At 46.0% G+C, this 72,089-nt stretch overlaps 3 protein-coding genes across 4 annotated transcripts in view; 1 reads left to right on the top strand and 2 right to left on the bottom strand.

Annotated features, from left to right (window-relative positions):
- Positions 1 to 13,491: 13,491 nt before the first annotated feature.
- On the bottom strand, positions 13,492 to 29,464 carry LOC139410154 (nuclear factor interleukin-3-regulated protein-like). 2 transcript variants are annotated; one of them, XM_071155600.1, is made up of 3 exons: positions 29,393 to 29,464; positions 28,249 to 28,907; positions 13,875 to 15,168 (listed from the first exon to the last, which is right to left on the bottom strand). In XM_071155600.1, the coding sequence occupies exon 3, from the start codon at positions 15,059 to 15,061 to the stop codon at positions 14,222 to 14,224; it is 840 nt and encodes a 279-aa protein (XP_071011701.1). In that variant the 5' UTR covers positions 15,062 to 15,168; positions 28,249 to 28,907; positions 29,393 to 29,464; the 3' UTR covers positions 13,875 to 14,221. The 2 variants fall into 2 exon arrangements, with proteins under 2 accessions (XP_071011702.1, XP_071011701.1); XM_071155601.1 differs by lacking the exons at positions 28,249 to 28,907; positions 29,393 to 29,464 and adding an exon at positions 21,375 to 21,634 and having other exon boundaries at positions 13,492 to 15,168.
- An 8,445-nt stretch (positions 29,465 to 37,909) lies between these two features.
- On the top strand, positions 37,910 to 62,141 carry LOC139409734 (ATPase phospholipid transporting 8B3). The gene is given in 22 exon segments (XM_071155124.1): positions 37,910 to 37,921; positions 38,383 to 38,413; positions 38,416 to 38,440; positions 38,581 to 38,653; positions 38,862 to 38,952; positions 39,510 to 39,573; positions 51,972 to 52,123; positions 52,783 to 52,847; positions 53,423 to 53,446; positions 57,896 to 58,015; positions 59,091 to 59,211; positions 59,529 to 59,641; positions 59,890 to 59,950; positions 60,129 to 60,242; positions 60,352 to 60,434; positions 60,522 to 60,635; positions 60,832 to 60,851; positions 60,853 to 61,005; positions 61,119 to 61,324; positions 61,517 to 61,569; positions 61,668 to 61,782; positions 61,888 to 62,141. Coding segments are annotated over 22 exon segments (2,064 nt in total).
- Positions 62,142 to 72,088: 9,947 nt separating this feature from the next.
- LOC139410153 (one cut homeobox 3a) overlaps position 72,089 on the bottom strand; it is a 16,152-nt gene continuing 16,151 nt past the window's right edge. The window contains exon 2 of the mRNA XM_071155599.1: position 72,089. This exon is cut by the window's right edge and continues 293 nt beyond it. The gene's annotated coding sequence lies outside the window, so the exon portion shown is untranslated.

Here is a 72,089-nt window from a genome sequence, read left to right as displayed (position 1 = left end):
CGATTGAAGATTGATATTCTGACATTTTTTTTCAGTGCAATGTGAGTTTTTATTAGTCAGTATGGCAATGTAACATTATTGATCTGTCAGTTTCCCTAGCTAATTCACTACTTTTCACACTGACACAGTAATAAACAGCTCTAAAGTTACAGGCCTCACTGTCATGGTGCAGAGTTTCTTCATCCCGCTCCCGCCTTCAACCGCAGCTTTTCATATTACATTTTATACTCCACTAAGCCCGCACCTACTGATTTTCTGTCTGACTCCCACCCGCTACCACACAAACTGGTCCCGAACCCAACTGCAGTCCCGCAATGTTATTTTAGGCGTATGTGACGCAGCTCACTTGTCAGCCATGGTCCCAGCAATTTTGTGCCCTACAGGCAATATCAAATGCGCAAAAATAATTTAAGAAAGTACCAGAGATTCTCGCATGGCCCTTATATTAAGCTATGTCTGCCAATATACTAGATGTAAGTTTGAAGAGAGCAGAGTAGGTGAGACTTGCACTTTTTCTTGAGCTATTTTTATAGCCTACCTTTTAGGAGTGGGAAGATTTTCAGACAGAAAAACATGGGTGATCAATATTTAGGCCTATTTTTAGGCAATGCAGTAAAGTATTTAGGAAGTACATTTCCTTGGCAAAATAACTGCCTCGTGCTTCTGCGTCCATGCAAAAGCTATAGCCTACTCTATTTAATTGAGACCACACACTCACCTGACCCCCCATGTATGGCTACTGAACTTGAAGAACCAAGAATGATGATATAGACACTTGCTACAATTTGCATAGGCCTATAGGATATAGCCTACCTTTTAGGAAGAAACAAATAAATGGGTTATCAGTAGGGTACTAGGGGGTAACTAGTACCCTAATTATTGTTCCCTAATTAGAACAATGTCTAGTTGCTGAGACACAAAAAAATCAACATTTGGAGAAAAAAACAATTATGTGTTGAAGGTCATTCTTAGGGGATTAAACTATAAAGGGAAATAAATGGCTACGGTTTACACTTTTTGAGTTATTTCACAAAATGATGTTTTTAGAAAAGTGGCCTTTTTATGTACCGGAGGAACTGCCCCACCCACCCCCCAGTAGAAGATTATGGGATTAGATTTCACACAAGTGTGTTAATATCTATTTAATCAGTTTTATTTAGAAATTATTTAGTAAGTAATACTTTAAAGCTAAATCTAGTTGTCTTATTTTAATTATTTGAATAAAATATGGGTGGGGAAGGGGCCTCCCGGGTGGCGCAGTACCACCAGAGATTCTGGGTTGGAGTCCAGGCTCTGTCGCAGCCGGCCACGACCGGGAGGCCCATGGGGCGGCGCACAATTGGCCCAGCGTTGTCCGGGTTAGGGAAGGTTTGGCCGGCAAGGATATCCTTGTCTCATCGCACACTAGCGACTCCTGTGGCGGGCCGGGCGCAATGCACGCTGACCAGGTCGCCAGGTGTACAGTGTTTCCTCCCACACATTGGTGCGGCTGGCTTCCGGGTTGGATGTGCATTATGTCAAGAAGCAGTGCGGCTTGGTTGGGTTGTGTTTCGGAGGACGCATGGCTCTCGACCATCGCCTCTCCCGAGTCCGTACGGGAGTTCCAGTGATGAGACAAGACTTAACTACTACCAATTGGATACCACGAAATTGGGGAGAAAAAAGGGGTAAAGAAAAATATGGGGGGGAAATGGTGTTTCATATGTCACCATTAATATCCACGCTATGAGGAGATTTGAAGGGGGTAACTAGCCCCCCCCCCCCCCCCCCACCCCCCACCCCCCCCACCCCCCACCCCCCACCCCACCCCTCATAATTCACATTAAGACCACAAGATGTCACCAAATTATTTCCCCAACACTTTCCCTGGATGCCACTGCTCTGTGTCATCACAACTTTTGGAAATATTTCAACAAAATGATTTTGTGGTAAGTTTATCTATTGTTTTGACATTTTGAAATATATTCTAATGAAGTTAGATCTATAATTGTTTTTTTAAATACACAAGTAGGAAAGTCTTGAGATGAACAATCCACTTGTTTAGAGAGAAATGTAGATAATTTTAGAGTAAAGTAGTAATATGTTGGATGAGTGTGTTGGGGGCAACTCGCCCCCCCCCCCCCCCTTATGGTTATGAATGTGATTATTCAAGTCATTTAGATAATGACTAGCCCACTTAGCACTAGTTTACGCTAACTTACTAGCTAGCAACTTCACTAGCAGTAAATGCTAGCCAGCTAACTAGTTATTATAAGCTGCTAGAAGTGCTAGCTAGCAACCTTACTAGCAGATCATCTGAAATAAATACATAATATATAACGTAACTTGTTTGCAGTTGTAAATGTTTCCACTTGTGACTGATAGCTTTACAGTTCATGTTGCTTTATATCCTTTAACAGTCCCTCCAGGATTTCAATTTTTTTTGTGATTTCTGCAGACAAAAATGCTTGATTTTGTGGCAGCTTTTCTGAAATTCTGCGATACATTTTGCGCTGTTTTTTTCCACGTTAATTTCATATAAAGCAATAAAAAGTCATATGTAGTCAGTTTTAGGATGATTTTAAACAGAATACATAATACAAAAAATAATTAGAAACATCTAAAGTACTCTATTTTGTTTATTTCCCTGAACAAACAGCTCTGTCATAATCCACTCACACATTCACACACACCTTTCCTCTCCATCAGGCTTGGGGCTTTGCTATCAACACGAGATGCAACTCCCATTCCCCCTTCCAGAGTGCCCACCACCCTACTAAAGCCAAGGTCAGACTGGGGAGAGCAGAGTGCCCACCACCCTACTAAAGCCAAGGTCAGACTGGGGAGAGCAGAGTGCCCACCACCCTACTAAAGCCAAGCTTAGCGGAGTAAAAGTTTGAGTAAAACACCCCTTATCTTGATTCTTTCAGCGCTTGCCACAGTCTTCCCTGTTACCACTTGAGTCATGGTGATCTGTCACTGCTGTGGGAACTGTTCTGACATTCTCATATGCTTTGCTGATTCAAAGTGACTGTTGATTGTTGACTTTCTCTAGTTTCCAAAACCATTTGGAAATGGTTTTGCACCATAATTTGCAAATAAATTCATTAAAAATCCTACAATGTGATTTTCTGGATTTTTTTCTCATTTTGTCTGTCATAGTTGAAGTGTACCTATGATGAAAATTACAGGCCACTCTCATCTTTTTAAGTGGGAGAACTTGCACAATTGGTGGTTGACTAAATACTTTTTTGCCCCACTGTATATGTATATGAGCAGTAGATGAGAATGTAGTATCAGTAGACACAACTATGTGACAGCTCAAAAATGATACTCCTGTGTAAGGGTCTGCAGCGAATCACAGCCAGCCGCCAGAGAGAAGCAAATGTAACCACAGGACATGTGACAGAGTTGATGGACACCCTATGTTCATCAATGGACAGAAAGTTCCACAGAATGGAATATAATCACGTGCTATCAGAAACTGCTGCACTTGACCCCAGATTTAAGAAATGTTTAATAGCATTCTTTTTCATAACAAACCAATGCATTTTTAAATACATTGTGGTTAAGGTAGAGTATGATTTAATTTAACAATTTAATTAAAGTTGTTTTAACACCAAACTATCGCAAACTGTTTGACTTGAAATAATATCAAACATATTTTTTTAAAGAGCCGTTTGGGAGCCAAAAGAGCCGGCTCTTTTTGGTGAGCTGAGCAGAACGAGCCGGCTCACTGAAAAGATCCGGAATGCCCATCACTAGCTGGCAGGCCAGGGGGAAACTTTGTTGACGTGTTTTTGGATTGGGCCATTTTCCACGGTAAGAGTGCAGTAATTGGTCAAAATTACAAACCCGCTTTTGAATGGTCCCTTTCATGCGCTAAAAGTACGGGGATTGGTCAAAATCGCGAGCTCTCGCATAATATGCACTGATAGGTTGATTTTGCATTGAATTATGCGATCGCAGAATCGGGGAATCCTGGGGGGACTGCTTTTAGCTATTTTACATAGCATTTCAGGTCATACAGCTAGATAGCTAGCTACGTTTTTAAGCGAGAGCTTTCAATTGGCATCTCTCCCCCTGTTTTCAGTCACAGGTGGGGAATGGATTAGGCGTGAGCAGTGCAGGAGGTGTGCTCATGAGTTGTCCTCCAATTTGACTGGGGATAGCCTTACTTGTGACCTATGTATAAATTAGAATCATGCAATAGCAGAGCATAAGAGAGTTGCCACATCAATGTTACACTAAATTAATTAGTTAAGTTATTGTTATTAAATGTTCAAATGTTCAATTCCAATGTTATTATTTATATTCCATTCCAATATTGTATTCCAATGATTAAAAAAAAAAAAAACTTATGCTCCTGAATGTCATTTTAAAGATTTCTGGCAAATCTTGCATGAATCAAATCATATTTAGTGCAATTGTATATTATTAGCCTGGTACTTTAATAAAACTCCCCTTTTCTAAAAAAAAAAAACATTTTGTGAAATAACAAAACAAGTGTAAACTGTAGCCATTAAATGCCTCATACAAATTTTTTTCTCCAAGCATTTTTTTTTTGTGTGTCAGTAATTAGACACTACTAGCCGCATTTTAACTCTCATGCCCAACTAAGAGAGGTAGACTACTAAAGCTGAAGCAGCAAATTGTGTGGATAATGCGAAAAATGTGCTTTTAATACAATAGGTAGGCTAACACATACAAAGCAGAAAGAGGACTGTTTCCAAATAATCTATGAAAAAAATAAATAATAATAATCCTGAAGTTGTCTGTCTGACCGCTCACACCATGGAAAATGCTGACCGCGGGAATGCAGCCCTCTAGTGCACAGTCAGTACACAACACTGCTCATCAGGCCTTAGCAGGATCAGTTGGTGACAGGGTCCCAGCAGGGTCAGACAGCCAGGGAAGACCAATCTATGGCACTCAGGTGAATTTTGCAGTATATTAACAATATCCGTGAATGATACAAAGTTCCATCTTGAGTTGGTGGGTAGACCTACAGTAGCAACAGGACAGCAGCTTAAAGCTACAGTCTGGGATCTGTGAATAATGGTAATTTTAATTATTGAACCACTATTCTTGGATAATATAATGTATAAATGTACACCAATGTAATTCTTTGTCATACTTCATCTTAGAAGGATCAGATGGTGACAGGGGTCTCAGCAGGACCAGGGAAGACCAGTCTGTGACAGAGCTGAAGTGAATTTTTGCAGATACAACACTTTATTCACTCTGTGCAGAAAACACTGAACAAGCCAGATGCTATTTTAAGGCAGTCTGACAAACCTCCAAAGTTGATTTGCAAACTGTATCAAGGGTTGATAGAGGCTTTTCCCGATGACACAAAACATGTAAAACAGAAATGTGAGGAAGACCTGGTAAAAACGATTTGATGATGATGAATGGATACAGATATGTTAGAATGCCCATAAATGACTGCAGTTTAAGACCATCCATAGAACGTTACTATATGCCAGTGAAACTGATTTACATGCACTCAAAAATGTAAACATCTTCTGGAGGTGTAAAACACAAAAGAGGATACATTTGCATATGTTATGGTCTTGTGAAGGCTGTCTGAATTCTGGCAAAGAGTATCTTCTTTTATCTCAGCATGTCTACATATTCTCAGTTTTCCCTGTTTTTGTTTGCTTGGAAATGTTGATACTGGACACTGTTCTCTGAAGAAACTGTGTAACCAAGCATTTGACCAAGCATTTGAATTTTCATGAGGTCTGGATGCCTTATATGGTCTTTATTGAAAACATGCCCACGTCAGGGGAGATACCTATTTAGGCAATCCTTAGCTGCTGGGCTGCTCAGTCCTGGCCCTGGGGGTCTGCTGTCCTGTGGACTGTCACTCTATCTTTGGCCTAACATACCCAAAACCAATCAAATCAATATTTCAGTAAGATCCTAAAGCTGAGTGGGGTGTGTTGGGTTGGGGCGCTGCAGGGTGGTGGACCCCTAGGGACAGGGTTGAACTCCGTCAAAACTGTTAGAAAAGCATTCCACGTGAAGCTGGTTGAGAGAATACCAAGAGTGTGCAAAGCTGTCATCAAAGCAAAGGTTTGCTACTTTGAAAAATCTCAAATATAAAATATATTTAGATTTGTTTAACACTTTTTTGGTTACTGCATGATTCCAATTATGTTTTTTTCATAGTTTTGATGTCTTCAGTATTATTCTACAATGTAGAAAAAAGTACAAATAAAGAAAACCCTGGAATGAGTAGGTGTGTCCAAACTTTTGACTGGTACTGTATATATCTTTTTTTTGGTGCTGTTTTGCATGTTATTTTGGTATTTATACGTGTCACATATCAGTTTGCATACAATGTTAAAAAAACAACAACATTGAGTTAATAAAGCTGCATACTAACATGGTCTCTTTTCTGCATTCTTGAGTAAGGCAGCTCCAAAATGCAGATGTTCAGCCTAGCTCAGTGTTTTCTGTGATGGTGGAGCAGCCGGCCAAAAATAGGGAGTAGGGGTTGGTAATGTCCTCTAGTTGTGCCGTGATTGGCTCAGTGTTCTGTCACTCATGGGGACACTACATCACCACAAAATCTACGGGGTGAGCTCTAAAATTCAAGCCATTGGGTGCTGCCATAGATTTACATTAGAAATGCCTATCAAAGGATTCTCAAAGGTCATTGGCCAAAGATAAAATGAAGTCAAATCACGTTATATCTACCGTAGCTTTGATTGGACTAATCATGTCAACATCAAACTTTCAAAATCTTAGCTAGCAAGCTAGACAAGCAGTCATCTTCATGAATCAAGACGACAATCTACTGGCAAATCCTTTTCATGAAATTATAGATAAAGGTATCGGTGCTCATCGGGCCATTGGAAATCGCAAATTCAATAATGACTGGTTTGGAAAGAATCAGTGGCTAACTGCAAGCGTTGCAAAGCAATCACTAGCTTGCTATTCAGGGGTGTGGGTGTGTGGTCCAAGTCTGTGTTTAAGGGTATCTTTACCAAGCTTAAAAGGATAAACATTCACATAACACCATGGGCCAGAAAAGGTTGAATATATTGGCCATGCTGTCAATCCAGCATGACTTCTGCCGCATTCAAAACAATTGGGAACTGGAAACTGGGAAATCTCAGACTTCAGTGAGTTCAAGACAACTGGGAACTCTGATGTCTTTCTAGAGCTCTGACCTGAAGATCACTAACGTCATGATTCGACCTTGTTTTTTTTCCAGAGTTCCCAGTTGTCTTCAAAGCACCATAAATCCTTAGAAGACTTTGATGACAAAATTTGATGACATAATTAGCCTACAAGAAGGACTGTCGCGCCACCTTCCTGTTCAAGTGAGTACAGAACAACAAGGTCAGTACAAAAATGTATTGTATGCTGTAATGATGTAATATGCCAGGGAGATATGTATAATGTAGCTAAGAAAGTCATACTAAGTGTATGTTGTGTAGAAAGCTGTTAGTAGCCTATGCGCCTCACCCTAATTATTTGGTCCCTTTTCCCCTCTTAACTTAGCGTACTGTTCTGACTTGGTGGTGCACTTGTAAACTATATGAAATGTAATCATTGAGTAAACTATAAGAAATGTAATCATTGAATATTGTAAGAGCTTTCATTTTCTGTGTATATGCCCCCTTGATTTATCCTACGGTTCTGACTTGGTGTACATTGAGAATACTGTAAGAACGGTCCATGTTCTGAATTCTGTCGCTGTACATTTCAAAAGTGCTGAACAAATAGTTATATTGACTACGTCCATCCTAGCTCATTTGTTCTGGTAGTAGGTCAGGAACAGTGTCCTCTACCACAGGCCTGCCTCTTGTTGTTGTTGAAGCCGCCTGGGGCACAGGATCTGTGCCTGGACCTGCCTCTGCCTACCGGGGGATGATCACCGAGAGGCGGGGCTCCAGCACATTGCGGTCTGGAACCCTGTCCCTGATCTGTCCTCTGCAAGGATCTAGGCTAAATAAGTTAGAGGTTAAGGAAGACACGTTTATTCTTCAAAGTGTGATTTAAAGGTTCACTGCCACGGTATTTAGTGTTGTGTTTTGTATACAAAGATACAAAATAGGTGTTTTTAATTAAGGATATCATTGTAAAATATCATGTCAATTTTGTTTCCATATGGTTGATGTTTGAAATACTGACATTTGAATCAGTTTTACATTTGAATCAATTTTGAGATTTCATCAAGGTACCATCATTTTACTACATGTATTTTTAAAATTCTACCAGGGTCTGTCTACACCAGGGGTGGGCAATTCCAGTCCCCAAGGGGGACTCCAATAATCACCTAATAATGATCTTCAGTTTAGAATGCAATTTGATTTAATCAGTTGTGTTTGCTAGGGAAGGAGAAAAAGTGTGACACCAATCAGGCCCTCGAGGACTGGAGTTGCCCACCCCTGCTTTATGACATGAAGGTCAGTCAATCAGGCCCCTGAGGACTGGAGTTGCCCACCCCTGCTTTAAGACATGAAGGTCAGTCAATCAGGCCCTCGAGGACTGGAGTTGCCCACCTCTGCTTTAAGACATGAAGGTCAGTCAATCAGGCCCCTGAGGACTGGAGTTGCCCACCTTTGGTCTACATGATATGGTTCTTATAATGTCACAATTCTACCTGCATCACTGAAATCTACCTGCAAAGCATTGTAGTTTATTTTTAACGGATTTCTACTGGGAACTTTTATGGGAACTTTGAAAAAAGCCTCTAAACTAGATAATTTATGGTTTTAAAAAAATATTACAAAAGTAATATAGGTGGCATCGATCGGCAGCGTTTGTGAATAGAGAAATGTTATAGGAAGAAACTAGTAAACGTGTTAAGATTACATGATCATTGGGGTTGTCATCTCTTTTTCTTTCATTATTTTTGCCCTGTAGGCAACATTTTATTTCGAGAAATACCTCACAGTGCAAACACGAGCTATTTGAGCCTCCATGAGTCCCCATGTTTGTAGTTAGCCATGGTTACTATGAGAATATTTAGGTCCTTATGAAGTCTGTGGAGTTACATTCTATCTCTTCTAATACGATGGTTCTGCCAGCAGAGATCCTATTATTGCTAGTGTTCTAGTTCCAAATGCTACGGTTTTGCCTACCTGCAGCAATCAGGACCTACCTGAAATGTTGATTGCAATTATTGATTGAAATAATTTGTCAACTAATAATTTGAGAATCATAGCTGCTGTTTCTGAACTGCTTTTGTACTGTTAAATAAGAACTGTTTTGCAAACCAAAATCAACGGTTTTCAAGGATTCCTGGTGTCCTGATACCTTTTCTCTTAGGTGATCTGATCGAGTAAAACCAAAGTAAAAATGTGAACCAATATGAGTTGGTCTCAATGAATATATCATATGATTAATCATTCAGTTAAAATAACACCATTTCATAAATCTGTTTGACTTCAATCAACTTAATATAATATTTGTATTTATATCATCTTCACTCAATTTATTTGACCACATCCAAACCGCTTACTCCAGCTTATCTACTCATAAAAACAAGCGAAAATATCTACTCAAAAATATTATGTATAATTTTGTTGCCCGTGCCTACATAGAACAGCTTCCATGACCCTGGCCACAACTAAGTTTGATACTAGCCTATGTAAGATTCCATAACTTTTAAAAACATGACCAGTTCATAGGAACAACATGAATTTGTGCCTGCAGATGCAGTGCGAGTCGACTTTCGCGATCAGGTGGAAGACTGTGTCCCCTTTCTCTGGTCAGTCTCACCGGAAGAAAGGAAGGATCGGGAGCAAGTATCATGAGATGCGGACCCTCTGCTGCTCTCTTCCCTCCCTCCACTGAGACTAATGCCGTGTTAAAAACAACTGGGAACTGCGAATTTGGAAATCACTGACTTCACTGACTGCGTTCATCACAACTGGGAATTCGGGAAGAAACGAGATCCGACAGGGAAAATCGCTTTGAACTGTAATCCAACTCGGAAACTCGGGTATGTTTCTAGAGCTCCTACTCAACGAGCTGAAGTTCACTGACGTCATGATTTGACCTAATTTTTCCAGAGTTCCCAGTTGTCTTGAAAGCACCATGACCATCAGACGCAGGTCCGTACCATCAGTCCAGTAAAATAAAAAAACGAATTATTTGCAAATTATTTCAATTTAGGCTCAGCTATGCCTCGCAAGTGCTACACCAACTGATCTATTTTGTTAACAAAGTTCAAGTTTTTAAATATAATATGGTCTGAGAAGAACAGTATCGACAGGCCAGGTATATAGACAATATGCTGTGATAATGTATTAGGTCTAATGCACAAACCTCATTCCGACCAAGAAATAAAGTAATGTTTAAAAAAAATGGAGGGGTAGTTCTCGGCTTGCTTTTTGAAAGTGATATTTTTCAGGGGGATATATAGTGACAAGAAAACCCTTTGGAATTACCTGGATTTCTGCATAAATTGGTCATACAATTTGATCTGATCTTCATCTAAATCACAACAATAGACAAACACAGTCTGCTTAAACTAATAACTCACACATTATTGTATTTTCTTGTCTATATTGAATACATCATTTGAACATTCACAGTGTAGGTTGGAAAAGGTATGTGAACCCCTAGGCTAATGACTTCTCCAAACGCTAATTGGAGTCAGGAGTCAGCTAACCTGGAGTCCAATCAATGAGATGAGATTGGAGCTGTTGGTTAGAGCTGCCTTACCCTATAAAAAACACTCAAATAAAATGTGAAGCATTGCCTATTCACAAGAAGCATTGCCTGATGTGAACCATGCCTCAAACAAAAGAGATCTCAGAAGACCCAAGATTAAGAATTGTTGACTTGCATAAAGCTGGAAAGGGTTACGAAAGTATCTCTAAAAGCCTTGATGTTCATCAGTCCACGGTAAGACAAATGGTCTATAAATGGAGAAAGATCAGCACTGTTGCTTTTCTCCATAGGAGTGTCTGTCCTGCAAAGTAGACTGCAAGAGCACAGCGCAGAATGCTCAATGAGGTTAAGAAGAATCCTATGTCAGCTAAAGACTTACAGAAATCTCTAGAACATGCTAACATCTCTGTTGGTGAGTCTACGATACGTAAAACACTAAACAAGAATGGTGTTCATAGGAGGACACCACGAAAGAAGCCACTGCTGTCCAAAAAAAACATTGCTGCACGTCTGAAGTTTGCAAAAGTGCACCTGGATGTTCCACAGCGCTACTGGCAAAATATTCTGTGGACAGATGAAACTACAGTTGAGTTGTTTGGAAGGAACACACAACACTATGTGTGGAGAAAAACATCAAAACCTCATCCCAACTGTAAAGTATGGTGGAGGGAGCATCATGATTTGGGGCTGCTTTGCTGCCTCAGGGCCTGGAGAGCTTGTTATCATCGACGGAAAAATGAATTCCCAAGTTTATAAAGACATTTTGCAGGAGAATAAAAGGCTGTCTGTCTGCCAATTGAAGCTCAACAGAAGTTGGGTGACGCAACAGGACAATGACCCAAAACACAAAAGTAAATCAACAACAGAATGGCTTCAACAGAAGAAAATACGCCTTCTGGAGTGGCCCAGTCAAATTCCTGACCTCAACCCGATTTGAGATGGTGTGGTATGACCTCAAGAGCAGTTCACACCAGACATCCCAAGAATATTGCTAAACTAAAAGTTTTGTAATGACGAATGGTCCACAATTCCTGCTGACCGTTGTGCAGGTCTGATTCGTAACTACAGAAAGCATTTAGTTGAGGTTGTTGCTGGCAAAGGAGGGTCAACCAGTTATTAAATCTAAGGGTTCACATACTTTTCCCACCCTGCACTGTGAATGTTTACAGTGTGTTCAATAAAGACATGAAAATGTATAATTGTGTGTTACTAGTTTAAGCAGACTGTTTGTCTATTGTTGTGACTTAGATGAAGATCAGATCAAATTGTATGACCAATTTATGCAGAAATCCTGGTAATTCCAAAGGGTTCACATACCTTTTCTTGCCACTATCTTAAAAATACATGTTATATAATTTTCTTTGTTTCAGGTCAACATCATAATCAAATTGTAGATATCTATTTGAATTCCAAAATGAAATACGGTAACTTATAACAACCAACAAAAACAATATGACTTTCCCTTTCAGTTCTCTGCTTTAAGTGTTTCATTACTTCATTTTTTTCTCTCATTAATTTCATGAACATAATTGTTTTATTTTCCTTACTTAACACTGTTGCCAAATGTCTGGCTATAATGTGTAGTATGCCCCTAACAGGGTATATAGGACTATACAACAATATATTTATTTTCTACAAGAAAGCAACCAGGGTCCAGTTGACCCATAAATTCACACATTTTTATATTGACACTTCTTAGGGTATCTGAAATATTAGCGGGATAAGTGTACAAAAAGGTTACCCTACACTTACAACAGGTATCAGATAATTCTGCGTTCATTTAATTAGATATAATGGGAGTCCTATGAACCTTTTGCATAATCTTATATTGCATCTCTTGCACCTTGTTGCAGATGGACAGTTGTCTTGCTTCGAGTATAGCATTTGTCCAATTTAGAATTTTCTGGGCCTCTCCCCAGCTCCGTTTCCCAAACCCTCTTTTCTTTATTTTAACACGTTCAGGTAGTAAGTACACCATCATATTTTGGGGATAAGTGTCTTTTCAGATTTCACAATAATGATTTAGTTGTGGACACTACGTCACCACACTCCCTCTCTTGCTCTTGGTCCTCATCTTTGTAAGCCACCTTGATTCAGCACCTGTGTGTTTTATCCGTTTCTTTATGAAAACATTTAGTGAACTCCATGACAGTAGCTAAAGCAAGGGGCTATTAGCAGCACATAAATAGACTACAAATGCATGCTGGAGGAGGCATGCCCTGAGCTCGTGAAGTGAGCGCTACTGGGGCCCTACTGGAGCTGAGCGAGAAGGCGAAACTACAGCCTTTGGGAATCTCCTTCCATGCTCCAGTCAATTTTGGGCACGCTCTGCTCTTCTCCAGCTCCGCTCCGCTCACATACTCTGCCTCCAAATCAGTTGCGCTACCTGAAAACACGTGATACCGTAAAGTGTTGTGAATTCGCGGAAACTGATGAACAGATGGCTTGACTGTTTTTTTTGCCCGTGTCGGCTCACGATCGTAGTAAATTTAGACGTATGGAAGAGGTTTTGGGTTCTGTGAGACGGTGAGCTGTCACCCTGTTCGACCAGGGAGTAAGCTTCCCCACAAGAGTTGCTCAGCGGGCTAGAGAGGAAGTTTCTTTGTCATTTCACAAAGGTGAAGATTCAACAAGTCAGTCAGTGACTCAGAGTTCATGTCAATACAAAAACAGAAGGTGAGCGATGAAGATGCAGCTACTGAAATGCACTCTATTTGCAATAAAAGTGTTGAACATGATTTTTAAATGACTACCCCATCTCTGTACACAGTGGTTGTATTTAAATAAGGTTAGGCCACACTGATTGGACCTTTGTTCTCATCTGTTGCTAACGGGAGCTTTAGACTGAAAATGCACTGGGACAAAAACAACTACATAAGAAGATTTATAAGGTTGATTTCGAGGGTCTTAAAATACAAATAAGTTGGCCCGAGACAAATAAATTGGTCCGTGACTGTTCGTCATTTGCACCATAGATACCCCATTCCGTTAAGTGCATTTGTGGTGGTTATAGCAGGTACAAGTAACTAACCACTAAATTCTCACACCTATATTATACACAGAATATGTCTCAAGTTATGTTGAAATTCATCTCCGTTCATGTCATGTCTGGTATTTTCCCCTCATCTCAACTTCAAGACCTCAGTGCTTGCTCTACCAGGCAGCCAACATAACATAAACATTACCCACGCGGTAGCCTACACATTGCAGCACACACACACACACACACTTTGTGTGCTAATCAGTAAAGAGTGAACAATAAGAGGAATTTATTAATTTGAAAAGATAAATTCCATCCATTCCAAAAAGTTAAAATCTAATTATTATATTGGCTGCCCATATTGAGTTTTACATACATACTGTAAGTGTCTCTCAGTGCTATAAAACCCTTAAAGTCTGGCTAATTAAGCAGAATTTACAGTAAAGTATGCTATAATATATTTTATCCCGTTAACTTGGACACTAAAGAAGCATGGCAGAGAAGCAAAAACAATAATTAATAAATCAAACAAATGTCTGTTTTAAGTTGTACATAATGTCTTTGCTATAACTTTGGTGTCAATGTTCCAGCGCTGTGGTTGGTCTGCCCTGTGCAGTGTGGTCAGTCAGATACATAAACCGGGAGTGGGGGGGAGGCCCTATCTCTGACATCCCTAAGGACAGTAGAAGCTCTGGGGGTCTTCAGCCTCAGCTTGTGTGGTAATGCACCGCTGGAAGAGGCTGCTGGGACCTGCTGTTCCCCCTCCTCATCTGAACACCTTCTCTTAGGGGTGGGCCTCAGCAGGGGAACCCCCGGCCACGACGATAGGGCAGGGGGGAGAAGCGGGGGCAGGAGAAGGGAGGATGAGTTTGCAGGGTGGAGGACACTGGGCATGTCTAAGATGTATGGATAGCCCCTTCTGGTTGGTAGAGCATGTGGATGGATCAGGGCAGGGGCAGGTTGCCCAGTCAGGACGGAGGGTCGGTGGTGGTAAGTGGGCAGGGTGGAAGGGTCTCTGTAGCTGGGACTCCTGCCCCAGTAGACATCCCTGTCCAGGGACTGGGTTGAACTGCTGGGTGGCGGAGACTGGGGGCTATAGGTGTTTGCATGGCGGAGCCGTAGCAGGCTGTTCTGGTGGGCAGCGTAGGCCGCAGGGCTCACCAGGCCAAAGTGGAGTTTGAGGGCCAGCAGTTCTGTGTTCAACCGGGCGTTCTCTTCACTCATGGCCACCAGGCGGCTCTCCAGCACATAATCGTTCACCCTCCTCTTCTCCCGCGACCGCTTGGCCGCCTCGTTGTTCTTGCGACGCTTCTCCCAGTAGGTGGCGTCCTTCTTCTCATTTGGGATAAACTCTCTCTTGCGCCGCAGGCCCTTGGGTGCCAGCTCCCCATCTAGGTAGGCTATGTGACCGTCCTCCACTTCCTCAATGCTCCCGTTTGGAGATAGCGACATGGGTTCCATCTGGTCTCAGTATAGAAAGTAGGATGGCTGTTTCTTTGTTGGGCAGGTAAAAGGAAGATAAGTAACTTCTCATGCACTTCTTTCAGGTTGGTTTTCTAGGATGTCACCTGTGAAGGGCAGGTTAATTAGTAAAGTATTTGTCAAATTGTATGTATAGGCTATACATTTCCACATTTCTGCTATACAGTATGTTTAAGTGCCTGGGTCACAGATCAGAAAATTTATTGATTTCTGTGTTTGACCGTTGACAGCTTTGAATTAAATGCTGTTATAGAGCCACAAAGCCCACTCCTATCCCACTGTCAGCCCACTGTCAGCCCACTGCCCAGCCCTCAGTCTGTCTTTGAGACCAGACACTTCCACGTCTAGACAAGCTGAATCTAACAGTGGTGGAAAGCCAGAGAGGAGGAGTTGTCTGAGGTGTAACCAGCCCCTCTAGTGTGACTAAAATAATCTTTGTCTGAAAGACTTCCGGAGTGTTCAAGTAAGTTGAATTGGGTGATTAATATAGTATGTAAGATGGACATGAGGCAGCATGACCTTCAAGTTAAAATGTTGGACAGTTGGTATGATACGGTATTATGTGGCTGGTCTCGGCTCTACCAGCTCTTATGTCATTCACACAAACAATTTCTAGATTTGACACAGGAACTTCTCTGGACCTGCCTCTTCTTTCAACTTGACTAATCAACTCGTATTCTTCTCCTAGCTTAGACACTGAATACACATAGTTGAGCAAATAGCTGTTTTTGTGGACTTTTAATGATTTGCAAAGTTAAGATATGAGCTACATGTCATTTGTGACATACTGATTCGTGGCTGATAGAGCGGACAAGTCAAGTGATTGAGAGTTACAAACACACGCAATCTGCTCGGTGCAGAGCAGGCTCGTTTTAGAAACAAGCAAGGTTTTGTTTTCACAATGCTGCTCTCTTGCTTTCTCTCTCTCTCTCTCTCTTTCTCTCTCCCACATACACACACACTCTCACAGTCATCTTTTTTTGATGGTGCACTCACTTGTCCACCCCCAGCTACGGATTGTCTGCAATGTGCCCACCGCTTGCTCCATCTCTTCTACCTCCCTTTCATTTTCTGTCCCTCGCCCCTTACATGGAGATTAGAGGGGGGTCAGTTAGGAGTGAGACGGCATGTGCCCTAGCCAGAGGACAATACGTACAAACAGGAACATAGAAACCCTCAGATGAAAAAGCACTACAATGGAGCCCTGCTCATCTGTTTCATTGCAGGGGAGGGTGAGTGGGTGGGTGAGTGGGTTTGGTGGGAAGCTGTGCAGGAGGAAAAAGGCTATGTTAGATTTGCTTAACCACAGCTATGAGACTACGCGGCCTGTGTGTGTAGTGTGTGAAGTGAATACACAGACGCACTCTCTCACACACATATGCAGAAACATCAGACTGAGATATTCTTAATCAATCTGGGAACATCTGAAACCGAATTCCTACAGTTACATGTTATCGAGCTATTATGCATGTTCATCTTTTTAGCCAGTGTAAAGCCACTCCTGAACCATTACATGCTTATTAATGAGCGCACCATGTCCCAATGTGAACTCTGATCTGTCTGAATGTCAGTGTTATGCAGCTCAATAGTTTGATTGATTGGTTTGGATTTCAATGTTGGCTGCTGATTGATGTTGTTTGGCCACCATGTTTCCCTACAGCAGAGAGCGCTGAGACCATTCTGTACCAGCTGTCAGCCCGTGATGCCAGCAGCATAACCACCAGAGCAACATAATAACTACAAGAATCCTCCGAAGGAGACCAGATGAATGTAGCTCTATAGGCTGAAGTAGTTATAGACAGGGTATGCAGGGACAAGCTAAGGTCCTGTAGTGGTGTGTTGCTATTGAGATAAGTGCATGTGTGACATAGACAAAAATCCACTAGAGATTTGCACTACAGATCCACAGATGACGCAATCTCGGATGCACTCCTCACTGCCCTTTCCCACACGGACAAAAGGAACACCTACAGTATGTGAGAATGCTGTTCATTCACTGCAGCTCAGCGTTCAACACCAGCGTGCCCTCCAAGCTCAGGACTAAGCTAAGGACCCGGTAAAGTCTACAGCAGTTGTATTCGGCGCATGTGACAAATGACATATCATTTGATTTGAGGACGCTGGGATTAAACACTTTCCTCTGCAACGCAATCATGGATTTTCTGACGGGCTCCACAGGTAGTGAGGGTAGGCAACAACACATCCACCACGCTAACTGTCAACACGGGGGCCCCTCAGGGGTGCATGTTTAGTCCCTTCCTGTACTCCCTATTCACCCACCACTCCAACACCTTCATTAAGTTTGCCGACAACACACCGGTGATAGGCCTGATCACCGACGACAATGAGACAACCTACAGGGAGGAAGTCAGAGACCTGACATGGTGGTGCCAGTACAACAACCTCTCCCTCAATGTCAACAAGACAAAGGAGCTGATCGTAGACTACAGGAAACAGATGGGGAGCACGCCCACATTCACATCGACAGGGCTGTAGTGGATCGGGTCGAGAGTTCCTCGGTGTCCACAGCACTGAGGACCTATCATGGTCCAAACACACCGACAGAGTCCCCTCAGGAGGCTGAAAAGATTTAGCATGGCCTCTCAGATCCTCAAAAAGTTATCCAGCTGCACCATTGAGAGCATCTTGACTGGCTGCATCACCGCTTGGTATGACAACTGCTTGACAATTTTTAGGGCCCTGACACTAACTTGTATAGAGGTCCTGGATGGCAGGAAGCTTGGCCCCAGGGACGTACTGGGCCGTACGCACTACGGCCCAGTACGTCACTGGGGCCAAGCTTCCTGCCATCCAGGACCTCTATACAAGTTAGTGTCAGGGCCCTAAAAATTGTCAAAGACTCCAAGTCTGGGACCAAAGGGATCCTGAACAGCTTCTACCTGCAAGCCTTACGACTGCTGAACAGTTAATCAAATGGCAACCTAGACTATTTGCATTGATCCCCTTCTTTTTGCACTAACTCTCTTGCGCTGGCTGTATGCACACTCACTGGACTTTACTCACACATACTACACGGACACTCCAACACACACACATACAGTGCCTTCAGAAAGTAGACACACACCTTGAATTTTTCTAAATGTGGTTGTGTTACAGCCTGAATTTAAAAATGTCACTGGCCTACACACAATACCCCATAATGTCAAAGAGGAATCATGTTTTTAGAAGTTGTTACAATTTAATTAATAATGAAAAGCTGAAAAGTCTTGAGTCAATAACTATTCAACTCTTTTGTTACTGCAAACCAAAATAAGTCCAGGAGTAAAAATTTGCTAAACAAGTCACAAAATAAGTTGAATGGACTCACTCTGTGTGCAATAATAGTGTTTAACATGATTTTTGAATGTCTACCTCATCTCTGTACCCCACACATACAATTATCGTTAAGGTCCCTCAATCGAGCAGTGCATTTCAAACACAGATTCAACCACAAAGACCAGGGAGGATTTCCAATGCTTTAAACATCCCATAAATGACTGTGCACTTGGGTGATACTACTTACTCATATGTTTTATCAAAGTCTGATCACAATCACAATTGTGCATAATACAGTGTGTCCATCCTAAACTGGTGTAATTATACTGGCAGGTACATCATCTGAAGATAACTAATGAAATGAGAATGATTACAGATGCTATCACACAGGTATCATTATCTAGATGTGTAAGATATCCTGGGTTTGATGACAACATGGCTCTCTCTGTGCACTTTTGATATTTGGTCTGTATTTTAAAGCAACAAACTACATCTGTGTGTTTTTACAAAATTCCCCAAAGGTCAAAATAACAATGAATTGTTCATTTCTATGGGTCAGATGGTTTGCCAGTGTCATGATATTCAGAAGTATCATGGTAAGCAAATTAAAACATGAAGCGCACTACATTTCTTGAGAATAATCGTTGTAATATTGGAAATAAACAAACAGCCTTATGTTGTCATTCAGAGTCACGTTTTAATGTTCCCAGCTATAGCACACAATATTTTACACAAAGCAGGTTTTTAAAGAGTTGAGTCTGCTTCTTATAATGTTACCTCGACTTATCGTGAAATGTCCTGCAAGTTCTCTTTTTTATTAATACTTTGTGAGAAGTCTGTCTGTCCTATCCTTCTATTAGATTCATTATGTAGATCTTGGCATAGCCTGAAGCAAAAATGCAATGTTATGATTAATAACACTATTGAGAAGGAGAATGTTGCAAGTACGAGAACCCCAGGAAATACAACTTTGTGATAAAAATATGATTTCTTCAAGTTTACAGTAGACCAACTCTGTTGTGCTTTGCTGCTATACTTACTCTTTGAAGTGGCAGTCAGAGCGAAGGGCATCAAAATGTACCCAAAGACTGAGGTCAGAGACAGAGAGTAAAGCTCTGCCTTGTGGTGGAGAGTACATGCACCTTGAGATTGAAAATGCACCGAGTCTGCCCAATCCCCTGCTCTAAATATACTGTAGATGGACCTCTGTCCAAGGCTTGTGGGCAAACTTCTCAAGGTTTCCCATGCTGTTGTGCCTTCTCTTTACATTGTTGTGCAACAAGCTAGAAAAATTGCAAACCATAATGATTTATGCCTCTTCTTCATCAATTCATAACTAGAAGCAAACAATCTGCTTATGGAGTGTACAATCATACCCAAACCATTTTAAACCTCATTGACGTTGCTAAAATATTTCATGGGGTGCTGCATGTTTATAGCCAGGTGCTAGAGTTGCTGGTTGCTGGAGGTAGAGCAGAGTTGTGTCGTGATGGCAGAGTGGCCTAAAACTTGCCCCAACGGTGAGTTGGAGGACATTTGTCAAGGGCTGAGGCCTAGCAAGTGGAGAGCACTGCTGCTGTGTAGGGAGTAGGACAACAGAGGACTGCAGCAGAGTGTTGCTCAGCTTCCTGAACAGTCCTCTCCAGAGACGAGTCCCTCACTGCGTGAGTTACTGCACCTGCTGCTTATTGACACGCTAATTATAGACACTGCTTTTTAGTAAGGAACTTTTAAACTTCTTCTTTTGACACCTATCCGTTTTTTTACAGCATAAGTCACAGCACCAGTTGGTCTGTTGTTGTTTCCTTCCTTGCTTTGTGAAGTACTTGAGTCTCTCTCCCGGGTACCTAATAGGAAACCATTGGTTAACCTCCTGACTTTTACTGTTAATGTTTTCAGTGATCTGTCATGGCGGCAATAACAAAACATGGATGTCCAGTACCTCTTAAATTCTCCAGAGAATATTGCCTTTACCACAAGCATGCCTTTTCAGTTAACACATACATTCCTTGAAATATAAGATATCAAATTAGTTAGGGATGTACTGTAGCAACTTTCTTGCATTGTATGTGTCTAGAGTCTATAGGAAAAGTACTGTTTTATAAACACTGTTTTTCATAAAAGTACTTTACTAACACTTTTATTGACACTTTGAAATGTTCTCGTCGACAGAAGAAGAACAGCAAAAAGCTCCATTATTAATTTTCTGGTTGTTCTACCATCTACATGTAGAGCCAGACTAACTAAACCTTTGTACATCTGCACAGTTTGTACTGTTTTCAACAGGGAATAAAATACCAAAATACATGTTTACTTGAAGATAATATTATCTGCTGATATTATCTCTGTTTTTTTCAACCTTTTCCCCCTCTTTTATTTAGAACAATAATTGGTCACTTAAAAACATTTTGTCATTGCTATAATCACTTTTACTATGTACATTTGGAAAGGTCTTACAGGTCCTACACAGGCTGACGAACGTTTCACATTTCTCCTAGATGTCACTTATGCAACAAAAATGCCCAAAGTAGCATGATTGTAGTGCTTTTTTGTATGTTGCACAAAGGTATTCTAAATAAGTTAAAGAAAGTTGTTCATCTGTTTCAAGAACTAGATCATAGCCAGTATCAAAGTTTTATCAAATGTTATCTGTTTGTAATAGGGAAGTCACCTCATTTAAAATATACCCAGATCTGAGATGCCACGTCCAAAATAGACTTGCTATTGTAACACCTCCAAAAAGTCTGAAAACCAGAATACTGTAAGTTAAGACAAACGTTTCGGTGTTGAAAGTATAATTCTCTGATTACTGCTCCAAGTTGAGACTTGAGAGTGACAGCGGTAAGTCAAGCTGTGGACTGCCAGTGCATTGGGTAAGAAAAAAAACATATTTGACCCATTTACCTTACTCTCTGTAGCTCGATATGTCATATGTATAGGGAACTTTAATTTAGACATTGTCTGTCCACCACAGAGGTGAGTGAAAATGTTATGAAAATGAACACAGGACCCTTACCTTCTGCTGCTGGCAACTATATTCCAGTAAGTACAACACTGACGCAATGTGACAATGACCTCAGTCAATGTTCCACCGCCCGCCCATTGTGTCTCTGTGAGCAGCAGACGGTAACTTACAGAACTGTACACTCATCCTTCCCCTGTATCTCACCTGAAGTTCACCTACGATGAGGTGGCTTCGTCACAGACCACCACAATGTGTGACCTCACACTCAACCTTTTTTTTTCTCTTTCTTAGCATATTAAGTCTGTCTGTCTGTCTACCCCCCACTCCACCTAGCCTAGCCCATCCCTTCTGTTCTGTGTGTCTGTATCCTCCTCAGTCACCCTCAATGTGGTGGTCGTGGCTTACTTATTTTCATCGTCTCGGGAGATGTGTTTGAGCAGAGGGAGGCTGGAAGTGTCAGCCATTAGATCTGGTACCTGGCTTACCAGGTCCTTCCCGTTTCTCTCTTTCTAGCCCCTTACCTATCACTCTGTATTCTTGGGTGTGATAAGGCAGTTTACCTCAAATGACCAGTTTTACACAACAACTTTTAATAAAAGGGTTGTCCTTTGTCATACTAGGGGTGACATTTCTTTGTCTACTGGGGTAGACACTGGAAGTGGGATCCTGTGAAAACGTTGTATAGCTTTATTATAAAGGATTATCCTGTAAACCTGAGGTCAAGTACAATCCTGCTAAGATTGGGAGATTCCAGTGCAATGGTGAAATAACATAGTCCTACTGTGTCAGCCAACGTTTTAATTATCCAGCGTCAACAGTTAGGCTACATTTGTTCACAACTGTCATGATCTTTCTAGTTTGTTAACAACTAATTCATAATTACTTCTTGCAATTTGACATACATTTTTTTAGGGGGGTTGACCTGTATGATTTGGAAGATTTTGACAAACAATACTTTATTGACCAAGCATGTCATGACTGAGATTCCATGTCATGTTGTACAGTACTCCATCTAGTGGCTTATCATAGAAACAAGTCTTGTATTTTTTTGAGAAGAGTCTATCCGCGGGTCGCAGGCAGGCCTACTGTTACAAGCAGCCTCAACGGCAGTGGGCGTGGCATGTAGTGAGGCAATGCTAATAGGCGTTTCATGCTGGGCGCCCCTTGTAGTAACTGCAGTCTGCAGGTAGACATTATTGCATGGATTGCCATAGATTATAACGTGTTGTGCAGTACAGTGCTATACTGCTGGATGCCTAGTAAGGGTTTACTCATGAAGAACCTGATTCAGGTCAAGCCTAGTCCTGTACTAAAAAGCACTTTCGATGACGAATATCCAATTGGCTTTTTTAGTGCAGCAATATGTTTAATCTAGGTTCTGGGAAACCAGCCCGTAGAATGTGGCCAGTGGAAATCAACCATTACGGGACCTATGGAGACATCTGGTCAACTCTGAATTTTCTTTCCGTTGAGTGATGACCATGCTTCAAGGGTTCATTAGTTACCCAGTTAGGTCTCCAATGTCATCTCGTTTTCTTACTATTACTAGTAGTCGTTTTGTTACTATAGCTGTAGCTATACTCGTTTTGTAGTTACTGTGCACTAAATGGCTTTAGTTTGGTTTGAATTGTATTTATAGTCATACATTCAGCTATTTACTGCCATAGCAGCAGGCAGGAGGTGATGATAGGGAAACCATATCTCATATTGAATGAGTGATGTTCTCACATGAGTGTGAAGGGCCTCAGTCAAAAATGACATGTGCTCAAAAGAGTCTGGTGTTAACAGACGTGTCCATGCTGTCACCATTCAGCACCATTGGTTTCACACCCCAGAGCAGCGTGGCAATGACACTCTTCTCTCGTGAGCTCTCCTCACCCACATGAAATAGAGTTCACATATGGCTGGTATAAATAACTCGTATAGAAGTATTGTATTTAGTTATTTGACAATGAGTAGGCTACTGTAGGAATTTGGTGTTCTAGAATCACTTGCTATTATTTTGGCAAGTCTGTACTGGAACACCTGTAGGTGCACAGTTTACAATGGTGAGAGGTCTATGTGCAAAAGTGTGAACATATGAATTAATCATAAGCCTAGTGCTTTTCTTACCACTGTTTAGAACATCGGTGGCGTCATCTTAGATGTGCAGTTAAAGCTACTGAAGGGTATACTGTGAATCGCCATACTTCAAGGTGTTAAACGTGGTTTAGGAAAAGGGTTAAGGTTAGAGGAAAGGTTACCTGACTTTAAACCTTCCCCTAACCTTAACCCTTTAACCCAACTCTTAAACTTAACCCATACCCCTAGCCTAGCTAGCGTTGGCCAGCTAGCTAACGTTAGCCACTTGGCCACCTAGCTAGAATTCGTAACATACCCATGAGTTTTGCAAATTCGTAACATATTGTATGTTTTGCATATTCGTAACATATAATATATATTGTAATAGTCGGTGATTGACATCCACAAATGAATACATACCATATGAAACGTAACATATACTAAATGGAGTGTCTGGGATTTACAGTGCCTTGCGAAAGTATTCGGCCCCCTTGAACTTTGCGACCTTTTGCCACATTTCAGGCTTCAAACATAAAGATATAAAACTGTATTTTTTTGTGAAGAATCAACAACAAGTGGGACACAATCATGAAGTGGAACGACATTTATTGGATATTTCAAACTCTTTTAACAAATCAAAAACTGAAAAATTGGGCGTGCAAAATTATTCAGCCCCCTTAAGTTAATACTTTGTAGCGCCACCTTTTGCTGCGATTACAGCTGTAAGTCGCTTGGGGTATGTCTCTATCAGTTTTGCACATCGAGAGACTGACATTTTTTCCCATTCCTCCTTGCAAAACAGCTCGAGCTCAGTGAGGTTGGATGGAGAGCATTTGTGAACAGCAGTTTTCGTTCTTTCCACAGATTCTCGATTGGATTCAGGTCTGGACTTTGACTTGGCCATTCTAACACCTGGATATGTTTATTTTTGAACCATTCCATTGTAGATTTTGCTTTATGTTTTGGATCATTGTCTTGTTGGAAGACAAATCTCCGTCCCAGTCTCAGGTCTTTTGCAGACTCCATCAGGTTTTCTTCCAGAATGGTCCTGTATTTGGCTCCATCCATCTTCCCATCAATTTTAACCATCTTCCCTGTCCCTGCTGAAGAAAAGCAGGCCCAAACCATGATGCTGCCACCGCCATGTTTGACAGTGGGGATGGTGTGTTCATCTGTGTTGCTTTTACGCCAAACATAACGTTTTGCATTGTTGCCAAAAAGTTCAATTTTGGTTTCATCTGACCAGAGCACCTTCTTCCACATGTTTGGTGTGTCTCCCAGGTGGCTTGTGGCAAACTTTAAACGACACTTTTTATAGATATCTTTAAGAAATGGCTTTCTTCTTGCCACTCTTCCATAAAGGCCAGATTTGTGCAATATACGACTGATTGTTGTCCTATGGACAGAGTCTCCCACCTCAGCTGTAGATCTCTGCAGTTCATCCAGAGTGATCATGGGCCTCTTGGCTGCATCTCTGATCTGTCTTCTCCTTGTATGAGCTGAAAGTTTAGAGGGACGGCCAGGTCTTGGTAGATTTGCAGTGGTCTGATACTCCTTCCATTTCAATATTATCGCTTGCACAGTGCTCCTTGGGATGTTTAAAACTTGGGAAATCTTTTTGTATCCAAATCCGGCTTTAAACTTCTTCACAACAGTATCTCGGACCTGCCTGGTGTGTTCCTTGTTCTTCATGATGCTCTCTGCGCTTTTAACGGACCTCTGAGACTATCACAGTGCAGGTGCATTTATACGGAGACTTGATTACACACAGGTGGATTGTATTTATCATCATTAGTCATTTAGGTCAACATTGGATCATTCAGAGATCCTCACTGAACTTCTGGAGAGAGTTTGCTGCACTGAAAGTAAAGGGGCTGAATAATTTTGCACGCCCAATTTTTCAGTTTTTGATTTGTTAAAAAAGTTTGAAATATCCAATAAATGTCGTTCCACTTCATGATTGTGTCCCACTTGTTGTTGATTCTTCACAAAAAAATACAGTTTTATATCTTTATGTTTGAAGCCTGAAATGTGGTAAAAGGTCGCAAAGTTCAAGGGGGCCGAATACTTTCGCAAGGCACTGTACCTACAGAAAAATACGAAATGCTCTGAGACCAGGTTGCAGCCAGCCAACAACCAGCCAGCCAACAACCAGCCAGCCATTCTAAGGCATATCAGTATGTGAATTGGTAAAACGCCCGCTTTTCGATAAAAATGCATTGAATTAGCCTACCAGTCAAACGTTTGGACAAATCTACTCATTCAAGGGTTTTTCTTTATTTTTAACTATTTTCTACATTGTAGAATAATAGTGAAGACATCAAAACTATGAAATAACACATATGGAATCATGTAGTGACCAAAAAAGTGTTAAACAAATCAAAATATATTTTCTATTTGAGGTTCTTCAAAGTAATTCAAAGCCTTAATGACAGCTTTGCACACTCTTAGCATTCTCTCAACCAGCTTCATGAGGTAGTCACCTGGAATGCATTTCAATTAACAGGTGTGCCTTGTTAAAAGTTAATTTGTGGAATTTCTTTCCTTCTTAATGCGTTTGAGCCAATCAGTTGTGTTGTGACGGTAGGGGTGGTGTACAGAAGATAGCCTTATTTGGTTAAATACCAAGTCCATATTATGGCAAGAACAGCTCAAATAAGTAAAGATAAACGACAGTCCATCATTACTTTAAGACATGAAGGTCAGTCAATCTGGAAAAATTAGAACTTTGAACGTTTCTTCAAGTGCAGTCACAAAAACCATCAGGCACTATGATGAAACTGGCTCTCATTAGGACCACCACAGGAAAGGATTACCCCAGAGTAACCTCTGCTGCAGAGGATAAGTTCATTAGAGTTACCAGCCTCAGAAATTGCAGCCCAAATAAATGCTTCACAGAGTTCAAGAAACAGACATTTAAACATAAACTGTTCAGAGGAGACTGTGAATCAGGCCTTCATGGTCGAATTCCTGCAAAGAAACCACTACTAAAGGACACCAATAATAAGAAGAGACTTGCTTAGGCCAAGAAACACGAGTTATGGACATTAGACCAGTGGAAATCTGTCCTTCGGTCTGATTAGTCCAAATTTGAGATTATGGGTTCCAACCAAAGTGTCTTTGTGAGACGCAGAGTTAGAGAATAGATGATATCTGCATGTGGGGTTCCCAAGGTGAAGCATGGAGGAAGAGGTGTGATGGTGTGGGGGTGCTTTGCTGGTGACACTGTCTGTGATATATTTAGAATTCAAGGCACACTTAACCAGCATGGCTACCACAACATTCTGCGGCAATACGCCATCCCATCTGGTTTGCGCTTAGTGGGACTATCATTTTGTTTTTCAACAGGACAATGACCCAACACACCTCCAGGCTGTGTAAGGGCTATTTGACCAAGAAGGAGAGGGATGGAGTGCTGCATCAGATGACCTGGCCTCCACAATCACCCGACCTCAACCCAATTGAGATGGTTTGGGATGAGTTGGACCGCAGAGGGAAGGAAAAGCAGCCAACAAGTGCTCAGCATATGTGAGAACTCCTTCAAGACTGTTGGAAAAGCATTCCATGTGAAGCTGGTTGAGAGAATGCCAAGAGTGTGCAAAGCTGTCATCAAGGCAAAAGGTTGCCCACAAATGTTCTAATCAGTAGTAAGAAAAGCACTAGGCCTTTAACAAATTGTTTCTAAATGTTTTGGTTACAACATGATTCCATATGTGTTATTTCATAGTTTTGATGTCTTCACTATTATTCTACAATGTAGAAAACAGTAAAAATAAAGAAAAACCATTGAATGAGTAGGCGTGTTCAAACTTTTGAATGGTACTGTATATCTAACTAATGTGCAATAGTTGGCAATAAGGGAATTCACGGCGTGGGGATTACCACCCACCAACCAACCAAAAAGAGCACCTAGTTTCAGTGAAGCCTTATTCGAAGCTTCACACTGCAGAAAAACTGCTTTTTGAACAGTCAAATTCAAACCAATATTGCTCATCTCCATTTTTTAGCGGTCAAAGCATTTTAAATCCATAGTTGCAGAGTGTGTTTTCGAAGGTTGATTGTCGTGTTAGTTTTTCTAATGCTTGCCATTAGGCTAATACAGCAATTGTGTTTGTGTACAGAACAGAGCGAGCCATTGAATTAAAAGTGATTGAAAATGTATCTTTGACTGCTTTCATTACTACCCTACTTGTTTATATGAGAATGTGAAAAATATTTTCTGCTCTTTGAAAAATATATATTTTTATTCCATTGGTGTTAAAAATGCAACATTTAATGTTGGGGGGAAAAATGCAGTCTGTCTATTTTACCCCTGAATAATTTAATATTCACTGTACTTGTAAAAGTGGTTAAACCAGTTGTATTGATGTGTCATTTGAAAAAGAACACTTGTATTAGATATACAGCAGAATATGAAGAGGACATTCTATGGAGCCCCATCTTGTGTTCCACAGAATATTTGCTGTCCTAAATATAAAATATAAAAACCAACCTGCTCATTTTTAAGATATGCAAAGAGGGAGAATTTCCACATATTATCTTTTATATCCTATTCAACTAAATAGAAAATCACCACAAATTCACCGAAAATACCGGTGTCATATTCCTCATGTAACAGTCTGAGATTATTTTAATAAACTCCCAGTTCACTCTCAAAATGTAATTAATGCACATATGGTATTTATAACAATATTTTAAACTACGATTTGCAATTGATTAGCAACCACTCAATAAATACAGTGTCCATGTATTATTTGACATGATCTGACATTGAATACATGCCATTAAATTAGGCCTGTGTATAATCTGGGGTTGATTTGTTCTAAGCCACGCCGTTAGCTAGCAGCTGTCTGGACTGAGGTACCTTCTGAGCTGAGTCAATTTGTTGAACCTGCCCCTGAAGCTTCTGTGTATGTCCAGGGCCTGGTTCTGCCGCTCATACTCCTCCAGTGTGGCAGGTAGAGAGGCAGGCTGGGGTACAGGGCTGGCTGGGGGAGGCAGAGGGAGCCCCAGGGCATCAGATTGGTAGGCACTGATGAGTGACTCAGACAGGGCAGCAGGCTGTGCAGTGGAACCGTGCCATGGGAACGCAGGGTGGCTGGGCCTGCCTCTTTCCCCAGGCCCATGTGGTACTGCAGGGTGATCAACTCAGCCCTCAGCCGGGCATTCTCCTCACTCAGGGCCAGCAGCTGGCCCTCCAGCATCAGGTCATTCACCCTCCTCTTCTCCTGCGAGCGCTTGGCCGACTCGTTGTTCTTGTGGCGCTTATCCCAGTAGTTGGCGTCCTTTTTATCGGCAGGGGTCATCTCTCTTTTGCGGCGCGTGCTGGGGTACAGATGGCTCTGGCAGGTCCGGAGCCTCAGTTGTCTGTGGTCCAGAAGGGACGGCCGGACCTCTGGGAAGAGGAGGCCAGGGTCCCACATCTCCTCCTCCCCACCACTGCTCTCCACTGAGGAGGAGGGCTGGCCCATATCATCCAGGGGCCTTTCGCTACTCCGTGGGGTAGACATGTCACTCAGTAGGCTATGAGAGGACAAAGAGGCTGTAAAGGCTCTATAGTACAATTGCTTTTGAAGACATTATTCACACCTGATGTATTACTTGTGATGTGTTGCATAGTAGGTCTGCAAGCTATGCCTAATTCAAAGGCTGCAGAAAATATTATAAAAAGAATATTAGACTTTATACAAAATATTTATACAAAAGTAGCCAAGGCTGGAATTTCAACCAATACATTGAAAATGCTGATGGGAAAACACTAAAACCATTAACTACACAGTGCTCTAGGTTATGTTTAAATGCAGTTTTGGTAAGCAAGTGACCATTTAGATATTTAACTTTTACAAAAAAATAAGAAAATCTGAACGGCATTTTGGGCTTTTGTCGTGTGTTTTCTGCATCCTATACATTTTGCCATGACATATAAATTCTGTTTAGTGAGTTTTTAGGAAGTATAAGAGGAGTTGAGGTTTGAAATATAGTTTGGCTACAAGCTCTAGCAGGCCTACCTTTTTGTCGCTGTCACGATGTGAAGTGCTGAAGTGATAATGAGACAAGGCGCATATTTCGCTCTGAGCTGTGAAACTTTTGTGCATGTTGTGTGTTTATTTCTGTGCAAGCGCGCTCGTCTGTGTGGTTGACAGAAACAATGGTCATTATCAATGATTGTGTCTAGTTTCTTCAGGAGTTCTGAAAGGTGAAATCCAGATCACCGTTGTAAAAAGTAAATCCAGAAAGGATCTAAATGACCTGCCCTATGTATTGTCAACGTAGCCGTAGCCTACCTTTTACAAGCCTCCTCTCCACAGAAATGGGCCAGTGTTTGTGTACTTTATCATGTATCTGTGGATGGGCCAATGGGCATGTGGTGAGTGGAGGATTGTCCAGGCAGTAAGGGGGGGACTGTCCTGTGAGAAGAGGGTGCAGTTGCGGTGAACATGTTGCTTGTGCTCTCTTGTGACTCATCCATAGGTCTTCCTTAGTTCCAAACTGCCGAAGCTCAACTACCTGACCGATTCTGTGGTCGCAATGACTCATAAAGTCTCTATTTCCTAGAACTGAAAGGGTTAAACCACAGACATTCACCTGAATAAATGTCTAGTTTCACTTACCACAAGTATGCCTTTTATGCCATTACTGTAGAAGTGAAAAAGCAACTGTCTGTGGGAGTAGGGATACATTTAGAGATTTTGTAGACAGTGGCAGGGCTTGTTGTGGTGCTCAGACTTGTGCATGGTAGTGATTTCAGGATTCATTATATTACAGGTACCAGGTGGCATCACCATTGTCTGAAGTGGTTTCCTCTTCATTTACCTGCACTGAACTGATAACATATGGTGGCTGAAAACAATGTGGTTGACGGCCTTTCAGGTATTTGCTGTCACCTGTCCAGTTCTTTCACATTAGTGCAGATGGAAGTGAGGATATGAGGGGAGAAAGTTACTTTAAACTATTGAGATGCAGCCCAGGTTTCAGTTCATTGTGTGGCAAAACCACTTCCTGCCTTTATGCTGGCATGGAATTCCCCTCCTCGGTCTACATAGGCCAACCATATATCAACAAAGTGACCCTCTAGGCAAGTAGCAGAACCCCGTCCAGCTCACCCTTTCACCCTCCCAACTCCATCACAGCTAACGTACACATGATGCTGTGCCCACATACAGTCTCAAATACAGTACTTCCACAAAGTGTGTACCAGTAAACGTCAAGTATTGTTAGCCTGGTTATGACTCCTTATCTTACTCCCTACTCTTTAGCCATGTATCTGAAATACTTTTGAAAAAGCCTTGTTTCTTGTGCTAGCTGTTTGTAGTTGTCAGAAGTGTGTGCATGTTGACAATAGAGTACGTGTGAATGACAAGACGTGGTTCTATTTTAAAAGGCCAATCTGAAATGGTCTTTGCATGATTCCTAGTCCTAAGCTGCTAACCACTTTTCACAGGAAGTTTCACTGCCTCATTTAGCTCTCTGGGTGTAACCTTCTGCTTCAGATGCAGTGTGACTGGGTGACTGAGAGCAGAGGTTGGTCAGAGCCTGGCTGTCGGCCCCTCCATCAGAAAAGCACAGTTTTCTCACACTGATCCACTCATTCATGGGAAAGATGGACCAGGCATAGACAAGTGATGGTACTGTACAGATCCAGTAATATGTAATGAGCTACAGAGATTCTAGTTTGACAAGGTTTGACCCCACAGTTTGTGCAAGTGTACAAGTACCTAATTTTGTGTCATGGTGTTACTCTGGCTCTGATCTCATGTGGAAGATGCCTTAGTGATTGAGTATGGGTTTGATCTACAGTAACCAGGCGGGATGGAGCTTGGTCAAAATGGCCTCCAGTCCTCTCTCAGAAGGCCTGTGTGTCAACTGTCTGTTGTGTGCTAATTGGCCACAGTTTGACCCCACAGTGACATCGCTCTGTAAAATGTACCAAAGATACTGCGGTATATCTGTCCATCCATCTCTCTGTTGCTTTGGTGTGGACATCAATTAGCAACCATCCCAACTGTTATATGGTAAGTAGGCCTCCACCTTTTGAACTATTTCTAATGGTGTGATGGATTCACATTGAAGTGTGTATGTGTGAATGCTTGCTGAGGGATATGAGGTTTAGCAGGTATAATAGCCAGCAGTTAAACTGTAGTGGAAAAAGCCTGGCTGACTGGTCTTATTGTGTGTGGAGGTTTGAGACCCCCATGCCACAACACATCTAAGAAAACCACTCTGCTGCAAGCCCACATTTAAAAATAGATTGGACTGATTGTACTTGATGAAAATACACAGATGTGAATGAAAAGGGTGCCATGCTGCCTGCTTAGCGAGTACCACTTCCTCCCATACCTGGCACGAACTCAGGACCCCCTCCTTGCTAGCACACGTGACAGCCCTCCTTCGAGTGTCTTAGCCCATCGCGTCACCGCAAAAGCCAGCTATTGAGGCGACACAAGCAGGACATTTAAGGCCGAGGAGTAAGTTTCACACATCTCCATGTGCTACATGAACACACGGACCCTCGCGTTCAAGGATTAGACTGTGGCCCTTTTGAGGATAATTCAGCGGAGGGTACGAGTAAAACACATAAGCACATTTAACACTATGTTAGATAGACGACATGCAATTGAACTGGATGTAAGATATTTATGTGATGACACATGATGACCATTTAGTATAGTTTAGAAACCGTTTAATAAACTGTTTAGTGGATTATCAAGCTGCAGTGGATATTTATAACCACCAGATGGCAATGCAACAGAGAAAAGCACAAGAAGGTGTGCTGACTGAACAATGCATTAGTTTGTATTATTACACACAGATCCATCTGAATACAAGCATCTTATTACACATGGATTTATAACCTAAAACATGCGTTGAGCTATTTAGCTATATATCTTTGTGGCTTTTATATACGTTTATATTTCATTGTTGCCTTTTGAACAATAATGGTGATAATGTGCCTTTTGACCTAAAGGAATTGATCTACTGTTTTGATATACAATCCTGGCAGTTGCTGTGGTTCCATCGTGATTCCAGGCCACTTAGTAGTTCCCACTGTTGTGGCCACCTTGGTTTTGTTGGTCAGCATCAGTCCTCTGAATGCGGTTGAGAACTTGAGATGCATAAGAGGAATGGAAAGAGAATTTAGACCATATAGACCATATAATACACATTGAATGTAATGGGCTTCTTATTGTAACATATTTCTTTCACAAACATCATTGATTATCACATGATTAGTGATTTATCATAGTGATTTAACAGAAAATCAAAAATTGTACTAGCAAGTGGACAATGTTATGCCATAAACAATGTAATTGTGTGACTGGTGTCAATAAATGACCGGTGTCAATAAATGACCGGTGTCAATAAATGACCGGTGTCAATAAATGGTGGTCTTTTTGTAGCGAGGACCTTCCGTTTAAGGATGAAGACTTAGTGGCCACCACTGGGAGGGAGCTCATTGTGGCCCTTCGTCCTCATCTCAGTCCTCCTGCAGCTCAGAGTGCACTAATAGGCCTTCCTTATGACAGGCTGATTACCTGGAGCTGAGAGACACATCCACAGTCCCACTGTTTGTCCTCCCTCCGAGAGAGAGAATGAGAGAGAGGGAGGAAGAGGGGGAGATGAGGGAAGAGGCAGAGAGGGGGGTGATGTGGGGAAGAAAAGGAGACCTCTGTATTGTGAGGGGAAATAATATAAAAGCCATGGTGAAAGAAAATCAGAACTGTGAGTTTGGCCAGGTACAGTGCCTTGCGAAAGTATTCGTCCCCCTTGAACTTTGCGACCTTTTGCCACATTTCAGGCTTCAAACAAAGATATAAAACTGTATTTTTTTGTGAAGAATCAACAACAAGTGGGACACAATCATGAAGTGGAACGACATTTATTGGATATTTCAAACTTTTTTAACAAATCAAAAACTGAAAAATTGGGCGTGCAAAATTATTCAGCCCCCTTAAGTTAATACTTTGTAGCGCCACCTTTTGCTGCGATTACAGCTGTAAGTCGCTTGGGGTATGTCTCTATCAGTTCTGCACATCGAGAGACTGAAATTTTTTCCCATTCCTCCTTGCAAAACAGCTCGAGCTCAGTGAGGTTGGATGGAGAGCATTTGTGAACAGCAGTTTTCAGTTCTTTCCACAGATTCTCGATTGGATTCAGGTCTGGACTTTGACTTGGCCATTCTAACACCTATATATGTTTATTTTTGAACCATTCCATTGTAGATTTTGCTTTATGTTTTGGATCATTGTCTTGTTGGAAGACAAATCTCCGTCCCAGTCTCAGGTCTTTTGCAGACTCCATCAGGTTCTTCCAGAATGGTCCTGTATTTGGCTCCATCCATCTTCCCATCAATTTTAACCATCTTCCCTGTCTCTGCTGAAGAAAAGCAGGCCCAAACCATGATGCTGCCACCACCATGTTTGACAGTGGGTATGGTGTGTTCAGGGTGATGAGCTGTGTTGCTTTTACGCCAAACATAACGTTTTGCATTGTTGCCAAAAAGTTACATTTTGGTTTCATCTGACCAGAGCACCTTCTTCCACATGTTTGGTGTGTCTCCCAGGTGGCTTGTGGCAAACTTTAAACGACACTTTTTATGGATATCTTTAAGAAATGGCTTTCTTCTTGCCACTCTTCCATAAAGGCCAGATTTGTGCAATATACGACTGATTGTTGTCCTATGGACAGAGTCTCCCACCTCAGCTGTAGATCTCTGCAGTTCATCCAGAGTGATCATGGGCCTTTTGGCTGCATCTCTGATCAGTCTTCTCCTTGTATGAGCTGAAAGTTTAGAGGGACGGCCAGGTCTTGGTAGATTTGCAGTGGTCTGATACTCCTTCCATTTCAATATTATCGCTTGCACAGTGCTCCTAAATCTGGCTTTAAACTTCTTCACAACAGTATCTTGGACCTGCCTGGTGTGTTCCTTGTTCTTCATGATGCTCTCTGCGCTTTTAACGGACCTCTGAGACTATCACAGTGCAGGTGCATTTATACGGAGACTTGATTACACACAGGTGGATTGTATTTATCATCATTAGTCATTTAGGTCAACATTGGATCATTCAGAGATCCTCACTGAACTTCTGGAGAGAGTTTGCTGCACTGAAAGTAAAGGGGCTGAATAATTTTGCACGCCCAATTTTTCAGTTTTTGATTTGTTAAAAAAGTTTGAAATATCCAATAAATGTCGTTCCACTTCATGATTGTGTCCCACTTGTTGTTGATTCTTCACAAAAAAATACAGTTTTATATCTTTATGTTTGAAGCCTGAAATATGGCAAAAGGTCGCAAAGTTCAAGGGAGCCGAATACTTTCGCAAGGCACTGTATTTCCAGAACAAAGACATAGTGTTTCAGTTTCTCCACACAGCCCTTCCTGCTCATAGATACTCTCATCAGACCTGTAGTCTGATGTTAACCTTATTAGCATTGTGACAAAGGATGAATCTCAAAATCATTTCCTTGTTTCCTCTTGACCTCTCCCGTTCTCCTGAGACTATTGAGATTCAGTCAAAGACGTCAGTGAGATCTTCAGTGCGGATGAGTATATCTCAATGGTCTAGTGTTGAATGGACTGGGAAAAGGAGCTGGAAAATGAGGGACCACTGGTGTTTCTGTTCTCAAACTAAGCACTGATAACCTTTCCCCCTTTATATTTGCCTGTTTTTCTCCCGTCTCTCTCCTGACGCTTTGTCCCTGCCCTCCTTTCCTCCCTCTCTTTCTGGCAGGTACAGGTGGAACATGTTGATAGTGAAGCTACCTGGGAGATGGAGAGGGGCAGAGACAGAGATAAAGGTAGCGAGGGAGAAGAGAGGGAACAATCCCATGCAGGTGAATGTTATGAAATGCTGTGGAGGGTGGATGGACAGTTACCACCACGTTAATGTTCAGCCGTGGTCTGACTCTGCTGAGGTTGTTGGTGCGCGCCACAGTCACTTGGTCACGGGTCTTATGTGACACCCATGGGACACACATGCTATGGAGGGATGCTCCAGAGACGCTGTTTACAGGTGAGAGTTGTTCACAATCACCTACACAGGTGTTTGTGTGTGAAACAGGCAAACAATTTAACATTGAGCTATGGATTTGTTAGTTTATTTATTTAAGGTGGGAGCTTATTCGAGTTTGTGCTGTTATGCCCGAAGCACCTGTTATCTATTTTCTTTGTAAAGAGAAAAGGCATTAGAGAGTTACAGCTACGGAGGCCCTTTCTCAGGCCTGTCTGAGGTGAACTGGGTTGACATTCATTCCACTGAATATGATTCTGTCTCCTCTTTAGGTTATGACGACAGATGAAAACAGGGTATCTACTTCCCGAACCAGAATTCACCACCTCTTGTTGTGTTACCTGCTGAGAGTCCGGGCTTAAAAGGATTTCTGCTCAAATTGTTGGATCGACACTTCTTTTTACCAACCACTTATCAAAAGAAGACCTTCAACTCAAGCTGGGTTAACTCATGTTCGGTAGGTATTTTGTCTACTGCTGATCAAACATCTTAAATATTAAAACTTGGGACCATTTGATTTGACACTCAGTCACCTAGTAACATAGCATTTTGTGTCTTTCTATTGAGAATAGGTCACAGTCAATGATTCGTTTCCCTTTCTCTGTGTGTTCTGTGAGGTAGTAAGCATGGCAGCAATGTAATGAGTTAGAAGGCTGCCATGCGAGTCAATGTTATAAATAACTTGTTGTCTGTTGTTTTCTGATGTTTCACTCCTCCAGAACAGCGTCTGTGGTCATTATGGCACCGTGCCCAAAGGGGATAATACCACCAACCCTGAAACCGGTCAGTCCAGTCTTTGTGTCCATCCATATTTGCATGAAACAAAGAAAAGTGTTTAGATGTCAAATAAAGCATCCAATATATGACCTTTGACCTAGTTTGATAATGACGGAGTGTTTTAAGGGGTCCGGTTTCCTCAGAAGAAGCTATTAGAGTAATTTCTGTCTTCTCCAGGCACGGTATGGGCGAATAGGGACCTGCAAGATTCCCCCTGAGAGATGGCATAATAACACACTACAGTCTGTCACTCGCACACACACACACACACACATACATGATCTCATCCTAACTCCATCTGTGATGGAGAGTGACCTGACCTAGTAATAGATAAAGCACATTTGCAGTTAAATAAGGCTTTTCTTTAACTCTGTTTATAACACATATCACGTGGGAGGTGAGAGCAAACAGCCGCCGCTTCCACAAACATTGACAGCAGAGATCCTTTCTGTGTTTCCACTGGGACCGATATACCGTGAGTCACAGAGTACACTGTGATCCAACACTGCTGGCACAAACACGCTAACCCACTAATTGACAAACTCTCACATCTCTCTCTCTCTCTCTCTCTCTCTCTCTCTCTCTCTCTCTCTCTCTCTCTGTTTCTCTCTCTCTCTGTCTCTCTCTCTGTTTCTCTCTCTCTGTTTCTCTCTCTGTTTCTCTCTCTCTCTGTTTCTCTCTCTCTCTTTCTCTCTCTCTCTGTTTCTCTCTCTCTCTGTTTCTCTCTCTCTCTGTTTCTCTCTCTCTCTGTTTCTCTCTCTCTCTCTCTCTGTTTCTCTCTCTCTCTCTCTCTGTTTCTCTCTCTCTCTCTCTCTCTCTGTTTCTCTCTCTCTCTCTGTTTCTCTCCCTCTCTGTTTCTCTCTCTCACTCTCTCTCTGTTTCTCTCTCTCTCTGTTTCTCTCTCTCTCTTTCTCTCACTCTCTCTCTCTCTCTCTGTTTCTCTCTCTCTCTCGCTCTCTGTTTCTCTCTCACTCTCTCTCTCTCTTTCTCTCACTCACTCTCTCGCTCTCTCTCTCTCTCTCTCTCTCTCTCTCTCTTTCTCTCACTCTCTCTCTCTCTCTCTCCGTTTCTCTCACTCTCTCTCTCTCTGTTTCTCTCTCTCTCTCTCTCTGTTTCTCTCTTTCTTTCTTTCTCAGTTTCTTTCTTTCTGTGTCTGTCCGCTGGGTTTTGTTGTCAGGACTTCCCCTCACGCTGTACAAACAGTTCCAGTGAGAAGCCAACCACTACTTCCTCCTCATCGTGGTGATGTAGGTCAAACTCTAGGTTTCAACTCTCAGTTTTTAGCCAATATTTGAAATTGGTGAATTTAATTATCTGTATGTATGGTGATATAGAATCGTAATATTTTTATATTTTTGGTTGTTTTAGACTAAAGTGTGAGCAGGTCTTATTAATGTTCAATCCATATTTGTGATTCAATGAAGTGTGTGTGTGTGTGTGTGTGTGTGTGTGTGTGTGTGTTTCCAGTATATCTCTGCCATCTCATCAATAAAATGTATTATAAAGCCCTTTTTACATCAGCCGTTGTCACTAAGTGCTGTACAGAAACCCAGCCTAAAACCCCAAACAGCAAGCAATGCAGGTGTAGAAGCACGGTGGCTAGGAAAAATTCCCTAGAAAGGCCAAAACCTAAGAAGAAACCTAGAGAGGAGCCAGGCTCTGAGGGGGTGGCCAGTCCTCTTCTGGCTGTGCCGGGTGGAGATTATAACAGAACATGGCCAAGATGTTCAAACGTTCATAGATGACCAGCAGGGTCAAATAATAATAATCACAGCGGTTTTATATATATATATATATATCTATGTATCGATCTATCTGTCTATTTCTCCTCTCTCCATGTTAAGGTTTTCTTCCTCTGAAGAGGAGGTGTAGCAGGGATCGGACCAAAATGCAGCGTGGTCTTATCTGCCTTATCAGCCTTATCTGGTGCAAACAAACACAGAGACAGGAACAATCACCCACGAAACACTCAAAGAATATGGCTGCCTAAATATGGTTCCCAATCAGAGACAACGATAAACACCTGCCTCTGATTGAGAACCACTCTAGGCAACCATAGACTTACCTGGACAACTCTACTATACCACAATCCCATAACCTACAAAAACCCCAAAGACAAAACACACCACATAAATAACCCATGTCACACCCTGGCCTGACCAAAATAATAAAGAAAACACAAAATACTAAGACCAGGGCGTGACACTCCATCAGGCCAGGAGACGCAGTGACTCTCAGATGAATAACTCTGTGATGTCCTCATCTCCCAGAGGTGAGTACAAAGAGGCCAACTCTGTTTCTCAGGGCAAAAACCTCATTTGAGACACCCATGTGTACTGTAAAACCCTCAAACTTCTGTGTAAATCAATATCAGTTCCTTTGTCCTTCTGTCTCTCTCCACTCCAGTCTCAGTTTCAGCCCATCCCAGTGGAAGGATGAATGTGTGGGAGATGTGTTGTGGCTTCACGAAGACCAGATCATCCCGGTGAGTTTCTATGCCTATGCTGATGCTTCAGCTTACTCAGCACCCCCTGCAGGTTTCTGAACAGTCACAGATTGTGTAAAGTAATGTTCATTCAAAACCTGTGTCTCTCTTGCGATCTGGTCTCCTGTCCCTGACTCTTGTTCCCCTTTCTTCCCCTCTGCCTTTGATCCTCTCTATTCCCGCTTCTCTCTTTGTATCTCTTGTACAGGCGGATCTGCTTCTCCTATGCAGCTCCGAGCCTCACAGCCTGTGCTACTTGGAGACAGCTGACAGTAATGGAAAGGTCCAGGATCATCTGTGTTCTAACAATGCACTTGGCTTTTATTCTGAGATTGATATGATTGTTATGAGAGCGCGGCTCCCCAGTAGTATGTGTCTTCCTCTTACACATATTATATCCATATTATAATTCTTCTATTATGCAGTCACTGCAGTGTTGTTTTTGCAAAGGGACCAACGTGAAGTAGCTTCCGGCCCTGGCTTCCACCCACACAGAGATGACCACTGACCCAACAGAGCAGAACCCTGGCCTCCACCCACACAGAGATGACCACTGACCCAACAGAGCAGAACCCTGGCCTCCACCCACACAGAGATGACCACTGACCCAACAGAGCAGAACCCTGGCCTCCACCCACACAGAGATGACCACTGACCCAACAAAGCAGACCCTGGCCTCCACCCACACAGAGATGACCACTGACCCAACAGAGCAGAACCCTGGCCGCCACCCACACAGAGATGAACACTGACCCAACAAAGCAGACCCTGGCCTCCACCCACACAGAGATGATCACTGACCCAACAGAGCAGATCCTGGCCGCCACCCACACAGAGATGACCACTGACCCAACAGAGCAGACCCTGGCCGCCACCCACACAGAGATGACCGCTGACCCAACAGAGCAGACCCTGGCCGCCACCCACACAGAGATGACCACTGACCTAACAGAGCAGACCCTGGCCTCCACCCACACAGAGATGACCACTGACACAACAGAACAGACCCTGGCCTCCACCCACACAGAGATGACCACTGACCCAACAGAGCAGACCCTGGCCGCCACCCACACAGAGATGACCACTGACCCAACAGAGCAGACCCTGGCCTCCACCCACACAGAGATGACCACTGACCCAACAGAGCAGACCCTGGCCTCCACCCACACAGAGATGACCACTGACCCAACAGAGCAGACCCTGGCCTCCACCCACACAGAGATGACCACTGACCCAACAGAACAGACCCTGGCCTCCACCCACACAGAGATGACCACTGACCCAACAGAGCAGACCCTGGCCTCCACCCACACAGAGATGACCACTGACCCAACAGAGCAGAACCCTGGCTGCCACCCACACAGAGATGACCACTGACCCAACAGAGCAGAAGCCTGGCCTCCACCCACACAGAGATGACCACTGACCCAACAGAGCAGAACCCTGGCCGCCATCCACACAGAGATGACCACTGACCCAACAGAGCAGATCCTGGCCGCCACCCACACAGAGATGACCACTGACTCAACAGAGCAGACCCTGGCCGCTTCCCACACAGAGATGACCACTGACCCAACAAAGCAGACCCTGGCCTCCACCCACACAGAGATGATCACTGACCCAACAGAGCAGATCCTGGCCGCCACCCACACAGAGATGACCACTGACCCAACAGAGCAGACCCTGGCCGCCACCCACACAGAGATGACCGCTGACCAAACAGAGCAGACCCTGGCCGCCACCCACACAGAGATGACCACTGACCCAACAGAGCAGACCCTGGCCTCCACCCACACAAAGATGACCACTGACCCAACAGAGCAGACCCTGGCCTCCACCCACACAGAGATGACCACTGACCCAACAGAGCAGACCCTGGCCTCCACCCACACAGAGATGACCACTGACCCAACAGAGCAGACCCTGGCCTCCACCCACACAGAGATGACCACTGACCCAACAGAACAGACCCTGGCCTCCACCCACACAGAGATGGCCACTGACCCAACAGAGCAGACCCTGGCCTCCACCCACACAGAGATGACCACTGACCCAACAGAGCAGACCCTGGCCGCTACCCACACAGAGATGACCACTGACCCAACAGAGCAGACCCTGGCCTCCACCCACACAGAGATGACCACTGACCCAACAGAGCAGATCCTGGCCTCCACCCACACAGAGATGACCACTGACTCAACAGAGCAGACCCTGGCCTCCACCCACACAGAGATGACCACTGACCCAACAGAGCAGACCCTGGCCGCTACCCACACAGAGATGACCACTGACCCAACAAAGCAGACCCTGGCCTCCACTCACACAGAGATGATCACTGACCCAACAGAGCAGATCCTGGCCGCCACCCACACAGAGATGACCACTGACCCAACAGAGCAGACCCTGGCCGCCACCCACACAGAGATGACCGCTGACCCAACAGAGCAGACCTTGGCCGCCACCCACACAGAGATGACCACTGACCCAACAGAGAAGACCCTGGCCTCCACCCACACAGAGATGACCACTGACACAACAGAACAGACCCTGGCCTCCACCCACACAGAGATGACCACTGACCCAACAGAGCAGACCCTGGCCGCCACCCACACAAAGATGACCACTGACCCAACAGAGCAGACCCTGGCCTCCACCCACACAGAGATGACCACTGACCCAACAGAGCAGACCCTGGCCTCCACCCACACAGAGATGACCACTGACCCAACAGAGCAGACCCTGGCCTCCACCCACACAGAGATGACCACTGACCCAACAGAACAGACCCTGGCCTCCACCCACACAGAGATGGCCACTGACCCAACAGAGCAGACCCTGGCCTCCACCCACACAGAGATGACCACTGACCCAACAGAGCAGACCCTGGCCGCTACCCACACAGAGATGACCACTGACCCAACAGAGCAGACCCTTGCCTCCACCCACACAGAGATACCACTGACCCAACAGAGCAGACCCTGGCCTCCACCCACACAGAGATGACCACTGACCCAACATAGCAGACCCTGGCCGCCACCCACACAGAGATGACCACTGACCCAACAGAGCAGACCCTGGCCGCCACCCACACAGAGATGACCACTGACCCAACAGAGCAGACCCTGGTCTCCACCCACACAGAGATGACCACTGACCCAACAGAGCAGAACCCTGGCCTCCACCCACACAGAGATGACCACTGACCCAACAGAGCAAACCCTGGCCGCCACCCACACAGAGATGACCACTGACCCAACAGAGCAGACCCTGGCCGCCACCCACACAGAGATGACCACTGACCCAACAGAGCAGAACCCTGGCCGCCACCCACACAGAGATGACCACTGACCCAACAGAGCAGAACCCTGGCCGCCACCAACACAGAGATGACCACTGACCCAACAGAGCAGACCCTGGCCTCCACCCACACAGAGATGACCACTGACCCAACAGAGCAGACCCTGGCCTCCACCCACACAGAGATGACCACTGACCCAACAGAGCAGACCCTGGCCTCCACCCACACAGAGATGACCACTGACTCAACAGAGCAGACCCTGGCCTCCACCCACACAGAGATGACCACTGACCCAACAGAGCAGACCCTGGCCTCCACCCACACAGAGATGACCACTGACTCAACAGAGCAGACCCTGGCCTCCACCCACACAGAGATGACCACTGACCCAACAGAGCAGAGCCCTGGCCGCCACCCACACAGAGATGACCACTGACCCAACAGAGCAGAACCCTGGCCGCCACCCACACAGAGATGACCACTGACCCAACAGAGCAGAACCCTGGCCGCCACCCACACAGAGATGACCACTGACTCAACAGAGCAGAACCCTGGCCTCCACCCACACAGAGATGACCACTGACCCAACAGAGCAGACTCTGGCCGCCACCCACACAGAGATGACCACTGACCCAACAGAGCAGAACCCTGGCCGCCACCCACACAGAGATGACCACTGACCCAACAGAGCAGAACCCTGGCCGCCACCAACACAGAGATGACCACTGACCCAACAGAGCAGACCCTGGCCTCCACCCACACAGAGATGACCACTGACCCAACAGAGCAGACCCTGGCCTCCACCCACACAGAGATGACCACTGACCCAACAGAGCAGACCCTGGCCTCCACCCACACAGAGATGACCACTGACTCAACAGAGCAGACCCTGGCCTCCACCCACACAGAGATGACCACTGACCCAACAGAGCAGACCCTGGCCTCCACCCACACAGAGATGACCACTGACTCAACAGAGCAGACCCTGGCCTCCACCCACACAGAGATGACCACTGACCCAACAGAGCAGAGCCCTGGCCGCCACCCACACAGAGATGACCACTGACCCAACAGAGCAGACCCCTGGCCGCCACCCACACAGAGATGACCACTGACCCAACAGAGCAGAACCCTGGCCGCCACCCACACAGAGATGACCACTGACTCAACAGAGCAGAACCCTGGCCTCCACCCACACAGAGATGACCACTGACCCAACAGTGCAGAACCCTGGCCTCCACCCACACAGAGATGACCACTGACCCAACAGAGCAGACCCTGGCCTACACCCACACAGAGATGACCACTGACCCAACAGAACAGTCCCTGGCCTCCACCCACACAGAGATGACCACTGACCCAACAGAGCAGACCCTGGCCTCCACCCACACAGAGATGACCACTGACTCAACAGAGCAGAACCCTGGCCTCCACCCACACAGAGATGACCACTGACCCAACAGAGCAGAACCCTGGCCTCCACCCACACAGAGATGACCACTGACTCAACAGAGCAGACCCTGGCCTCCACCCAAACAGAGATGACCACTGACCCAACAGAGCAGACCCTGGCCTCCACCCACACAGAGATGACCACTGACCCAACAGAGATGACCACTGACCCAACAGAGCAGAACCCTGGCCTCCACCCACACAGAGATGACCACTGACTCAACAGAGCAGAACCCTGGCCTCCACCCACACAGAGATGACCACTGACCCAACAGAGATGACCACTGACCCAACAGAGATGACCACTGACCCAACAGAGATGACCACTGACCCAACAGAGATGACCCTGGCCTCCACCCACACAGAGATGACCACTGACCCAACAGAGCAGAACCCTGGCCTCCACCCACACAGAGATGACCACTGACCCAACAGAGCAGAACCCTGGCCGCCACCCACACAGAGATGACCACTGACCCAACAGAGCAGACCCTGGCCGCCACCCACACAGAGATGACCACTGACCCAACAGAGCAGACCCTGGCCTCCACCCACACAGAGATGACCACTGACCCAACAGAGATGACCACTGACCCAACAGAGCAGAACCCTGGCTGCCACCCACACAGAGATGACCACTGACTCAACAGAGCAGAACCCTGGCCTCCACCCACACAGAGATGACCACTGACCCAACAGAGATGACCACTGACCCAACAGAGCAGACCCTGGCCTCCACCCACACAGAGATGACCACTGACACAACAGAGCAGAACCCTGGCCTCCACCCACACAGAGATGACCACTGACCCAACAGAGCAGAACCCTGGCCTCCACCCACACAGAGATGACCACTGACCCAACAGAGCAGAACCCTGGCCTCCACCCACACAGAGATGACCACTGACCCAACAGAGCAGAACCCTGGCCTCCACCCACACAGAGATGACCACTGACCCAACAGAGCAGAACCCTGGCCTCCACCCACACAGAGATGACCACCCACCCTGGCCTCCACCCACACAGAGATGACCACTGACCCAACAGAGCAGAACCCTGGCCTCCACCCACACAGAGATGACCACTGACCCAACAGAGCAGACCCTGGCCGCCACCCACACAGAGATGACCACTGACCCAACAGAGCAGAACCCTGGCCGCCACCCACACAGAGATGACCACTGACCCAACAGAGCAGAACCCTGGCCGCCACCCACACAGAGATGACCACTGACCCAACAGAGCAGAACCCTGGCCGCCACCCACACAGAGATGACCACTGACCCAACAGAGCAGACTCTGGCCGCCACCCACACAGAGATGACCACTGACCCAACAGAGCAGAACCCTGGCCGCCACCCACACAGAGATGACCACTGACCCAACAGAGCAGAACCCTGGCCGCCACCAACACAGAGATGACCACTGACCCAACAGAGCAGACCCTGGCCTCCACCCACACAGAGATGACCACTGACCCAACAGAGCAGACCCTGGCCTCCACCCACACAGAGATGACCACTGACCCAACAGAGCAGACCCTGGCCTCCACCCACACAGAGATGACCACTGACTCAACAGAGCAGACCCTGGCCTCCACCCACACAGAGATGACCACTGACCCAACAGAGCAGACCCTGGCCTCCACCCACACAGAGATGACCACTGACTCAACAGAGCAGACCCTGGCCTCCACCCACACAGAGATGACCACTGACCCAACAGAGCAGAGCCCTGGCCGCCACCCACACAGAGATGACCACTGACCCAACAGAGCAGACCCCTGGCCGCCACCCACACAGAGATGACCACTGACCCAACAGAGCAGAACCCTGGCCGCCACCCACACAGAGATGACCACTGACTCAACAGAGCAGAACCCTGGCCTCCACCCACACAGAGATGACCACTGACCCAACAGAGCAGAACCCTGGCCTCCACCCACACAGAGATGACCACTGACCCAACAGAGCAGAACCCTGGCCTCCACCCACACAGAGATGACCACTGACCCAACAGAGCAGACCCCCTACACCCACACAGAGGCCTCCACCCACACAGAGATGACCACTGACCCAACAGAGCCGACCCTGGCCTCCACCCACACAGAGATGACCACTGACTCAACAGAGCAGAACCCTGGCCTCCACCCACACAGAGATGACCACTGACCCAACAGAGCAGAACCCTGGCCTCCACCCACACAGAGATGACCACTGACTCAACAGAGCAGACCCTGGCCTCCACCCAAACAGAGATGACCACTGACCCAACAGAGCAGACCCTGGCCTCCACCCACACAGAGATGACCACTGACCCAACAGAGATGACCACTGACCCAACAGAGCAGAACCCTGGCCTCCACCCACACAGAGATGACCACTGACTCAACAGAGCAGAACCCTGGCCTCCACCCACACAGAGATGACCACTGACCCAACAGAGATGACCACTGACCCAACAGAGATGACCACTGACCCAACAGAGATGACCACTGACCCAACAGAGATGACCCTGGCCTCCACCCAGACAGAGATGACCACTGACCCAACAGAGCAGAACCCTGGCCTCCACCCACACAGAGATGACCACTGACCCAACAGAGCAGAACCCTGGCCGCCACCCACACAGAGATGACCACTGACCCAACAGAGCAGACCCTGGCCGCCACCCACACAGAGATGACCACTGACCCAACAGAGCAGACCCTGGCCTCCACCCACACAGAGATGACCACTGACCCAACAGAGATGACCACTGACCCAACAGAGCAGAACCCTGGCTGCCACCCACACAGAGATGACCACTGACTCAACAGAGCAGAACCCTGGCCTCCACCCACACAGAGATGACCACTGACCCAACAGAGATGACCACTGACCCAACAGAGCAGACCCTGGCCTCCACCCACACAGAGATGACCACTGACACAACAGAGCAGAACCCTGGCCTCCACCCACACAGAGATGACCACTGACCCAACAGAGCAGAACCCTGGCCTCCACCCACACAGAGATGACCACTGACCCAACAGAGCAGAACCCTGGCCTCCACCCACACAGAGATGACCACTGACCCAACAGAGCAGAACCCTGGCCTCCACCCACACAGAGATGACCACTGACTCAACAGAGCAGAAGCCTGGCCGCCACCCACACAGAGATGACCACTGACCCAACAGAGCAGACCCTGGCCTCCACCCACACAGAGATGACCACTGACCCAACAGAGCAGAACCCTGGCCTCCACCCACACAGAGATGACCACTGACCCAACAGAGCAGAACCCTGGCCTCCACCCACACAGAGATGACCACTGACCCAACAGAGAAGAACCCTGGACTCCACCCACACAGAGATGACCACTGACCCAACAGAGCAGAACCCTGGCCTCCACCCACACAGAGATGACCACTGACCCAACAGAGCAGAACCCTGGCCTCCACCCACACAGAGATGACCACTGACCCAACAGAGCAGACCCTGGCCTCCACCCACACAGAGATGACCACTGACTCAACAGAGCAGAACCCTGGCCTCCACCCACACAGAGATGACCACTGACTCAACAGAGCAGACCCTGGCCTCCACCCACACAGAGATGACCACTGACCCAACAGAGCAGAACCCTGGCCTCCACCCACACAGAGATGACCACTGACCCAACAGAGATGACCACTGACCCAACAGAGATGACCACTGACTCAACAGAGCAGACCCTGGCCTCCACCCACACAGAGATGACCACTGACCCAACAGAGCAGAACCCTGGCCTCCACCCACACAGAGATGACCACTGACTCAACAGAGCAGACCCTGTCCACCACCCATACAGAGATGACCACTGACCCAACAGAGATGACCACTGACCCAACAGAGATGATCACTGACCCAACAGAGCAGACCCTGTCCACCACCCACACAGAGATGACCACTGACCCAACAGAGCAGAACCCTGGCCTCCACCCACACAGAGATGACCACTGACCCAACAGAGCAGAACCCTGGCCTCCACCCACACAGAGATGACCACTGACCCAACAGAGCAGAACCCTGGCCTCCACCCACACAGAGATGACCACTGACCCAACAGAGCAGAACCCTGGCTGCCACCCACACAGAGATGACCACTGACCCAACAGAGCAGAACCCTGGCCTCCACCCACACAGAGATGACCACTGACCCAACAGAGCAGAACCCTGGCCGCCACCCACACAGAGATGACCACTGACCCAACAGAGCAGACCCTGGCCGCCACCCACACAGAGATGACCACTGGCCCAACAGAGCAGACCCTGGCCTCCACCCACACAGAGATGACCACTGACCCAACAGAGATGACCACTGACCCAACAGAGCAGAACCCTGGCTGCCACCCACACAGAGATGACCACTGACACAACAGAGCAGAACCCTGGCCTCCACCCACACAGAGATGACCACTGACCCAACAGAGCAGAACCCTGGCCTCCACCCACACAGAGATGACCACTGACCCAACAGAGCAGAACCCTGGCCTCCACCCACACAGAGATGACCACTGACCCAACAGAGCAGAACCCTGGCCTCCACCCACACAGAGATGACCACTGACTCAACAGAGCAGAACCCTGGCCGCCACCCACACAGAGATGACCACTGACCCAACAGAGCAGACCCTGGCCTCCACCCACACAGAGATGACCACTGACCCAACAGAGCAGAACCCTGGCCTCCACCCACACAGAGATGACCACTGACCCAACAGAGCAGAACCCTGGCCTCCACCCACACAGAGATGACCACTGACCCAACAGAGCAGAACCCTGGCCTCCACCCACACAGAGATGACCACTGACCCAACAGACCAGAACCCTGGCCTCCACCCACACAGAGATGACCACTGACCCAACAGAGCAGAACCCTGGCCTCCACCCACACAGAGATGACCACTGACCCAACAGAGCAGACCCTGGCCTCCACCCACACAGAGATGACCACTGACTCAACAGAGCAGAACCCTGGCCTCCACCCACACAGAGATGACCACTGACTCAACAGAGCAGACCCTGGCCGCCACCCACACAGAGATGACCACTGACCCAACAGAGCAGAACCCTGGCCTCCACCCACACAGAGATGACCACTGACCCAACAGAGATGACCACTGACCCAACAGAGCAGAACCCTGGCCTCCACCCACACAGAGATGACCACTGACCCAACAGAGATGACCACTGACCCAACAGAGCAGAACCCTGGCCTCCACCCACACAGAGATGACCACTGACCCAACAGAGATGACCACTGACCCAACAGAGTAGACCCTGGCCGCCACCCACACAGAGATGACCACTGACCCAACAGAGCAGACCCTGGCCTCCACCCACACAGAGATGACCACTGACTCAACAGAGCAGACCCTGTCCACCACCCACACAGAGATGACCACTGACCCAACAGAGATGACCACTGACCCAACAGAGATGACCACTGACCCAACAGAGCAGAACCCTGGCCTCCACCCACACAGAGATGACCACTGACCCAACAGAGCAGAACCCTGGCCTCCACCCACACAGAGATGACCACTGACCCAACAGAGCAGAACCCTGGCCTCCACCCACACAGAGATGACCACTGACCCAACAGAGCAGAACCCTGGCCTCCACCCACACAGAGATGACCACTGACCCAACAGAGATGACCACTGACCCAACAGAGATGACCACTGACCCAACAGAGATGACCACTGACCCAACAGAGATGACCACTGACCCAACAGAGCAGACCCTGGCCTCCACCCACACAGAGATGACCACTGACACAACAGAGCAGAACCCTGGCCTCCACCCACACAGAGATGACCACTGACACAACAGAGCAGAACCCTGGCCTCCACCCACACAGAGATGACCACTGACCCAACAGAGATGACCACTGACCCAACAGAGCAGACCCTGGCCGCCACCCACACAGAGATGACCACTGACCCAACAGAGCAGACCCTGGCCTCCACCCACACAGAGATGACCACTGACTCAACAGAGCAGACCCTGTCCACCACCCACACAGAGATGACCACTGACCCAACAGAGATGACCACTGACCCAACAGAGATGATCACTGACCCAACAGAGCAGACCCTGTCCACCACCCACACAGAGATGACCACTGACCCAACAGAGCAGAACCCTGGCCTCCACCCACACAGAGATGACCACTGACCCAACAGAGCAGAACCCTGGCCTCCACCCACACAGAGATGACCACTGACCCAACAGAGCAGAACCCTGGCCTCCACCCACACAGAGATGACCACTGACCCAACAGAGCAGAACCCTGGCTGCCACCCACACAGAGATGACCACTGACCCAACAGAGCAGAACCCTGGCCTCCACCCACACAGAGATGACCACTGACCCAACAGAGCAGAACCCTGGCCGCCACCCACACAGAGATGACCACTGACCCAACAGAGCAGACCCTGGCCACCACCCACACAGAGATGACCACTGACCCAACAGAGCAGACCCTGGCCTCCACCCACACAGAGATGACCACTGACCCAACAGAGATGACTACTGACCCAACAGAGCAGAACCCTGGCTGCCACCCACACAGAGATGACCACTGACACAACAGAGCAGAACCCTGGCCTCCACCCACACAGAGATGACCACTGACCCAACAGAGCAGAACCCTGGCCTCCACCCACACAGAGATGACCACTGACCCAACAGAGCAGAACCCTGGCCTCCACCCACACAGAGATGACCACTGACCCAACAGAGCAGAACCCTGGCCTCCACCCACACAGAGATGACCACTGACTCAACAGAGCAGAACCCTGGCCGCCACCCACACAGAGATGACCACTGACCCAACAGAGCAGACCCTGGCCTCCACCCACACAGAGATGACCACTGACCCAACAGAGCAGAATCCTGGCCTCCACCCACACAGAGATGACCACTGACCCAACAGAGATGACCACTGACCCAACAGAGCAGAACCCTGGCCTCCACCCACACAGAGATGACCACTGACCCAACAGAGATGACCACTGACCCAACAGAGCAGAACCCTGGCCTCCACCCACACAGAGATGACCACTGACCCAACAGAGATGACCACTGACCCAACAGAGCAGACCCTGGCCGCCACCCACACAGAGATGACCACTGACCCAACAGAGCAGACCCTGGCCTCCACCCACACAGAGATGACCACTGACTCAACAGAGCAGACCCTGTCCACCACCCACACAGAGATGACCACTGACCCAACAGAGATGACCACTGACCCAGCAGAGATGACCACTGACCCAACAGAGCAGAACCCTGGCCTCCACCCACACAGAGATGACCACTGACCCAACAGAGCAGAACCCTGGCCTCCACCCACACAGAGATGACCACTGACCCAACAGAGCAGAACCCTGGCCTCCACCCACACAGAGATGACCACTGACCCAACAGAGCAGAACCCTGGCCTCCACCCACACAGAGATGACCACTGACCCAACAGAGCAGAACCCTGGCCTCCACCCACACAGAGATGACCACTGACCCAACAGAGATGACCACTGACCCAACAGAGATGACCACTGACCCAACAGAGATGACCACTGACCCAACAGAGATGACCACTGACCCAACAGAGATGACCACTGACCCAACAGAGCAGACCCTGGCCTCCACCCACACAGAGATGACCACTGACCCAACAGAGCAGAACCCTGGCCTCCACCCACACAGAGATGACCACTGACCCAACAGAGCAGACCCTGGCCTCCACCCACACAGAGATGACCACTGACACAACAGAGCAGAACCCTGGCCTCCACCCACACAGAGATGACCACTGACACAACAGAGCAGAACCCTGGCCTCCACCCACACAGAGATGACCACTGACCCAACAGAGATGACCACTGACCCAACAGAGCAGAACCCTGGCCTCCACCCACACAGAGATGACCACTGACCCAACAGAGATGACCACTGACCCAACAGAGCAGAACCCTGGCCTCCACCCACACAGAGATGACCACTGACCCAACAGAGATGACCACTGACCCAACAGAGCAGAACCCTGGCCTCCACCCACACAGAGATGACCACTGACCCAACAGAGATGACCACTGACCCAACAGAGCAGACCCTGGCCTCCACCCACACAGAGATGACCACTGACCCAACAGAGATGACCACTGACCCAACAGAGCAGAACCCTGGCCTCCACCCACACAGAGATGACCACTGACCCAACAGAGATGACCACTGACCCAACAGAGCAGAACCCTGGCCTCCACCCACACAGAGATGACCACTGACCCAACAGAGATGACCACTGACCCAACAGAGCAGACCCTGGTTCAAATGGTTCAAATGCAAAGTGTATTGAAAATATGGTGAGCTCCTAATAACTATATGTCAGTGTCAGGTTAGAAATGTAAACAGCCCTTTCTTTCACTCTACCCCTGCATCATTTTCTTCCTGCCCCTCTCTCTCCCTCCCTTTCACTCTCTCCCTCCTTCCCTCTCTTATTCACTCCCCACCCCTATCTCTCCCCCTCTCTCTCCGTCTCTCAGGCATTGTGTTGTGTCATCCGCACACCATCCGAGGAGAGCTCCACTAGAGGGGAGAGCACCACCCTCTGGACGGTGAACACATCCTGCGGAGCGGAACAGTCCTTTGCAATGCAGACACAACCTATGGCATGTTCATATACACCGGTACTCAGCACACATACATAGGCCCTGCTCCAATACTTTAAAATGGATCCTCTTTTCCTCCTCTAACTGATCAATTATAAGGACTATGAAATAGAACATTTAAAGTTGAAATGAGACATACCTTTCAGAGGGTGATGACTCATCGAGTGGTCTTCTACCTTGTCTGATAGATACCCTATACGTATACGCAATGTTTCTTATTATATAGCTAAATAATTATTCAGACATTTTATCTCTGTGTAATACCCCTTTTTAATGGAGAGGCACGTGGAAAAATGTTATAAAACAAATACACTTCAATGCTAAGAAAAGTTTATCAGATTATTCACGAAATCCCTATAAAGAAAGCTTTTTCATTCTTCTTCTTATCACATTCATCACTTGTCAATAGACATTAGTCCTTGCATAGAATCACATGCGTTAAATGATATTTACATGTAACACTAGATAAGTTGGGTTAAAACTTCTTATGGCTGCAATCCCGTTAAAGGGATGATATGACAACAGCCAATGAAAGTGCAGGGCTCAAAATTCAAAACAACAGAAATCTCATTATTAAAATTCCTCAAACATACATGTATTTTATACCGTTTTAAATGTAATCTTGTGGTTAATCCCACCACAGTGTCCGATTTCAAATAGACTTTACAGCCCCTCAGGCTCAGACAGTAAGATCCTGTGTAATGTTGGCCGGCATAGAGTCAAGATGACTCAGATTGAGAAGGTGTTGAGTGATAGGACCTGAACTAGGTCATCATTGTGTTGAGTGATAGGACCTGAACGAGGTCATCATTGTGTTGAGTGATAGGACCTGAACGAGGTCATCATTGTGGTGAGTGATAGGACCTGAACGAGGTCATCGTTGTGGTGAGTGATAGGACCTGAACGATGTCATCGTTGTGGTGAGTGATAGGACCTGAACGAGGTCATCGTTGTGGTGAGTGATAGGACCTGAACGAGGTCATCGTTGTGGTGAGTGATAGGACCTGAACGAGGTCATCGTTGTGGTGAGTGATAGGACCTGAACGAGATCATCGTTGTGGTGAGTGATAGGACCTGAACGAGGTCATCTTTGTGGTGAGTGATAGGACCTGAACGAGGTCATCGTTGTGGTGAGTGATAGGACCTGAGCGAGGTCATCTTTGTGGTGAGTGATAGGACCTGAACGAGGTCATCATTGTGGTGAGTGATAGAGACCTGAACGAGGTCATCATTGTGGTGAGTTATAGGACCTGAACGAGGTCATCATTGTGGTGAGTGATAGGACCTGAACGAGGTCATCATTGTGGTGAGTGATAGGACCTGAACGAGGTCGTCATTGTGGTGAGTGATATACAGTGCCTTGCGAAAGTATTCGGCCCCCTTGAACTTTGCGACCTTTTGCCACATTTCAGGCTTCAAACATAAAGATATAAAACTGTATTTTTTTTTGAAGAATCAACAACAAGTGGGACACAATCATGAAGTGGAACGACATTTATTGGATATTTCAAACTTTTTTAACAAATCAAAAACTGAAAAATTGGGCGTGGAAAATTATTCAGCCCCTTTACTTTCAGTGCAGCAAACTCTCTCCAGAAGTTCAGTGAGGATCTCTGAATGATCCAATGTTGACCTAAATGACTAATGATGATAAATACAATCCACCTGTGTGTAATCAAGTCTCCGTATAAATGCACCTGCACTGTGATAGTCTCAGAGGTCTGTTAAAAGCGCAGAGAGCATCATGAAGAACAAGGAACACACCAGGCAGGTCCGAGATACTGTTGTGAAGAAGTTTAAAGCCGGATTTGGATACAAAAAGATTTCCCAAGCTTTAAACATCCCAAGGAGCACTGTGCAAGCGATAATATTGAAATGGAAGGAGTATCAGACCACTGCAAATCTACCAAGACCTGGCCGTCCCTCTAAACTTTCAGCTCATACAAGGAGAAGACTGATCAGAGATGCAGCCAAGAGGCCCATGATCACTCTGGATGAACTGCAGAGATCTACAGCTGAGGTGGGAGACTCTGTCCATAGGACAACAATCAGTAGTATATTGCACAAATCTGGCCTTTATGGAAGAGTGGCAAGAAGAAAGCCATTTCTTAAAGATATCCATAAAAAGTGTCGTTTAAAGTTTGCCACAAGCCACCTGGGAGACACACCAAACATGTGGAAGAAGGTGCTCTGGTCAGATGAAACCAAAATTGAACTTTTTGGCAACAATGCAAAACGTTATGTTTGGCGTAAAAGCAACACAGCTCATCACCCTGAACACACCATCCCCACTGTCAAACATGGTGGTGGCAGCATCATGGTTTGGGCCTGCTTTTCTTCAGCAGGGACAGGGAAGATGGTTAAAATTGATGGGAAGATGGATGGAGCCAAATACAGGACCATTCTGGAAGAAAACCTGATGGAGTCAGCAAAAGACCTGAGACTGGGACGGAGATTTGTCTTCCAACAAGACAATGATCCAAAACATAAAGCAAAATCTACAATGGAATGGTTCAAAAATAAACATATCCAGGTGTTAGAATGGCCAAGTCAAAGTCCAGACCTGAATCCAATCGAGAATCTGTGGAAAGAACTGAAAACTGCTGTTCACAAATGCTCTCCATCCAACCTCACTGAGCTCGAGCTGTTTTGCAAGGAGGAATGGGAAAAAATGTCAGTCTCTCGATGTGCAAAACTGATAGAGACATACCCCAAGCGACTTACAGCTGTAATCGCAGCAAAAGGTGGCGCTACAAAGTATTAACTTAAGGGGGCTGAATAATTTTGCAAGCCCAATTTTTCAGTTTTTGATTTGTTAAACAAGTTTGAAATATCCAATAAATGTCGTTCCACTTCATGATTGTGTCCCACTTGTTGTTGATTCTTCACAAAAAAATACAGTTTTATATCTTTATGTTTGAAGCCTGAAATGTGGCAAAAGGTCGCAAAGTTCAAGGGGGCCGAATACTTTCGCAAGGCACTGTAGGCCTGAACGAGGTCGTCATTGTGTTGAGTGATAGGACCTGAACGAGGTCGTCATTGTGGTGAGTGATATAGGCCTGAACGAGGTCGTCATTGTGTTGAGTGATAGGGCCTGAACGAGGTCGTCGTTGTGGTGAGTGATAGGACCTGAACGAGGTCGTCGTTGTGGTGAGTGATAGGACCTGAACGAGGTCATCGTTGTGGTGAGTGATAGGACCTGAACGAGGTCATCATTGTGGTGAGTGATAGGACCTGAACGAGGTCATCGTTGTGGTGAGTGATAGGACCTGAACGAGGTCATCATTGTGGTGAGTGATAGCGGCCTGAACGAGGTCGTCATTGTGGTGAGTGATAGGACCTGAACGACGTCGTTGTTGTGGTGAGTGATAGGACCTGAACGAGGTCATCGTTGTGGTGAGTGATAGAGACCTGAACGAGGTCATCGTTGTGGTGAGTGATAGAGACCTGAACGAGGTCATCATTGTGTTGAGTGATAGGACCTGAACGAGGTCATCATTGTGGTGAGTGATAGGACCTGAATGAGGTCGTCATTGTTGTGAGTGATATAGGCCTGAACGAGGTCGTCATTGTGTTGAGTGATAGGACCTGAACGAGGTCGTCGTTGTGGTGAGTAATAGGACCTGAACGCGGTCGTCGTTGTGGTGAGTGATAGGACCTGAACGAGGTCATCGTTGTGGTGAGTGATAGGACCTGAACGAGGTCATTGTTGTGGTGAGTGATAGGACCTGAACGAGGTCATCGTTGTGGTGAGTGATAGGACCTGAACGAGGTCATCTTTGTGGTGAGTGATAGGACCTGAACGAGGTCATCATTGTGGTGAGTGATAGAGACCTGAACGAGGTCATCATTGTGGTGAGTGATAGAGACCTGAACGAGGTCATCATTGTGGTGAGTGATAGGACACGAACGAGGTCGTCATTGTGGTGAGTGATAGGACCTGAACGAGGTCATCGTTGTGGTGAGTGATAGGACCTGAACGAGGTCATCATTGTGGTGAGTGATAGCGGCCTGAACGAGGTCGTCATTGTGGTGAGTGATAGGACCTGAACGACGTCGTTGTTGTGGTGAGTGATAGGACCTGAACGAGGTCATCGTTGTGGTGAGTGATAGAGACCTGAACGAGGTCATCGTTGTGGTGAGTGATAGAGACCTGAACGAGGTCATCATTGTGTTGAGTGATAGGACCTGAACGAGGTCATCATTGTGGTGAGTGATAGGACCTGAATGAGGTCGTCATTGTTGTGAGTGATATAGGCCTGAACGAGGTCGTCATTGTGTTGAGTGATAGGACCTGAACGAGGTCGTCGTTGTGGTGAGTAATAGGACCTGAACGCGGTCGTCGTTGTGGTGAGTGATAGGACCTGAACGAGGTCATCGTTGTGGTGAGTGATAGGACCTGAACGAGGTCATTGTTGTGGTGAGTGATAGGACCTGAACGAGGTCATCGTTGTGGTGAGTGATAGGACCTGAACGAGGTCATCTTTGTGGTGAGTGATAGGACCTGAACGAGGTCATCATTGTGGTGAGTGATAGAGACCTGAACGAGGTCATCATTGTGGTGAGTGATAGAGACCTGAACGAGGTCATCATTGTGGTGAGTGATAGGACACGAACGAGGTCGTCATTGTGGTGAGTGATAGGACCCGAACGAGGTCATCATTGTGTTGAGTGATAGGACCCGAACGAGGTCATCATTGTGGTGAGTGATAGGACCTGAACGAGGTCATCATTTTGGTGAGTGATAGGACCTGAACGAGGTCAACATTGTGGTGAGTGATAGGACCTGAACGAGGTCATCGTTGTGGTGAGTGATAGGACCTGAACGAGGTCATCGTTGTGGTGAGTGATAGGACCTGAACGAGGTCATCGTTGTGGTGAGTGATAGGACCTGAACGAGGTCATCATTGTGTTGAGTGATAGGACCTGAACGAGGTCATCATTGTGGTGAGTGATAGGACCTGAACGAGGTCGTCATTGTGGTGAGTGATATAGGCCTGAACGAGGTCGTCATTGTGTTGAGTGATAGGACCTGAACGAGGTCGTCGTTGTGGTGAGTGATAGGACCTGAACGAGGTCGTTGTTGTGGTGAGTGATAGGACCTGAACGAGGTCGTCGTTGTGGTGAGTGATAGGACCTGAACGAGGTCGTCGTTGTGGTGAGTGATAGGACCTGAACGAGGTCGTCGTTGTGGTGAGTGATAGGACCTGAACGAGGTCGTCGTTGTGGTGAGTGATAGGACCTGAACGAGGTCGTCGTTGTGGTGAGTGATAGAGGCCTGAACGAGGTCATCGTTGTGGTGAGTGATAGGACCTGAACGAGGTCGTCGTTGTGGTGAGTGATAGGACCTGAACGAGGTCGTCATTGTGGTGAGTCATAGGACCTGACCAAAGTCATCGTTGTGGTGAGTGATAGGACCTGAACGAGGTCATCATTGTGGTGAGTGATAGGACCTGAGCGAGGTCATCATTGTGGTGAGTGATAGGACCTGAGCGAGGTCATCATTGTGGTGAGTGATAGGACCTGAGCGAGGTCATCATTGTGGTGAGTGATAGGACCTGAGTGAGGTCATCATTGTGGTGAGTGATAGAGACCTGGAGAGGATGATGAAGTAAAGCAGTGTGAGAGTTATGGAGATAGATGGTTTTATCTTCTGAGTTATATGCATCTCTTGTCTTGACTCATTTTATTATGATGAATTATTCAACTTTAACATGTGGTTTATTAGTGTATTAAAGGTGTTTTTGTGTAACAGTGTGTGTTTAACTGCATGTATGTCTGTGATCTCAGATAGTGCTGCTCCTGCTGCTGGTGGCTCTACTGCTGGCTGTGGGGTTGGGGGGGTTTGAGGGGCACGTATCATCCCAAATAGAGGTGCGGTCTGCGGGGGGCAACTCGCCCGTCTACATAGTCTTCCTCGCCTACTAGAGCTTGACATTTCAATGGAATCGACTCCTCCAATCCTATATTACTGTGTACATATACTTCATCTGAAATGTCTCTGTCTGTTACACATCCAGTACTATCTAGTATGGATGACCTGGGAGCAGTCTGCCTCTGTCTGTCATACTATCTAGTACGGATGGCCTATGACCTGGGAGCAGTCTGCCTCTGTCTGTATGTGTTAGATTTGGTTTCACCACTACTAGGGTCTGAAGTACCTTGTGTTATTGTGCAGAGGGTTCTCAGTTTGGTCCCTGGTTTGGAAAGACAGTGACTGAACTCACTTTTGTTTGCATCTGACCAATGACCCAGACCTACATATGTTGAGTGTCAGACTCAGTTTGAGTTACAGGCTGACTGGAAGTTCTGGGCACTGTATGACAAATCAGGGCACCCTTAAATATTCAAATAGACACGCCTATAAGTGCTAAATATTTAATGGTGGTCCAGCCCTCTAGAGTCAAGGTGTGGTCTGAAATGTGGCTGGAATCACACTCCCCATCTGCCCACTGTCTACTACTACTCTTTGTCTGGTATTAGAATAGACTGCCCTCTATCCCCACTCTATCTGCAAATGTCTTCATTTCTCTTTCTTGCTTTTTTCAGGAGATGCGTCAATCAGTGCAAAGGAATCACAGGTAATGATCCAGGTTCAGATGTTCCATATTATTGTAGAGAAAAACATACTATATACGTTATACGGTTCAGTTCAGTATTATTTGCACATAGTCAAATCCGTCAGGAAGGGCTCCCGAGTGGCGCAGCAGTCTAAGGCACTGCATCTCAGTGCAAGAGGTGTCACTACAGTCCCTGGTTCCATTCCAGGCTGTATCACAACCGGCTGTGATTGGGAGTCCAATAGGGCGGCGCACAATTGGCCAAGAAATGTGAAGGCAAACAAGTAAAAATTGTGTAGTTAGTTTTACTAGGTAAATCATTTTCCATTCAGTCAAACAAAATTGTACTAAACCCTCTCAAGAAGTAGGAAACTGCATGTCATCCTGATACAGAAATACAGTTCTGTTTATGGTGTTTGTTCCAGGGGCCCCGGTGTACCAGGCTGCGTCCCCAGACGAAGAGGCCCTGGTATGGGCAGGCAGGGAACTGGGCCTCAAACGCCACTACCAGCTCCCTCACCCTGCTCGACTTCACCAGACATGTCTGTACTGGGTGAGACTGACGTTACCATTTGACCATGCTAGAAGGATGAATATATAACCCTGAGCTTACCCCTAACAAATATACACTAATTATGTACTTTCTCAAAAGATCTGACAGAATTGCCTCTTTGGCCTTTCTAGCATGGCTATCTAGTGACTACCTGAGTGAGACTGGATGCATCTGCCCCACAGCTCCCATATCCTGGCACCTTTCCCTTTCTCTCCCTTTATCTCTCTATCCCCCAGTCTCTGGTCTTGATGTATTCTCCTGACATGTGTAGATCTGCTCTATCCTCTGATGTATGTTGTTGTGTGTGCAGTGCGGGAGCCAGAGGGAGGGCTGAAGTTATACTGTAAAGGTGCTGACATAGTGATCTTGGAGAGACTACAAAAAGACTGTCCATATCTGGAGACCACTGAGAAAGCTTTAGATGTAAGACACAAACGTGCACGCACACACACACACACACACACACACAGACACGCGCACACACACACACACACTACATAGAGTAAGCAGAACAAACAGATCTCATGCAACATCTCGTCAGGTATATTCCTGCCCTCTTCTAGCTGTTGCCCTGTCCTGTCTGAGAACCATGAACATGCTGAACATGCTGAACATACTGAACATACTGAACACACTGAACACATACTGAACATACTGAACATACTGCCTTGACAACCCGTAACCATGAGGACATGCTGGATCAGCTGTCTGACGACATGGAGAGAGATGTAAAGGAATCCTCATAATCAGGGCACTGCGTTACAGTATGTTCATACGATGGGATTTGATGAGAATCACTATGCTCCAACGGATGATGCCAGTCAAGGAAACTCATGAAAGCTTTACATAAATGTAATGTGATCCACTATCAGAGTGATAAACTCTCTGTATATCCTGGTTCCTGTTGTGCAACTGCTGGAGGTGACTGCTACAGAGGACTGGCTGCAGGACGGGGTCCCTGAGACCATCTCCTTGCTCAGACAGGCTGGACTCCAAGTCTGGGTGCTGACCGGGGACAAGAAAGGTAGGCACCACACCATACTGAGTGGAGAAAACTCTCAATGTTCTGTTCTTCTCAGTCATCAATCCCTCTGTCTGTCTCTCTGTCACTGTCTCTCTCTTTCTCTCTGAAGAGACAGCGGTGAACATATGATACTCCTGCAGACTTCTGGAACCTGATACCAGACTATTAGAAGGGGAGGAACTGAGGTCATATGCACACACACACGCACGCACACACACACACACACACTATACTTTTCCAATATACTGTATCTATTAGTGTGTTTCCTGCCGCGGGCAGTCTTCTCCTGATCCAGAGAGGACTTTCTCCAAGGGCAAAGAGACATAACTATGGCGTGTGGACAGAAAGATGGCTGGAGAGAAATCAGCATTGGTCCTCACCGGCCCTGAACTGGTAAACATATGGATAAGGACTAATAGAGCTTGTCTTAAGACAACAAGACTGAATATCTTATAGCTTAGTGATGATCTGTATCGTTTCTTTGCTCCGAGTCTAGTAAACACTATCTTTATCTGAAGGCTGACTTCTCTTGTTGTTTCTTCTCAAGAAAGCATCACACAAAAGGCAGTGTCATGTTGATAGTGTTCAGGCAGAGTTTGACTACAGGCCAGAGGTTCATGTCCCTGGCAGGGCTGTGCCAGTCAGTGCTGTGTTGTCGTGTCACTCCGGGCCAGAAGGCTGATGTGGTCATGCTCATTGGGAAACACACCACCTCCATCACTATGGCGATAAGCGATGATGCCAACAATGTGAACCTGATCAACGGTGAGTGTGATGGACAGAGAGGTTGGCAGTGAAATTATGTCTGTTCAAAGCCAGGTTGTATTTAACATGTTTTCTCTCCCTCTCTCCCCCTCTCCCCCTTCTCCTTCCTCTACCGGCTCATATAGGGGTAGGTTTGGCTGGTGTAGAGGGGGGTCAGGCAGGGCAGAATGCTGACTATGCCCTGCCCTAGTTCAGCTTCCTATAGAGACTCCTATTGGTCCACAGAAGCTGGTCGTACCGCAGCATCGCTGTCTTCCTGCGCTACTTCCTGTACAAATCAAATAAAACTTTATTTGTCACCTGCGCCGAATACAACCGTGAAATGCGTACTCATAAGCCCTTAACCAACAGTGCAGTTCAAGAAAGAGTTTAGAAAATATTGACCAAATAAAACATTTTTGTTTTGTTTTTATTAAAAATGTAAATAACAATAACGAGGCTATATACAGAGGCTACCGGTACCGAGTCAATGCGCTGGGGTACAGGTTGTAGAGGTAATGTAGGTAGAGGCTTTGCTCTGGTACACATCTGGTTCAGCTTCTTCAATGGCTTCAGTGTCCAGGTTAGATGGTCCAACTGGTCACATTGGTTTTGCCTCATAAATGGAAATGCTACCTTTTTTAACAGACCCCGCCTTTTTCTGGAGCTGTTTTCTTCCAGTCTCTGTATGAGAATTGGTTCATCATCCTGTACAACGTCTTCTACACTGACATGCCAGTAGAATGCCTGGGCTTTTTTCAGCAGGTAAGAGAAAAGAGAAAGGCCTGCCCCTAGGGTAGGGCCCTAGGAGCCCAGAGTTTATTTTACTCCATGTGGCCATGGAAACACTCCTGACCCTTACCATACTGTTGTTGATCTCCTCCCTGCTACAGGAGATGAGGGCAGTCTGAGCTCCATAAGGTTGGCCAGTGACAGGATCTGTCCAACCCCTGGCTGCTGACTGCCACCCTGTTCTATGCCCTCTACACCTCCCTGGTCCTCTTCTTCATGCCCCTGGGGGTTTTCTAGAACTCTGCTCTGGACTACCAGACCATGGCCGTTACCGTCACCTTAGCATCAGTGTTGTCTGCCACCCTGTTCTATGCCCTCTACACCTCCCTGGTCCTCTTCTTCATGCCCCTGGGGTTTTTCTAGAACTCTGCTCTGGACTACCAGACCATGGCCGTTACCGTCACCTTAGCATCAGTGTTCTCTGCCCTCTACACCTCCCTGGTCCTCTTCTTCATGCCCCTGGAGGTTTTCTAGAACTCTGCTCTGGACTACCAGACCATGGCCATTACCGTCGCCTTAGCATCAGTGTTCTCTGCCCTCTACACCTCCCTGGTCCTCTTCTTCATGCCCCTGGAGGTTTTCTAGAACTCTGCTCTGGACTACCAGACCATGGCCGTTACCGTCACCTTAGCATCAGTGTTCTCTGCCACCCTGTTATATGCCCTCTACACCTCCCTGGTCCTCTTCTTCATTCCCCTGGGGGTTTTCTAGAACTCTGCTCTGGACTACCAGACCATGGCCGTTACCGTCACCTTAGCATCAGTGTTCTCTGCCCTCTACACCTCCCTGGTCCTCTTCTTCATTCCCCTGGGGGTTTTCTAGAACTCTGCTCTGGACTACCAGACCATGGCCGTTACCGTCACCTTAGCATCAGTGTTCTCTGCCCTCTACACCTCCCTGGTCCTCTTCTTCATGCCCCTGGAGGTTTTCTAGAACTCTGCTCTGGACTACCAGACCATGGCCGTTACCGTCACCTTAGCATCAGTGTTCTCTGCCCTCTACACCTCCCTGGTCCTCTTCTTCATGCCCCTGGAGGTTTTCTAGAACTCTGCTCTGGACTACCAGATCATGGCCGTTACCGTCACCTTAGCATCAGTGTTCTCTGCCCTCTACACCTCCCTGGTCCTCTTCTTCATGCCCCTGGAGGTTTTCTAGAACTCTGCTCTGGACTACCAGACCATGGCCGTTACCGTCACCTTAGCATCAGTGTTCTCTGCCCTCTACACCTCCCTGGTCCTCTTCTTCCTGCCCCTGGAGGTTTTCTAGAACTCTGCTCTGGACTACCAGACCATGGCCGTTACCGTCACCTTAGCATCAGTGTTCTCTGCCCTCTACACCTCCCTGGTCCTCTTCTTCATGCCCCTGGGGGTTTTCTAGAACTCTGCTCTGGACTACCAGACCATGGCCGTTACCGTCACCTTAGCATCAGTGTTGTCTGCCACCCTGTTCTATGCCCTCTACACCTCCCTGGTCCTCTTCTTCATGCCCCTGGGGGTTTTCTAGAACTCTGCTCTGGACTACCAGACCATGGCCGTTACCGTCACCTTAGCATCAGTGTTCTCTGCCACCATTGTGGTTAGAATTCATGGAATGGACGTCAACAGAGGTCTGTGGAGTTTAGTAATCACTGTTGATTGTTGTCTAAGGCTGCAGATTGAATGTGATGATTTTGATATGAATGTATGACATGATATTTAATTTATGTTATATTTTGGTTTGTGTTCCTTAGATTATTCTCCTGACCAGACACAGGACTGTGGAGTGTGGCTGCGTAGAGCTCAGCTCTCTCTCTCTCTCTCTCTCTCTCTCTCTCTCTCTCTCTCTCTCTCTCTCTCTCTCTCTCTCTCTCTCTCTCTCTCTCTCTCTCTCTCTCTCTCGCTCGCTCTCTTGCTTCTCCATAATTTTGGAATAAATTAATTTGTTCAAAACTGTTCAACTATTGTCTTTCTCTCTCATTGAGTCAACTACTCAGCACATTTTATGCACTGCAGTGCTAGCTAGCTGTAGCTTATGCTTTCAGTAGTAGATTCATTCTCTGATCCTTTGATTGGGTGGACAACATGTCAGTTCATGCTGCAAGAGCTCTGATTTGTTGGAGGATGTACTCCGGAAGTTGTCATAATTAGTCTTTGGAAGGGGGTGAGAACCATGAGCCTCCTAGGTTTTGTATTGAAGTCAATGTACCAAGAGGACGGAAGCTAGCTCTCCTTCGGCTACACCATGGTGCTATCATACAGAGTGCTGCTGAGGCTACTGTAGACCTTCATTACAAAACAGTGTGTTTTAATAAATTATTTGGTGTCGTGAATATATACTGCATGATCAAAAGTATGTGGACACCTCCTCATCGAACATCTCATTCCAAAATCATGGTCAATAATACGGAGTTGGTCCCCCCTTTGCTGCTATAACAGCTTCCACTCTTATGGGAAGGCTTTCCACTAGATGTTGGAACATTGCTGCAGGGACTTGCTTCCATTCAGCCACAAGAGCATTAGTGAGGTCGGACCCTGATGTTGGGGGATTAAGCCTGGCTTGCAGTCGGCGCTCCAATTCATCCAAAAGATGTTTGATGGGGTTGAGATCAGGGCTCTGTTCAGGCCGGTCAATTTCTTCCACACTAATCTGGACAAGCCATTTCTGTATGGACCTCGCTTTGTGCACGGGGGCATTGTCATGCTGAGACAGGAACTGGCCTTCCCCAAACTGTTACCACAAAGTTGGAAGCACAGAATGTCATTGTATAATGTAGCATTACTATTTCCCTTCACTGGAACTAAGGGGCCTAGCCCGAAGCATGAAAAACCACCCCAGATTCCTCCTCCACCAAACCTTACAGTTGGCACTATGCATTGGGGCCGGTAGAATTCTCACTGGCATCCGCCAAACCAAGATTCATCTGTCGGACTGACAGATTGTGAAGTGTGATTCATCACTCCAGAGAATGCATTTCCGCTGCTCCAGAGTCCAATAGCGGTGAGCTTTACACAACTCCAGTCGACGCTTCGTACTGCGCATAGTGATCTTAGGCTTGTGTGCAGCTGCTCGGCCATGGAAACACATTTCATGAAGCTCCCGACGAACAGTTATTGTGCTGATGTTGCTTCCAGAGGCAGTTTGGAACTTGGTAGTGAGTGTTGCAAATGAGGACAGACTATTTTTACGCACTTCTGCACTCGCCGGTCCCGTTCTGAGATTGTGTGGCCTACCACTTCTCGGCTGAGCCGTTGTTGTTCCTAGATGTTTCCACTTCACAATAACAGCACTTACAGTTGACCGGCAGCTCTAGCAGGGCAGAAATTTGATAAACTGATTTCTTGGAAAGGTGGCATCCTACGACAGTCACTGAGCTCTTCAGTAAGGTCATTCTACTGTCAATGTTTGTCTATGGAGATTGCATGGCTGTGTTCACGATTTTATACACCTGTCAGCGTGAAATAGCCAAATCCACTAATTTGAAGGGGTATCCACATACTTTTGTATATTTTATATTGTTTTTTTCGAAAAGGATGACTTTTTTTAATGTTTCACTATTATTCTTTTTTTTTATTAACTTAGGAGGATGGTCCTCCCCTTCCTCCTCTGAGGGGCCTCCACTGATAGGATGTGTGCACCATGCATTGGGATATATTTTTGTGTTTGCCCATAGAAGATTCCATCCTTTCAAAAGCAACAAACCAAACTGAGACAGCAAAGATGTTTTATCCTTGTTTTATTTGTTAATTTATTTCAAAACACGCAATTTACCCATATTATCCTTTTAAGTTTTTATTTTCTGTAACAGTTAGCTATTACTCAGATTTTTTTCCATTTAAAAAGTCTCCACTAGAGCTAAACAAAAAGTTATCCACAGGCTCTCCGGCTTCTGCAGTGGGAGGAGGGAAAAGAGGCTCTCAGACCAGAGGGAGAGTGTGTGTGTGTGTGTGTGTGTGTGTGTGTGTGTGTGTGTGTGTGTGTGTGTGTGTGTGTGTGTGTGTTTACATGGCCAGTGTTGGAGTCAATAGAGCAGCTTTGAGAGCTGGCCATTGTCTTGGTTCAGTGGTCAGGTTTTCATACCTCTGATTTCATCTTTGGTTTTTAGCATACGCTCTCAAATGGCAGACTTCAATTCCATGTGTGTGTGTCTGTATGAGTTAGTTTGTGTTTACTGAAAGTCCCCCTTGCCTTTTGAAACTTATGTAAACTATGGTCCATTTGGATGTCTGCATTGATTGACTGGGACCTTCCTTGTCCCTAAACAGAGACTATCCAACATTGTAACGTGTGACCATATAGCAAAATGATTTAGGCTACCCGTGTATGGGCATGGACTCCATGTCAAATGGCAGTTTGGGACCGTTCTAAAATCTAGTAAAAATACAGTCTGGTACCCACTAGAGAGTCAGTGCTGTAGTGCCTCTCCTCTCCAGGCACTCTACAGTACCCTGAGTGTCTGGAGCTGCTAGACCCACTCTGGGGGAAACCGGGAGGGGTCAGGGGTCATGAAATGGAAAGGGTAGGTGGGGGATAGAAGGTTGTACACTCTGACCCAGCAGCAATGACTAAGATTGGGGGGTCAGGTGTTTGCATAGATTTCTGTGCAAAAGCCACCAGCCAGATCCTCTTATCTCTCACGGCTGGTTTTGTCAACATTAGATCAGAAGGAGAGGGGTTAGATGGGAAATGTAGTGATAGCTGTTTTGCACTGCATTGTGTAGTTTTTCTCCCACCCAATGCAGTGCCAGTGAGGGAAGGCACGTGAGACCGACAGGTGAGAGGGAATGTTGTTTGGTGTCCTTCTTGATCAGAAATTGGTTACTATTATAGACAAGGGATGTCAGAGTAAGAGTTTCTCAAGGTAAGGGCTAAATGTTTGGGATGATTTTACATTTTAGTAATTTAGCAGACAGAGCAACATACAGGAGCAATTATGGTTAAGTGCCTTGTTCAAGGGCGCATTGACAGATTTTTCACCTAGTCAGCTCAGGATTTGAATCAGTAGCCTTTTTGGTTACTGGCCCAACAGTCTAAACCACTAGGCTACTTGCCACCCTACTACATGTGTGGCTTGTGATGAGATTTATGATAGGGAGTGTATTGGACTGTGGGGTAGTGGGTTGTGGGCATATTTTGGCAGTTGGGGCACTACAGCAGTAAACAACCCGGAGAGCCTCTTTTCCCGATTTCCCAATCCCCCCTACCGGCCTGTCCTCTCTCGACCTTTTCCTTGTTTTGAAACTGATTGTCTTCTACCATCACAAAGACACTTGGTTCTGATTGATTAACAGGTACCAGAAGAGGGAGAGCACAGTGTGACTGGGGGTGGTAACGGGGTCTGACTGCAGGCCGACTGGCAACTTTACATCCCAAGGGGAAATGATGCACATATGCTGTTTGACAGAAGATGAGAACATCTCTGGGTGGAGGGGTCAGTTGCCAATGTACTGGTTGGTTGGTAAATGTTTACATTTTGCATGAAAAAGTTTAGAACCCAAAGAAAGAACAATTTTTCACATAAATTCAAATGCACACGCACAAACTCACACAGATGAAAGAAAGGGATGAGACATACAGTACATATAGGCAGCTACACCCAGGCCTGTGGCTTAGTCCCTCTGATTAACTCCAAGGAAACAACCCGGCCTTGGAAAAGCAGGACAGCCACCAACAGGACCTTGTTAGTAGCCAGGCTGAGGAATGAGATTGAATGAGATTGATTGGAGAGGAGGAGTGGAATCTCCCCAGCACACTGCCCCCTACTGTCAGGATTTATATACATTGGGGAGGGGGAAAGGGTTGAAACAACACATGCACACAACCAGTGAATCCAACAGTGACAAAAAGTCTAAAAACAAAGACCCCTCCAACGCCAAACCCCAACCCCGCCCTTTTACCAAATACCCCCCTCCACCCCCCAGTCTTTCCTTCCTCCTCTCCCACAAAATCACAGGTCATTCCTGTAGGTTTCTATACAGTTATACAATATCCATGCAGAAAGAAAAAGGTTGCACCCCCCTTTCAGTGAGAGGTGCTGTTTTTTATATTTTAATAACATCAGGAGTACTTGAACACACTCAGGAACCTTCAAAAGTAACTGTGAAATTGTTTTGGAGAAAAGAGAACAACATGGCAGAAGAAAGCTTAGGATGAGTAAAAAAGGTCTTCCTTTGGTTGATATTCAAATGATACTTTTTGGAATTCGATCCAAATCCGTGTTTTTTTTTGTCTTTGAAAAAACACCTCTCCAAGAGTTGAGCTAACTATGTGTTGAGTAGCTCTTGTAGCACTCTTTCTCTCTCTTTCCTTCCTCTTATAGCCTTCTCTCCTGTCCCTTGTTCTTTTCCCATTTGAACTTCCACAGAAACATTCACAATGTCTTTCCTTTATGAAAACATGAAGTGCATGCCGTAGCAAAACAAGCAGGAAACAGACAAGAAAATGAGCAAACAAATTCAAAAATGTAACAGTATAAAGCTTCAAGTTACAAGTTCCAAAACTAACTATCATAGTATCGTAGTATCATAATCATTGTTATCATTCGCATTACTATTTTAAGTTAAATTACATAAACTTTACATGAAAGGTTTGAGGTATTTCAGAATTAATTGTCAACACATGCCTACCAAGTCTTAGCTCTGGCCAGGGGGAGAAGTTGATGTGTGAGACGAGTAGACAGGGTGGGGTTGGAGGGAGAGGGAAGTTGTGTCAGTCTATAATTGTCAATGACTGTTCCAGTGCCCAGTGCTTCATTAGTTCTGGCACCAGGTGTGGAGAGAGAGAGTGGCATGCAATGGGGCGATATTACAACTACAACCTGGTCACTTCTGACTTCTGTCAAAGCCCTTAACCACCCCCCTTTCTGTTACATAAAAATATCTCTGTTGGGAGGGGTAAAGGGACAGAGAGCAGAAGAACACCAGGCTACAGAAACTAGGGCTCTGCGCTACTGCGACAGCAACTACTGCGCCGTAACAAAGCCATCGAAGGAATTCGAAGTAACATATTTTTTGTCTCAAATAAATAGTGTATAGAAAATGTTTTCTAGACTTCCTTCATGATAAAGTGCTTGGATTCTAGTGTATCAAGATGGAAAGTCAACATGAAAGAAGAAGCTGACACAGCCCCCACGCCCTTTGTTTGGCCCCCCTTTCTGTCCATCTAATAATGAATGTAATGTCTATGTGTGAGTGTGTGCGCGCGCGCGCGTGTGTCCAGAGCAGTCCCACCCGTGGTTGAAGGAAAAAGGCACTCAACTCAATCTACATGGTAGCCACCTCCTCCTTTGTGGCACAATGCAGCCTGACTGCACTGTGTGTGTATGGAGCATGTCAGTGTGTCTAACTGTGTCATTGTGTCTGTCTGTAACAGCGTTGGGGCAGAGGGGGGCTCTTTTTGGTGTGTCCCCCAGGCAGCATTGGACTGGCAGGCTGGAGTAATCTTTGGTATTCGTGGCGGTTTCACAAACCACTCAGCTTAGTGAGGTAGCCACATTGGTTCTCACTACAAACAAAGGTCATTTTTTTTCAGCCACGGACACAGAGCTGAATCCTATCCTTGCTGAACTGTTTACCACAAATCAATTTTTCTCATCGTTCGAGACTTCAAACTCACTGCTTATAGCAAAGTGAGTTTACAGCCATTTTATCAAACCATTTACCATGACAATGTCTTATCTAATCTGCACAGTTAATCTAACTATAGTGTTGGAAATGCTACAGTTGCATTTTAAGATCATTCAGATAGCATCCATGTCCCAACTCCCCTTTAACCTTCACACCCTCCCCCATACACACACATAACCAGAAAGGACGTATGGAGGTCATGCTGCGTCCCCTTTAACCTTCACACCCTCCCCCACACACACATAACCAGAAAGGACGTATGGAGGTCATGCTGCGTCCCCTTTCCACAGCCAGTTTTGAGGCTCAGATTAAAGGGGTGCTGATGTACGGACCGCAGCCCGACATGAAATGCCACGAAAGAATACATCGTCCATCTCCCTGGTTTCTCCTTCTCTTGGGAGATATCTCCTCCTCGTCAATATTCACATATAATGCAAAAAAAGATGTCCTTCATTGGTTTCGGTCCTTGCATCCATCTTTTTTTTCTTTTAAAAAGTCCTTACATTTGTCTTTTTTTGATTTATCAACAAGGTGCCTTACTTATGCACGACAGAGCACAAAAGTAACAAGAAATATAAACTTTGTGTCTATGGTACTAATTACCCGCATCAATATTATAGAGTGTAAGAAAGAAAGAGAGGGAAAAGAGGGGGTAGGGGAAGAGGAGGTAGATAACCAAAGATAGAATGAAAGCGAGAGAGATTTTCCTCTGTTTCAAAATGTGTCCTGTATGTGTCGGTGGATTTTCTTTGTAACATATTGTGGTATCTTTGTAGTTTTGAGGTTTGGTATTGTATGCTTTAATAAAATCGGGTACATTTTTTTGTTTTCTAAAAAAGCAGATTCTAATTCACTTAAAAGTTTATTGTGGGTTGCTATGGCACATACTGCCCATCAGTAGGAGTAGGGCACACTGTAGCTGTATGTGAATGCAATGCCATATTCTCTGATTATCATTAAGGCAGTTAGCATTGGCACTAGTTCTTGTAGCATTTGTGACTGTAGTATGTCGCGGCAAGCCACAGACAATAACCATTGGGTGGGAATATCAAGTGGAAGATTGGCTCTTTTCCAAATCTGCTGATCCCTATTTTTGGTAAAAGACAGATGCATCTAAACTGTGTGTCATTCAGTTTCAAAACAGGAAGCCTCCCCACCATTTTTGCGTAAACGATGATGTAATACTAAATCTCCGTAGCACCTCGAATGTTTCTGCATCCATCATTACCCCTCTGTCCACTAAATGAAACTGAGACATATCTCTATATCAACTGTATGTGTTTCTGAGTGTATCTTTTCAATAACCTGACGTGTATGTTGTGACAGGTAATCTATTTGCTTGGTGAGTGTTATCAAGGTAACGAATTTGGAGTGTTTACTAAAAACCTGCCTCTTCTTTTTCCCAGTGTATAGGCGGCTGGTTGAACCATCCCCTCCTCCTACTTCACCAGTCCTTGTTGGATGAGGAACAACAATAGGATAATGGCTCTCTATTGATCTGCCTTCAGGGAGGTGCGAGGGCCTGAAAATGTTGTGCCATGGCCTCTCTCTCCCCAGCCCTGGAACACACTGAGAAGCTTCTCCTAAGAGGACTGCGGTCTGCAGCTTCTCCTATAACCAGCAGGGGGCACTAGAGCACCTTCAGTGCAGAGTAGACTGGACGCTGCCGCCGGGTGAGGCCATTGTGTCGCCACCTCCATTGAGTTCCCCATGTGCTCTTCTTACATTCTTTTCTGCAGCAGCTGTAATACAGTTGGCTGGACGCCTGCCTGGCCGTGTTGTTGCTTGGTTTCTGTATTGATCAGTGAAAAGCAGCTCCCTCCTGAACAAAGAGCATGTCCAGACGTATCTCCTCCCCGATGGTCACAAACACAGACGCTTCTGCTTCTCCAAAGCAACGACAGTCTCCCTGCAGGCCTCCAACATCTGTGCAAAAATATAGACCTGGGCAGCCGGGCAGACCTGAGTATCTTTACTGCCAAGCGTCTTCTGTTTCACCTTCAGGAAGGGTCAAGGCCCTGCTCCCTCTCCCTGTCTGCATCGATTCATTTTTCAATTCATTAGTTTGCCGGCGTATGATCCCAGTGGCTCGCTGAAATGGCTGGCCATCAGGGAATACCTTTGGCAAAGAAGGAGTGGAGAGAGGGAGGAGAAGACTGGTCGAGCTTTTGTTTTTTCATGGGGTTGTGTTGTTTTCTCTAGGATGGTCTTGCGCACAGGACTGGGTTAGATAACAGGGCTGTGTGCTGTCAGGTTTATTGATGTTCTTTTGTCTTTGTTGAGAAATGTGAGTAGAGAATGGGGCTGAGCAGACTCATAGCAGACACAAAAGGGAGAGCTTGGAGGGATTCAGCAGCAACTACCTGGATAGGGAGGCTGGCTGAGGCTTGATGTTGAGATCGTTTAAACATAGCAACGTATCATGGTGCCTGTAGTGTAGATGGACTGACACCATCAACAGAAACCCAATTCAATCAAAAAAAAGATGATTGTCCTTGTGTGGACTTGACTACATGTTACCTTTACGTTTCACTTGCTTCATAACAGTCCAGTGGTGAGACTTTCAGATCGTTGTGGTTAAAGTTACGACTGACCAAGAGGTGGTTGCATGGAAGGAATGAGGCATCAACATGGTTATTGGGAACGGAGTGGGCTACAGGAGGTACTACCTTCCCATCCCCATGCCACCCCGTGGCTCCCCCCGGGCCTC

This window comes from Oncorhynchus clarkii, chromosome 5 (genome assembly GCF_045791955.1).
Source record: "Oncorhynchus clarkii lewisi isolate Uvic-CL-2024 chromosome 5, UVic_Ocla_1.0, whole genome shotgun sequence".
NCBI classification, from domain to species: Eukaryota; Metazoa; Chordata; class Actinopteri; order Salmoniformes; family Salmonidae; genus Oncorhynchus; species Oncorhynchus clarkii.
This window is presented reverse-complemented; position numbering and strand designations above follow the sequence as displayed.

Bases quoted from the DNA above. Each gene is read 5' to 3' on its own strand.
- LOC139410154 (XM_071155600.1), bottom strand. From the start codon at position 15,061: ATGGAACCCATGTCGCTATCTCCAAACGGGAGCATTGAGGAAGTGGAG.